The 72,089-nt window shown below is 45.9% G+C and overlaps 1 protein-coding gene across 3 annotated transcripts; it reads right to left on the reverse strand.

The window, feature by feature from the left end:
• Positions 1 to 2,282: 2,282 nt before the first annotated feature.
• TAC3 (tachykinin precursor 3) lies at positions 2,283 to 27,711 on the reverse strand. Of its 3 annotated transcripts, XM_084832314.1 has the most exons (7): positions 27,373 to 27,565; positions 19,724 to 19,862; positions 11,487 to 11,595; positions 10,569 to 10,598; positions 8,347 to 8,400; positions 7,086 to 7,160; positions 2,283 to 2,793 (listed from the first exon to the last, which is right to left on the reverse strand). In XM_084832314.1, the coding sequence occupies exons 2-6, from the start codon at positions 19,835 to 19,837 to the stop codon at positions 7,087 to 7,089; spliced, it is 381 nt and encodes a 126-aa protein (XP_084688440.1). In that variant the 5' UTR covers positions 19,838 to 19,862; positions 27,373 to 27,565; the 3' UTR covers positions 2,283 to 2,793; position 7,086. The 3 variants fall into 3 exon arrangements, with proteins under 3 accessions (XP_084688440.1, XP_084688439.1, XP_084688438.1); XM_084832313.1 differs by lacking the exon at positions 10,569 to 10,598 and having other exon boundaries at positions 27,373 to 27,605; XM_084832312.1 differs by lacking the exons at positions 10,569 to 10,598; positions 11,487 to 11,595; positions 19,724 to 19,862 and having other exon boundaries at positions 27,373 to 27,711.
• Between the last annotated feature and the right edge of the window lie 44,378 nt (positions 27,712 to 72,089).

The raw sequence follows: 72,089 nt of genomic DNA on the forward strand, positions 1-72,089 counted from the left end.
CTTTGATACCTTTCTGGAAAGTGGTATATAAATTTGAATGATCAGTAAAATAAAATCAAAACCTCTAGCACAACGCCAGCAGCTTTAGCTGGAAAATTCTTTGCATGAGCTGCACTATGGCCATTGCGCTGAAGGTTACTTATGCTAGTACAATATAATTTTGTTAGTGGCGGTGCCGACTTGGATACTGCCCATAACATGCTTTTATTTTGTTCCTTAAGTAATCTTTGCTTCCCTGTTGTCTATTTGATACCCCCTTTTAATAACATTTCTTCCTGTTTTGGACTGGAGGTGTGGAGTGTGGGTTTCTGACCAAGATCCAAGAGAGAGGCTTTCTCTCTTCATATGGCCTAATTGCTCAGTAATTAGTAAATACCCAGGTATTTGGACGTGGGCCTACAGGGAGTGGGGTGCTGGCACGCATAGATAAGCACAGCTGGGTGCGACTCCAACCCCTAGGCAAGTAATTAGCTTGTGTCTCTGGGATTGTTCTGGCTCAGAGCTAGAGGAGAATAGGAGTGGTGGTAGTTTGATAGTTAATATAATTCAGTGTGACCTGTGAGCAATTGGCCCTGGGAGTGCTGCATAGGGGGCACAAGCAGGTGCACACGCCATCACAGATACCAATATTTCAGATCTTCCCACAACTAGAAATGCAGCCGCTGCTGCCTTCATCTTAGCTGGGGAAATGGGAGGAGAGGTATTTTCAAGGATCTCAGAACAGGGAGAGGCACGTTCTCCATCCAGTGATACCATTGTGTTATGGGAGATTCCTCTGCTACTACCAACATTTGGGTGGATGAATAGGCAACCTGGTGCTCTCCAGATGTTTGGGACTACATTTCCCAGAATCGCTGAGCATTGGCCATGCCTGCTGCAGCTTATGGAGTTGTTCTGAAACATCTGGAGGGCATCAGTTGTTTCCAACTTTTAGATCAGGGGTGGGAACCTCAGGCTTGAGGGCTGAATCCAGCCCTCCTGTGATCTCAATCTGACCCTCTCTGGGTTCCCCAGATGGCCTTCCCCCCTCGCCCTGTCCCCCCTTTCCTCCAACCATCAACTGGTGGTTTCCTGGTGTACGTGTAGATCCTTCTCCATGCTAAATGGTTGAAATTCCACTCTTAGTGCTTTAAGCGACAATAGGCTGGCATTTTCCGTATCTTTGGCCCCGCCCCTTTTTCCTTCAGCCCTGCCCACCACTGGAATACAGCCCCCAAGAGCGTCTCCCAAATTGACTCCGGTCCTCAGGCTAAAACCCCTGGAGCATCTCTACATCAGCCTAAAATCCCATATTTAAAAGGGGGCTTTCTGCTTCCATTTTAAATGCAGGATCACAACGGACTCCCTTTACACGCGCTTCTTTCCCCCCCTCCCCTCCCCTTTCCCCCTCCTTCTCCCCCTTATCTGAGTCTTCCATATGTTTCATTGGTCTAGCTCCTCTTCTTGCTGCTTTTCCTCTTTTCACAAAGGGAACTCAAGTGAAACACAAGTGGGGTAATTTGATACTTCGTTGTGTACCATCTATTTAGAAATGGAATTCAGGTCACTTAGTACAGGAGACGCCCTGCCTGGAGATTATCATCTAAAGGGCCTGCAAACTTCCATGAGTGAGCAATCTCAATAGCAGAATAAAAGCTCCATGTGAGAAAGCCCCTGTTTTAGATGGCTAATCCAGACTTGACAATGGTCAAGAGACTGGTAGAGTAGGATAGGAGGAGGGTAGGAATATGGTTAGAACCAGGCAGCTGTGACTAGCAGAGCTTGCAACACTCATAGAAGGCAAGCAGTAGCTGATGAACTTCGTTGGCTCTCCAGCCAGGCATGAGAGAGCAAGAATAGTCTGTTTGGGAGCAGGTTTGCTGCAGGTCACCTATTCTGAAGTAAGGTGTGAGTCAGAAGGGAAATTACAATGCTAAAAATCCAGACTGATTGAGAAAGAGCTCATTTTTCCACCTCACAAACCACTTATGCCAACAATGTTCAGTTCATAATCTGTTTTGAAAGAACATATGAGGTTACTTTATAAAATTAACAAACCAACCATTGGTCTATCTAGCACTGTCTATTCAGACTGGCAGCGGTTCTCCAGGGCCTGAGGCAGAGACATTTCTCCCAGCCTTCCTACCTGATATCCTTTTGAACTGGAGATACTGGGAATCAAACCTGGGACTTTTTGCATGCAGATCATGTATGTTTACCCTTGATCTATGCCCAGCAGTATCTCATAAATGGCAGGCAGAGTTTGGTATTAGCCTTGTGTGTCAGTAAATTATACTGTTTTTAAGATGTGTTCATTTATTTATTTTGTTAAAACACAATCCCCTCCAAAATCTATATGGAATAACCAAGAACGAGAGACACACAGTGGCAGGTCATAAGTAAAAACCCTGTTATTAGAGAAGATTTTGAGGTGTTCTTAATCTGTGCCACAAAAGGGTGGGCAGTCAGGACAATTTTGCTTGCAGCATGGGAAAGTGATCTGCAAATCAGTTAAATATGTACACAGAGAGGGGCAGAGTGCGGGAGCAAAGCAACATGATGGGGAGGGGGGATATTTTTCAAAATTTCAAAACAGTGAACACTAGAGAGTTACAGTGAGGAACAGGCCAGGACAAAGGGCAGAAACTAGGAAAAGAAACGGCAGCACAGGATGAGATGAGGTCTCCATGGCACATCAAAGGGTTCTGGTTTGGCTGAGAGTGTGCTGGGTGGGCTTTGGTGGATGAAATCAGCTTTGTGTCGGTTTCTTGAGGCCCTGCAGACATTGTGCTTGTCCTCACTCCTGTGTGATACCTGTACGAAAGAAGGGGGAAAGCCTTACAGTTAAATTGAGCCCAATAGAGTACAGTTGTGTCTTGGAATCAGGTCTTCCCATAGAAGATGACATAGGCTGATATCCAAAAAGCTGCTAATGGGCAGTATCTGTGTGCTAGTGGGACCCACCACTAAGCGGATCCTGCAACAATCAGACATGACCCAAAATGCTCATTCCCAGAACAGCTCAGGTCAGCAGAGCTTGCAGAAAGGAGCTCCACTGACCTGTCCCATTCAGGAAATGAACATTTCTGCTCATTTCCAGGGTTGCTTTTGGAAGCACTAGTTGGGCTCATGGTGAGTCCCGCTAGTGCAACAGAAAAAGCGGGAACACAGCAGCGGTATTGGATACTGCCCTATGTTCACTCAAGAGGTTTGCACCAGCCCAGTGATATTTTTGACTCCTACCTCTTCAACAGCTGATCTCCACCCCATCCTATATCACAAACTGCTTCTGAAATGTCCTTCAATTTCAAAAGTAACTGCCATTGGGGGCGGGGGGAGTGGCTCATGTTAAAGAACAACAACTGCAAAGTCTTCCTGGGCTGATGGAATCGTTTCATGGTTCTTTGGGCCCTGGCATTACATTGCAAGGAATGTTCCAAACACAGGAAAATGCAACAAGCTTTTGAGTTTCACTCAGAATACCAACCGTCCAGCATTGTGAATGTTAAACCAAAATGACTGCCTCACTTTCTCTGTGGCAGCAACACTTGGGTCTTATAAGCAGCAATCCTGCATGCAATTAGGCTGCTTAAACTTCAACTGCAATAGGATTTACACAGCCTCACAATGTGTGGAATTGCAACCACAAACCGTAAGGTTCAGTCTACTTCATGCTGAAGCTCTCCCAAGAATTTCAACAACACTTGCTCAAGATTGCTCCAGGGCAAGCAGTTTTGTTTCTCTGTCCCAGTGGGGATGCACATGCTACTTCTGGAGGTTCATGTGCACACTGGTCTATATCCTACCACTACAGCCTACACTACAGCCTTGTTCATCCCTTGCTTATCCCTTGAGGGTGCAATCCTATGCATGTTTAGACAGAGTAAAGGCCTACACCTCCTGGCATTCCCCAGCCAGCAGAGCTGGGGAATGCTGGGAGGTGTAGGCCTTTTCTCTGCCTAAACATGCATAGGATTGCGCCCAAAGTGTGTGTAACTGTGTGGCCAACTTGGCAGGCAAAATCTTCACACTATTCCTTCATGACATGTTTCTGCCATAATCTACTGCCAACAACTGTTAAAATGTTGGTTTGTCTGTTGCACACCAAAATGGAAGCAAGGAAAACCAATGACGTGAGTATTTTTTTTAAACGCAGGAATGCTTTTTTTAACCCTAAAAGACTCCTGCCTTGCTGATTGTATAATCCATGTGAGCTCCATGGCCACTGCTGTCTGCAGTGTTAGCAGGCAGGAACGTGAAAAGTACCAGTATGGGAAGTTTATTTGCCCTCTTCAAAAACCACCATCAAGATGTGCTAAATGTTTCTTTCTGTCTCTGAATGGCAATGAAGTCTGCATATTTTGTGGTTTGGATTTTAGTACTTTAATACTGTGATGCATTGCTTTATTTGTTTATTTGTTTTTTAATTGCAAGCTACTTTGCATCTTTGTTTAGGTAAAGAAAAGCAGGATATAAATTATTAAAATGAAAAATAAAAATAAAGTACTTGCACCACAGACTAGAAAGTCTTTTGACAAATTACATGGAGCTTGGAGGAACCATAATACTCAGAGTCTTATCACTGAATGGCTCACAGATGAAGGAATGAAAATGATTGTGTTTGAGATGGTAAGCAAGCTCTATTTGAGGTGCTAGGCCTGTGAAGGCCATTTCACATGTGCAACATCACTTGATGTCACAATCATCAAGCAATAAACATGCACATGTGATGTCACCATTAGTGTCTTAGACCCTATAGGTAATGTCATATAGTCAACTTGATACCAACAACATGCACTCACATGGAAATCGTGTTCAGTCAAATATGTATAAATCTTGTAGGCACAGACATGGTAGCAAGAGCATAAAACCCACTAGTGGAAGGCAGTGGGCGTAGTGTTGATTCATCTGTATGTGCATTCCAAAAAAGCGCTTGGTTTTCCTGTTTCCTGAAAATGCATAGCAATTACCATCAGAGTGTTGTGGCTCTTAGGGAAAGCATTGCTCCACTGCTCTAACTACTGTTAGCTTGTCATCAGTAGGATTGAAACTGCCACAAAATGAATCCATAATAATAGAGTAACTACCATGCAGTCACCAAGTTACTGTTATTATAAAGCTATATTGTGCCTGGAAGTCAGACTTGCCAAAACAGAAAGTCAGATGCATGCTCGCTGTACTAATGGGAAATAAGCATGCATTTGAGGACCATCAATAGAGTTACAATAGGTCATTAACAATCTAATCTAGATTTAATGCCTTCCCAGGTGGTTGAAAAAGTGCGTCTGATGTGCAACATGTAGTCTCAGTGTAATGAGCGGAGAAGGGTAGTTTTAGGCTGCTGTGGGGACATGCATTTTTCTTTCCCCAGCTGCCCTTTGTTAACTGGACTGGAAGGATCGCCTCCTGATGGCTTTCTCAGTCCCTTGGTCAATTTCACCCAGTTCATGAAACCATATGTCTGGGGAAATGAGCATAAACTCTTCTTTTTTGGTCTTTATTTTTGTCGTACTTCTCAAATGTGTTGTGGCTAAGCACCCCAGCGCTCTAGTGACACAGTGGGGAAGCATGTGCTCGCTATGGACACGAAACGTTAAAAAAATAATTTTAAGCGTTGTATCTCCCGGCTCCCGGTCAAAAGGATGGTGTTAGACCTGCTAGACAGATTGCTGATTAATAGTTCACAGCAAGCGGGACCTGCAACAAGCCTTATAGTGGATTCCCTGGTACTTAGTTGACGTCCTTGCTGATATTTCATTCCTTTCCCCTCTCCTGTCCTGTCCTGCACACACACAAATGCACATATGCACTATCTGTTTTTCCCTAATTTGCAGGGTGGGTGGGTTGTGTTGCTGGCCCCTTTTTCTTCCTTCTGTTTTTTAATATACTTCTACAGACCTCAGGTTTCCTTCAAGCCTGTTCATGCCTCACTCTTGTGCATGGATGTTGTTGTTTTGGCTACACAAGGATCATAACTCACCCCTGAGCATTGCTAATAGAGGGAATGATGGTCAATTAATGTTTTACGAATGAGTTAGCTGCTTTCCTGAAAGGTGGGTAATCTCTGTGTTTCACTTGGATATCCGTTAGAGCCTGGAGCTATTGACACACGTACATCAGTTAAGGGGAGGGAAATACAGGAATTTGTTTGGATGAGAGAGTAGAATTTCCTGTTGGAGTTGGCTAGAAACTGGGGGTGCAGCCTAGGGGCAGCCCAAGTTGTTCGCTGTGGGATCTTCTGCCTTGTAGGTGTGCCTGTAGTGTTTGCCTCCATTTATTCTCTGCTAGTATATTTTTAAACAAAGCAAATTTTACAAAGACACCATACGTCTCTAGAGCTCTCTCATCCAAAGAAAACCAACCCTGGGTAGCATTGCACCTGTACCTGCTTGCCACTTGGGGCAGTAGAGAGCACACAACAATATGTTGGAATAGGATATCGTCAAGATTTCTAGGAATAATCCCATGAGCATTGTCAGGTTTTGCTCAGGGGTTTCTTCCAGAAAAGTTACTGGGCTGACCCATTCTAGTGTAACTTCGACATCTGTATGTGCATACAAATCACTCCAAAAAGCCATCCTGTGAACATCAAGTAATACATCAGAACCACCTTCTCGCTGTCTCTGGGTCTAACATCCTCCAGGAAGGAGCTTTGCTCATTGTATAAGCATGTCTGTTTAAAGATCTGCGGCTTTTGCCCCTGCTCTGGAGAATGCATGGCAGCTTGGCTTTGCTCATTTATTATAGATGGATGCCAGATTTGCTGCACCTACAATGTGCATCTCTGACCTGTATTGAAAATACCTGGAGATCGCCATTGCCACAACCTTTACCAAAGGAACATTGTGTGCATTTGATGAGGGGCAAATCTCTCTGCTTCAGTTTGATCACAAAAGAAATGTGTGTGAGCGAGCTTACTTAGATTTGTGTGTGCGCATGCGTGTGCATTTGCATTTGTCGTTGTCCTTGTATTTGTGCACATCGACATGTGCCTGTGTGTATAGAAGCATGTGTAGCTGAAGGTGTCTATGAGAGAAGCATATCAGTGGACCCCTCTCCATCCTTTCTTAAAACAGAAAGGCAAGTTCTGGCCCCTCCATCCTTACCTCATTCTGCATTTGGTGAGTACTTTAGATCTCCGAAGTCGGTGAGCGTTCCCTTATTAACTTGTATGGGATTATCTAAAATTAGAGTACAGAGACAGTTGGCTTCTAGCAGAGACATTCCTGTTCCATTCCTTTGGTGGATATCACAACTTCCCTTCCATTTTCCTATGGCTCAGATGTGATGGTACTGAAGGGCTCCTTGCCTGGTTTCCCAACCTCTACAAGCATTTAACATAACAGATTGTATTGCTTCCTCCAACCTTGAGTTATACTACGTGTCAACATTTCCATTTCAGATGGTCCAGCTCAGATTAAGCCCTGAATATTGGCCCACAATCATCTAGCCCACCATGTAACTGCTTAGTGATTTACCAGGGTATCCCGTCAAGGAGTTTTTCTACATGAGGCATTTATTGTGCACTCATCATTCCCTACTTGCAGTTCTTTATGGGTTGTTTAGACAATGTTATGACCCTCCAGTTTCACTTCTATTTTTAAAGAGCACTTTCAGCAAGTTTTTTTAGAGCAGGGAAAACACGATACTATTTATGAAAGTGGAAGAAAACTTTTTTCCTGCTTGTGGATTTGTGCTATTCCACTAACCACAGTGCCACCTAGAGGTTCTGTAGTGGAAAAGCAGGAGAGGAAATGCTCTACACTTAGTGCTCAGACATAAATTCTGCGACAAAACCGAATGTAGATAATGCACACTAACAGCCTTGTGTAGAAAAGCCCTAAGAACAGGGTTGTATGTACTCTACACTTTTAAAAATAAATAAATATTCTGCACCAAATAATCCAAACTCTGTATTCAAACAGCTGAATGTGGCAACCTGCATAAAGTATGCACTTTTCTTAATTTGCATAATTATGTTGTGTTGTTATATGGTATAATTCATTCTGCCTCTGTGAAGCTGCATCCCCTGACCACTGAAAAGTCATTCAGCAACCCCTCTGGCTTCTGAATTTCATTAGGCATTGCCCACTTACTTAGATCTTGGCAACCATGAGGGCTAGAAATGTGGGATTCATTTTATTGTTTAAATGAAAACTGAGAGTCTCAAGAAGCTGTATTTTTTCCACACTTCCACCTAACTGCAGCATACACAAAGTCATGCCTAAGACAGAGGACACTGGACTAGAGAAGCCATACCGTACCTGTCAGCTGTAAGAAACCTGTTAAAACCTACACAGGATTCTAGAAGTGGGTGGTGGAATCTCTTGGTTTTCACAGTCACACACAGCTCATCCACACACCTACCAGGCTCTGTGGTCCTTTTGCCCATGAGTCCAACAAAGAAGTCATGCATGTCTCCTGCAGAAACACACAAAAAGGCATCAGATGAATTCAATGTCAGCTAACTGGATTTCAGATGAAGAAAGGAACAGCGGCCTTATTTTAATGAATGGCTTCTAAATCTGCCATAGCAGTGACTAGGAGCTTTCTTGTAGTACCTGATTACACACCTGCATCACATAAACTCAATAATCCTTATATCAATCCTGTAGGTTGATGAATATTATTATCCCTATATTGCAAATGAGATGGAGGAAGGACTGAGGGTAAGAGAAAGAGGTTTGTGTAAATGGCAGAAGCAAAATCTGAACCAGGGACTTTGGTTCATAGCTCTGCCACTAACTACATTAGCTTCCATAGTGAGGATCCTACAAATGATGTTACCAGGGATTGGAGGGGAAACAAAGATCCACCCCACATCAACATTGTTTTGCTCCCTATAATGCAGAAGAGAGATGCCTGTCAGGAGCACCTTAGTGGCCTCTTTCAGTCTACTCCAATAGCCAACTCAAGACACAGATGAAAGGATTCTTTTCAAGGCTTTAATACTTTTACAACTTAATGACTCTTTCAGATGCTAATCACCTGTGACTAAGCAATGAACAACAGAGTAGCCTATGCTCCGGGTTAGGCAGTTGGTCCCCATTTGAAGGAAAATCACTTGAAGACCCTGAACTTATGGGCTAGGGAGAGTTCCTCCCTCTTTCCCTTGGGTCCTCGGGATGCGACCGTTGCTTGCGCACCAAACGGGCGCTATGCCTCCTTTCCGTGCCCTCCATCGCTCGTCGCTCCCTGCGTCTGCGCGAGTGTCTAGCAAGCCCCCCTCCCGCACTTTCTCACTGCCAGGGTCACTATCTATCTCAGGAATGCTGGCAGGAGGAATCTCTGCCAGCTCCTGTGCCTGTGAGGGATGAGCGAGCTCCTCTCCCACAGATTGCTGTTCCTCCTCAGAATCAGAACTGCTCTGGGGTTCTATGGGCTCAGTTTCCACCCTGACAATGCCTGACGTTTCTCATTTTACAGCACAATCCTACTCATGTTTACTCAGAAGCGAAACCAACAATGAACAGAATTCAATGGGGCTTAATCCTCACCCATGTGTTTAGGATTGCAGCTTTACAGTGGAATCCTATATGTGTTGACTCAGAGGTAAGCCCCATTGGCTTCAATGGGACTTACATCCACATGAGTCTGAGTAGCAGCTTTCCCCAAAAGGGTGCCCTCCAGATGTTTTGGACTTCAACTCCCATCAGCCCCAGCCAGCATGGCCAATGGTCAGGAATGCTGGGCATTGTCTACCAGTAGTAAGTCCCACTGAGTTCAATGGGACTTACATCCAAGTAAGTAAGTGGATGATTGGAGCCTTAACCTACAATCCTAAACACATTTACTAGGGAGTAAGCCCCTTTGGACTTAATGGAGCATGCGTCTGAGCCAACATGCATAGGACTGTGATGTCAATGGCATAGGCCTGCCTTCCCCAACCTGGTGTCCTACAGATCTTTTGGACTTCAACTCCCATCAGCCCCAGCCAGCATGACCAATGATCAGGGATGCTGGGACTTATAGTCTAAAACCTCTGGAGGGCACCTAGTTGAGGAAGGCTCATGTACAGGATTGCAACTTTAATCCCCAGTCATCCTCTTACTCCATCAGCACCTTATATCAAGAAGGTGATATATCACCTTATATCAAGACACATCTCCTCCTCCCTACCCTGCTAGATCATCCACACATGCTCCTTTCAGCCTCGCCTGGCCACATTTCTTCCTAGTCCTTATGCCTGTCATCCTAGCAGCTGCTTCTGTCAATCTCGCCATGGTGCCATTGGGAATTCTGGCCTCAGTGAAACTAGTGGCCTGGACCAGCCACTGCTGTAAATGCCACGTACTATAGCACACACACACCCTCCTGAGTGAAAGACACAGGTGGCTGGAGGTGGAGGCAACGAATCACGTTTCAGCCTTAATGGGAAAGAAAAGTTTAAATGAAGTATTAAAGTGAAATTCTCTCCAATCCAAAGTTTGCCTCCACCATGAATTTACTAGATGGCTGTAAGCAAGCCACTAGCTCTTAGCCTCTTCCCTCCCTCCAGTTTCATGGTTGCTTCCAGCTCTCTCTAGGGAAGGTGCTTGCAGGGTGAGCAATGCACATTACGGAGGCCAACCGGGGGGCTGACTACTTACGTTTCTGGGAAGAAGCAAGCGCCTGAGGACCTGGAAAAGAAAGAAAGAAAGAAAGGAAGGAAGAAAGAAAGAAAGAAAGAAAGAAAGAAAGAAAGGGACCCCTGAGATACCAGGCACAGCCACTGCCACCCATTGCACACAGTGTTCAGTGTTTTAAGGGGACACAATTACATACTGGCACTGAAGTATTGAATACAGGTCATGGATGGGGAACCTTTTTTGGCCTGAAGGACATGTTGCTTTTGTGGAAAACTGGCGGGCGGGCGGGACACACGACTATGTCACTCTGGCCCACAGAGGTAATTTTTCGCTTCAAGACACCCTCCCCACTTGTATGGTATCCACAGTCCTTTCTTTCTCTTCCCCCCACCCCAATTTTCCTTGTCACCCCATTCTGAAATAAATGGGTTGCGAACTTTGTCATTTTAATGAGCGTTTCAGATGCTGTCTACATCTTAGGTACCTTAAGTAGATGATGATGACGATGATGGGGGTCACCACCCCCACCCCCATCATCATCAATGTCATCATCATTCCAGGAAATGCAAGTTGCATTTTGCATGCATAGAAAATACTCCTGACCCCTTGTGGACATTCTCCCATGTCAAAGTGTGCGAAGAGGGAACTCATTCACACCATCCTTGTCCTGTTCTTGGCCGCCATTAAACATCTCTCCCTCATACAAACTGAGGCTGGTGTGTGTGAAGATGAAACATGTATGCCCCTCTATTCAACCTTGTGTGCAGCAGTGCTGGAATGCTGTCTATTATCGTAAGGTAGACTTTGTAAAGCATATCCCACTCTCTGACGTTTCAAGTAATCAAAGTGTCTTGAACTACTTGTATGACAAATTTTCCTGTCTGTCTGTTGTGAAAGTGCCTTAGCTGGGGCAGGGGGGTGGCAGGGGGGAGGACTTACTTATTTCTTCTTTGCCCAACAGCCTGAGCAGTGCCTCACTGGAAATCCCTTGGCTATCATACAATCTCCGGAGTAAGGATGGAGGCAGCTTGTAAGGATCTGAGCTCTTCTGTTGGGAAGGAAGGAGAAAACAACTGGGCTCCAGTAAGAACAAACCTTGACATGGCAATGTATAGCAGCAAAATAGCTACAATCGTCCCCAAACCGATCATTCCCAAGAACCAGGGCAGCCCTGGCATTAGGCAGAGAAAGGCATCTATCTCCCTCAGGAGACAGATGCTAAGGGGCAGGGACCGGTGGCGAGATGTTGGCGGGCAAAGCTGTGTGTGCCATGCAGCCTGTCCTGTGCCCCCCAAGCTAGCTATAGTGTTTGTGATAGGCCCATTCCTTGAGGCAGGCCAGGATTTCTGAATGATCTGGAATAAGCACAGATAATCCACCCCAGGATTTATGCTAGACTGGCAAGGCAAGGGCCAGTCTGCCTGGGGCTGTCTGCAAGGACAGAACACTAAAATAAACCAGGATTCTCCTATGTTTTGTGTGGAATCAGATTCTTACTTCCGAGGGTCCCAGGCCCCTGGACACAACACTAGCCTGCTGGCCTCTGGAGTAATTGAGGATGCTCTCTTGGCATGACTGTTGAAGTAAGGTACAACGGCCAGTCCAGTTGTGTGGAATGGGGGTGGGACACACACACCCATGTCCCTTGCCTCAGGCAGCAAAATATCTTGGCTTGGCCCCGGGAAGAGCAGGTGCTTCCACAAAAGCCACCTTGCGATAAATCACTGTCGCTGCTTGTAGTGCTGAGGCCAGCAGGGAACCTATTGACCTGCCTCATCTGACAGAGCCCAGGAGCTGAACTACTTGCACTGTGCAGAGAACTTGTCTCTCTCAGAGTGAGGAGCGACAGGGAGGCAAAGGCAGGATGAGATTCATCAACAGGCCCAGCAGGACATCCCTGCTCCACAACAGGAGGAGGGAGGCTACTGGGGTGGCCACTTACACATTGCCAAAAAAGAGGAATTGCATCTCCCCAAAAAGGAAAAAAAGAGGGCATCAATTTGCATGATGTTTGCAGATGCACATTTATATGTATAGGTGTAAGTTGAGAAAGATTAACTATAATTTCAATGGAAATACATTACATCTCTGTGGGGAAGACTGTGACCAGATGACCTGTGCACCTGGTCAGCCTGCTGTTCAGGGGCTAAGTGGTGATGGGCAACCTCAGGGCCCCTCCCTGCAATCCCTTCTTAGAGTTCCTTGTTTTAAGGCCAGGACCGGAGAGCCCTTCAAATAGAGGACAACTTCAAATGGAGGATGGTCCTTTGGCAGCCCTTCAACACAGAGGACTGTTCTGGCCACCCTAGATATACTTCTCTGATCCTGGAAATTCTCTCCAAGTTGCTGATGTCATACACGATCAAGAGGGGTGTGGTAACTATCAGTATTATAGCTCCTATTCAGGTGTGCCCCTCTCCCAAGCAGGGAGGCTTGTGAACACCCAGGGAAAGCATGATATGAATGCTAAGTTAAGGATGTATGAGAATTTTGGTTTTGCTTCCAAAACATGTGAGCATGCTTTGTTTGAAGCTCCGAACATGAGCATGCGTCCGCCGAAAATATTCACAAATTGTCAGACACATGCTCGCTTTCCTCTTGTTCCCGATTCCCAGTCTGATTTGCACAAATTTCCTAATTTGCACAAATTTCCTTAGTAGACTGAGTCAGCCTCACTTTAGTCAATGGAGGGAATTTGTGCAACTTAGGAAATTTGCACAAAATTGGGGAGACTTGCACAATCTCCCATTCGATTGCTGCTGGATTTGCGCAAGCGTCCCATTCGGAAAACAGCGAGCAGAGATTGCAAAAGCAGATGGGAACTGGGTGCAAGACGAGTGGCGAGATGATGTTTGGAGAATCCTGCCAATCTCAAACATCGCTCGTTCGCCCCTCCCTAGGCCAAGTAGTACCTGTATGGTGACAGAGAGATGTCAACTTCCCAGAGTCTGGGGGAGGGCCCCCTGGTGTGTTCCTGTGACTGACAGGATCCAATTGTTTTATATGGATCATGGTTTCATCTCCCGACCCCATAGCATCCCAAATCATTTGGAAGGGCAGGACTTTTCTGTCCGGGATAGGGTGCCCATTTGTGCATCACCAGAAAAGAGGAGAGCAATTTGCATAATATTTGCATATAGGTGAAGATGCAGATTTAGAAATAAGGACTATTGTTTAAATAGAAATACAATACCCCCAGCCACAGTGGGGAAGACTGTGACCTCTGTGCCTGGCTCCGTCTGCTGTGCAGGGTGCTGGGCAACTTCAAGGCCCCTGCTCAGCCTTCTTGATGTAGCTCTTGATCTTCAAATTAGACTTGGACTGGACAGTAGGGATGTACGAAAATCACTTACCTTTCACGGATTATGCTGATGGTGGGGGGGGAGGCACTTCGTCCCTCCACCCGGAATCCTGGATGGGGGGGAGGCACTCCTTTCCTCCCCCCCGGAATCCTGGCCGGCCGGCCAGCTCCGCCAGCAGCCAGACATCCGGCCGCTGGCTAGCAGGGACGCAAATGGCGGCGGCCATAGCCGCCGCCATTTGCATCCCTGCACTCAGCCATGATAGGCTAAGTAAATGTTTACGTAGCCTATCACGGCTGACTTAAAAAAAAAAAAAAGCCACGCGTACGCAAATGGCGGCGGCCATGGCCGCCGCCATTTGCGTTCCTTATTTTGGCATGTCTTAGTCTACGTAAACATTTACGTAGACTAAGACGGAGAAAATAAGGGGAACGCAAATAGCGTAGCATCTACTACCATGGCCGCCGCCATTTGCGTACGCGCGTTTTTTTTTTAAAGTCAGCCGTGATAGGCTACGTAATGATTTACGTAGCCTATCACGGTGTTTTTTTAAAATCTAGCCATGATAGGCTACGTAAATCTTTACGTAGCCTATCACATGTTGTTGTTTTTTTTAACTGGAAATGGTGGCGGCGGCCACCAGTCGGAAGACCGGCCGCAGCCGCCGCATCGCCACCAGAGCCGCTGCCGCCAGGAAAATCCGCCCAAGGTAAGTCCCATCCCGGGGGGGCGGGGGGCAGGCCATTCCACCACCGATTTCGGGGGGCCGAATGCGCTGGCATTCGGCCTCCCTGAGATCCGTGGCAGAACTTTCGTACATCCCTACTGGACAGCCCTTCAAATAGAGAACTGTCTTCTGTAAAAGAGGATGTATGGCCACCCTAAGGACCATAGCTCAGCACTACATCATGTGCTTTGTATGCAGGAGGGCTCAGTTTTCAATCCCTGTCATCCGAAGTTAAAAAGGCTGGGTTGCAAGCAAGTGATGGAGAAGGCCCTCTGTCTGAGCCCTTGCTGAGTCACCGCTAGCCAGAACAGACAATACAGGGCTAGATGGACAAATCACTTCCCCTGCTTGGTCCGCTTGGGAATGGTCCCTAAAGTCTGGAGCATAAGCAAGGAATCCATTGGAAAGGCCAGTGCATTCCTATGGCCATTGGAAAGGAACCCCTGCTTCCCAATGTCTCATTCTTTTCAGAGTATGCCAACATGGGCAGGGAAGGAGGGGAATTACTGACGGGAACCACCCTCTACTCTCTGCCAAGAGGACAGAAATGGGCTCCTCTTTGTAGCCTCACTTGGATTTGGGAGATGGAGTAAAGATGGGAGGATAGACCGTTCATCTTTGCACTGACCACTGTGTAAAGGTGGGTATTCCACGAGAGGTGGACAGGTGAGGAACCGCTCCCTCTGCATTATGCCTATGGTTGAAGAGGGGTTAATTGCAGCAGCATAGTTAATTGCAATGGCAGAGTTAGCCCCACTTGCCCAGCAGTAATAACTACAATTAGGGTGTCAGCGTGATGAAGCAACACAACTGTTTTTCAATTTTGCCATTGTTATTTGGTTACATAAATGAGATCTCTGGAAAAACTGAGCAATTAATACTAGTTCTGTATAATAAGATTAGCCAGATAACCTACTTATTCAGGTCAAATGGGCTTTCTTCCAGAGTACCATAGCCCCATGGGTTTTAATGGGCATGATTGTTAAACCCTCTCAACTATTACTGAACGTAATATAATCCTCAAATTCAAAATCTAGTGAAATCTACCACATTTGAATTCATCACTTCCAAATGTAATCTTGGAAGTGTAATATTATTCCCATATAGAACTGAATGTTGAAGAATAATGCATTTTGGGGTGCAAGATTCATTATGTGCTGAGCATTTGTTCACATTTGTTTTTTGAAGTCTGAAAATCAGTTTACAAATTTTAGATGAAACATTATCTGGACTTCATGTACATTCTTTCTGTTGTTACTTTGCCAGTTTTGCAAACCCAGCATTCACATCTGTGGTTTTGACTGCCAATTCCAAACCTTCTCCCAAATGCTCAGCACTCCACAGAATAGATGCTACTAATACTACTGCACAGGGCATCTGGTGTTCAGAGATCAGAAACTGAATGCCTTGCATCTAAAGCTAATTTCCCCAGCCATTTCCTGCACCATGCCCTCTGTCATCCTAGACCAGCCTTCCCCAACTGGGTGTCCTCCAGATGTTTTGTACTACAGCCCCCATCAGCTCCAACCAGTATGGTCGGTGGTTAGGGATGATGGGAATTGTGGTCCCAAACTTCTGGAGGGCAACAGGTTGGGGAAGACTGTTCTAGACATTCAAAATAATCTGAAAACAAAAATCTTGGAATAAACGAAGCAAGTCAAGTAAGTGTGATGGCGTTACTTCAGCTGCAGACTTTGAAGTTTTGATGCAGAGAAAACACAGCCCTGGACACAAGGCTCTTGGGATCATTCACCAATCCCTCTTGCAGCTCCTTCATGCTGAATAGCTGTCAGTAAACAGGCAATGGTAGGCACATGATGCTAGAACACTTCCCAGTTCCATAGGATCTGTCCCACTCGATACAAGTCCCATCATAATTCCCAATGATCAGAGAAGATTTTCAGCTGGAAAACTTTGCCAATTACATCTCCTTAGGCAATGTTTAAATCTGCCTCAAAGAAGAAGAGAAAGCGTGCACTCTGATTTAATCTGGCTAGAACTGCTGGTGCTGAATGTGAAGCAATTTCAGGGGGAGAGCGGGGAGAGAAAAAGCAAAAAGTGCCCAAAGAACAGGGACATCCAAAAATGGGGAACTGCTTTGTAAGAGCCTTAAAGTTACAGTAATTTGAGGCATTTTGGGGATGGTAGGGAAGTGAGATGGAGAGGGTGGTGGTAGAAGGCAGAATTTGAGTTCTTAGAGCTTTTTATCCTCAATGGATCTAATTCAGAAGGGATTTGATAACAGCCACACTTAAGACTCCAGCTGAGTCTTGTCCACAGAAGCAATTTGCACTGCATAAGGCTCTTTTTAACAAAGAAGGAAGGGAAAGGGGGGGGGAATCTATCTCATCCTCTATTGAGCTTCCCCTTTGCATACCTATGAAAGAATATCACTTTTGCATCAGAATAGAGACTCACCTACACACTGACAGCCTCTTCATCAGACTTGGAATGCAGAAAGTGGATAATAGCTTTAGCTAGGAAGAATCCAAGGTGTTCCGCATCTAGTGCTGCATCCAATAAATGCAAAGGAGTCTCGCGGCCTGGTCCACACATGCAGCACAATGAGGCAGTAGAATGCAGATGTGCTAGAGTGGAACGTACCACCAGATTGCACAGGTGGGAGGTGCCATTTTACAGGCTCACCATGTAAAAAATTGCCAGCAAGTTAAAAAGGAGAAGCACATCAGGAAGAGAAGTCCTACACCCTGCTCACCCTACCACCTCATTCTGCTAGATGCATAAACCAGGCCCATGTTTAGCTCAATTAAGTGAAAATCCATACAGTAGCTGCATGATGTTGATGCTGGGAAAGATTGTAGGCAAAAGGAGAAGGGGACGGCAGAGGATGAGATGGCTAGATAGCATCACCGATGCAATGAATATGAACTTGAGCACGCTCCGGGAGAGAGCGCAGGACAGGAAGGCCTGGCGTGCTATGGTCCATGGGGTCACAAAGAGTCGGACACGACTGAACGACTGAACAACAACAAAGCACCTTCTCAGTTCATGTCACGCACCTGGAGAAACAGGCTGTGACTTCTGAAAGCTCACACTGGAATAAGTCCATTCATCTTTATGTTCTACTGTTTGCGTGTTTGTTTTTGCTGCTGCAGGATAACATGGCAACCCCGGAGCAATTATTTCCTTCAGGTTTTTACTTAAATGTTTCCTGGCCAACGTAATATGAGGAAGCCTGGTTCCCCTAGGGTAGTGTGCAGACCCAAAAGTTGCCTTTTTCTGTGTGCTGAAGGTAGCGACAGAAATGGTCTTCTCACTTGGAAAAGAAGAGCAATGACAAGCAAGCCCATATAGACCTTGGGTGGGGAACTGGCAGCCCTCCACATGATGTTGGACTACAACTTCCATCGTTCCTTACCACTGGCCATGCTGGCTGGATAGGTGTTGGAGTCCAACAGTATGCATACCAATGCTTATAAAAATCTGTAGCAGATCCATAGTGCCTGGAAGTTGGAACCTTATTTAATTTCAATCTTTTTACTCCCTCCCTTATTTCATCTTATCTTACTGAAGTATTTAAAATTATTTTATCATTTTTGGTCAGGGTTGGCATATTCAAATTAATTTTTTAAAGGAACTTATTTCCTCTCCCAATGGTTTGTCTGATTTATATAAACATTTATTTAAAAATCACAAATTCATTGATTAATTCTTCCTTAGATTGAGTTCATTTTGATGTTTTTTCAAATATTACGGGTGGAATTAATCTCTCTCTCTTTTTGCCCCTTTGCACTACAATATGCCAAAAACTTATCCACTTTATTACTTTAAAAAAATACATCTATTTAGTACAACTTAAAGCTATACTCATTTCAGTTGTATTAAATAAATTTAATTGTGCTCTATATGCTTCCAGTTCTGTTTGCTTTTGAAAGTCAGTTGTTTCTTTATGGTGTCCTAAACCTTGAATTTTCATTTTTTAGTTCTTCCCAAGTTTGATCATTTCTTTAATCTGGAAGAAGCTTTAATATTTATACCCCATATCAAGGCCTTGCATGCATCCCATACAACTTAGTAGTTAATTTCTCCTCTGTCATTTGATACAAAAAAAAATTCTCTCAATTTCCCCGATTACCTCCCCATTGCTTCATTTAATAATAGAAGGGGATTTAGTTTCCATTGATAACAAATCGTATATCCTGAGTCTTCCATTCACATATCAAAGGCGCATGATCTGATAGTGTCTTAGGTCCTATTTCAATTTTTCCAATCTGAGATAAAAGATGGTACTAAAATCAAATCAGCTCTGCTGTAGGTCTGATGCTGTACTGGGAAAAGGGGTAATCGCTGATGCTCTTTTTTTTTTTTTTTTAATAGCCATAGATCTCAAAGTTGCCATTTTTCCAAACCGGGGGGGGGGACCTTTCTACACAATGTGTTTTCAGATTCTTTACCAAGCTTTAATGGGCTCCATTAAAATCACCCACCATCAGCAAACTCTGCAATTGTGTTAGAGTTATGTGGATTTCTTACACTGAACTTTTATTTGGGTAAAGCAATTCTCATTGGTTATCAGATTTTCTGAACTGGAGAAGAAGTCAGACTCAGATCATCTCCAGACATCCAGGCAGAGGAATCCTATGGAGGTTGTGGTGGAAGGAGAGTCCATGATGGGGCACCCACCACTTCCTAAGCCAAGCTTATGCCAGTCACGGCAGAAGGGGGGGGGGGTTCTTTCCACTTCCCTTTTTTCAAATACTCATTCATCTTTTTAAAAATGTTCCTTCCCATTGCTTTCAATGGGAAAAATATACATGTGTCAGTTCAAGGCCTGGCATAGTTTTCCTCTATCATGTCAGAGAAATAGGAAGGCTTTGGACATGAAAGAACCAAGCCCCCCCCCACTGCTTCAACACACCCCTTTTTACCCCCCTACTACAGTTGGAACAATGGTGGTGGGGATGCCCTCCATTGCAACAAGGATGCCTCTGCCCCTAGAGATCAAAAGCATCCTATAGCTCCTTAGCCACCCTCCCAGGGGGCATAAGATTGCTATCCAAATATCATATCCTATATCAATACAATGGCATGTGCAAATTTAAAGCAGATCCTCACCCAGCACAGGACCCAGTCCATTCTCTAGCCACCCCCACCCTCTTTCTTCAATATTATTCCAGTCCTCTCACCTTTGTCTGGATTCCATTGGGAACCTGTTGCTCCTGAGTCTCAACACAGTAAGCATGGCATAGCTTTGCCACTAGTAAGGACAGCAGCACTGTCAGCACAAGGGGACTCTTCATTGTCTTTTTCAGGAGGGAGGGACAGCTTGGGAAGGGAAATTATTTAATGAAAGGGGGGACAGGGTTCAGAAAGAAAGAAAGAAAGAAAGAAAGAGAGAGAGAGTGAGTATCAGTGCGGACTGGAAAAGTAAAACTACCAGGTGTAAAGAGAGCACAGAAGTATCAACAAATGCATCCTTCATGGTACAAAAATAAAGCAGATAAACAGCAATCACTTTATCTGGAACTTTAATTAGCACACTGCAATTTTCACACTTCCAGTTCATGAGACAATCAGGAGTCCATCTTCCAGTATTCCCCTATAACTACAGCACATAATGCCTGGCCAATTAATTTCGAGAGGAGCTGGTACTTTGTTCAGAGGTGATACTGAATCCTCTCTAAGGATAAAGAAAGAGTATCGCCATGCGTTACCTGGCAAGCACGTTCACTGCATGTACATCTTTGCAGCACTGGTATTTCCCTTCCCAGAGCAAAGAAAGGAAGTGTGGACAACAACATACGTGACCGTACACATGTCTTTAACTATCCACATACATGCATTAGGGCCACTCTACCCATGGCAAGGCTCCCATGTTCCTTCATTACATTTGTATGCTCATTAAGCGGCCAAAAAAGGACCCGGCTAGTGCCACAACAGCAATGTGAAGTCTCATGCTCCACAGAAGTTGTTGTCTGTACACAGCCTCAGAGAAAGATAAAGCAATAGATTTCTAGGTATCTCCTTTCTTGGAGGTGTTTGGCTTTAGTTTCATGTGCTTCTGTCTTGTCACCCAGTCAAGACATTGCTTATTGTTCCATGTGAGCGCTGACCATCTCCAAAAAAAATTGTGAATGGCCAGAACTTCAGAGATACACTAGCGAATGCTGACAGTGACCTAAATGAAATTGTCAACACTCGCTGTTGTACGTCTGACAAATGAGGATATACACCAGCTGAAATGCACAGCATTCATATGGGACTGTCAACAGCCACATGAGAAAACTGTTCATTGCCATATTTCAGACTATCACTGTCATGTATATCCATGCACAAACACACACATTCATACATATTCCTTTAAAAGACGTATGTGAACTTCACTTATATCTACTGGGTTCTATTTTAGACTATAATACTTCTTCACATGATCCATCATCCAAGCAAGTGAAATAAGCCATGGTGGCTTATTTCCCTTACCTTGTGTCTCAGTTGTGAGCCAGATGAATTTCCCTAATTTCCCTTGCTGACGTGGCTTGCCATGTTGTCTGAACCCGGATGGCATGGCTTTGGGGCGGGGGGCAGCACCCCTCAAATAACCGAACATCAACAGCCCATGGGTTGTTTGAGAGTTGCTGCCACCACAAAGAAGCCATATTGCCTGGGTTCAGATGATCCAACAAGCCACATCAGCGAGGGAAATCTGGCTAGCATGTGACTAGCAGTGGGGTTAAGAAGCCACTATGGCTTGTTAACTACAGCACGATCATGTGGGCCAGGTAGCTCACAAAAGGACTAAAATGGAGTATCAATTAACTTTAAATAAGAAGATTAGGAGATGAATCTTCTTCCCATAGGAACCCCAAAATGGTTAAACCAAACGGAATGACAGGGACTTTATTAGTGCCCTGGGCTATATGTAACACATTTGCTGTTGTGTGGTTGTGTTGGGGGTTTGCTGCCCTGTGTGTTCAGGGGGGCTGGTTCAAGGCTTCCTATGGTCTGTGCTGGGAATGAGGTAGCCCAGGCACCCCTGAATGTTTCCATGAGGGTCCATAACTCAGTGGCAGGACACATGCTTTGTTTGTATATATAGGATTGCATCCAATAGTGTCTGTCCACCAAGAGAATGGCACCTGCTAGTGGAAAGGATCCCCATCCCCCCCATCTCCTCCAGAGTGTTGGGGGATCCTCATGAACAGATCTCAGGGGATGCAGGGGGTGGAGGAGAAAGGGAAATCCTGCTGCGTGAGTGGACGTCCATGCATGTTAACTTAGATGTAGCCCATAATGTGCCAGGTTCAATATCTGGCATCTCCATTTAAAGCAGGGGTGGGGTACCTGTGGCCTTCCAGATGTTGTTGAACAACAGCTCCCAGCATCCCTGACCATTGGCCATGCTGGCTGGAGGGCCAAAGATTCCTCACCCCTCCTTTCAGGGGCTTCAGGTAGCAGGGCTGCAAAACCCTCTGGCTGATTCTTTGAGCTGATGCCAGCCAGACTGAGCTGACCGGGCATAAGGCAGTTCCTGTATGCAACCACAATTCTAGGAAGTCACAGGTTCATGGAGAGCAGGCTGAATACAGGAGCTGTTCACTTTGGCTGCAGTCCTGGTCAACAGTGGGATTTAAGCAGGGCAGCTGCGTACAGAATCACAGTCTTTACATATTTCAGTGTATAATTATGGGATTCTCCCCAGAATCTTCTCGTGTTTATAAATAATATATCAGTTGGACTGTCAAAGATGCATCATCAAGACTGCCTACAGCAGATTAATTTCCCTTTGATACACTTGAACCACCCTCTTGAACTTAGGGAGGCTAAAGAGTGGAACATAGGAAGCTGCCCAATACTGACTCAGACCATTAGTCTATCTGGCCCAGTATTGTCAACACTGACAGGTAGCAATAGTTCTTCAGAGTTTCAGGCAGGAGTTTTTCCAGCCCTACCTGGAGATGCATCTGCTCTACCAACTGAGCCACAGCCCTTCCCCCTTACAAGGTACAAGACTTCCCTCCCTCCCTCACAAACACACACAGACACCTTCAGCATATGCTTATGTATAGCTTAAGGATTCTAACACATGCTCATGAATTTCCGTATACAACAACTGGGGAAAGGGGATTAGTTATACTAGATGTGAAGCTAGGTGTGATATGCACTGAGATTAGGGATGTACAGATTTTGTTAAATCCATTCTTTCTCTGCTTTGCAGATAGACAGGTGTCTTTTGTTCCATCATCTGCTCATTGATGGAATCAGAGTTTTATTTTTTTAGGGATGTGCAAGAATTTCATTCCACTGGTGCTAATGCACATTAGCGCAAGTGTGAATGTGTGCATATCCCCCAAAAAAAGTTTTTTTAGAAAAAAACTGGAATGCAAATCCGCAGGCTCTGCATGACTTGGAAAAAGCCAGTCCACTGAGGAACCTGCAGGTCAATTTCATTTGAATCTGTTGTGCATTGCTCCAACATCCTTAGCTGAGATGTATTAAAGGAAAGTTTATAACTAATAAAATTTATAAATATAAAATTAATATTTATAATAATTAATAAAATAATATAATCTTTTATATTATAAATAATATAAAATTAGTTATAAATTTATAACTAATAAAATGGTTAGGCACCTCACGCTCATTCACATACGCACTCATGTATCACACATTCATGGACTGGTTTACACTCAAGTGCAACCATACTAAGGACACATCCACATCATCATCACCATCATCACCATCATCATTAAACATTTCTTTACCACCCCATAGCCAAAGCTCTCTGGGAGGTTCATAGAGATTAAAAAACATTAAAAATACATTATACAAGTGTAAAACCATTTACACAAAAACATATAAACAGACAGCTCACACACAGACAACATATATCTAAAAATAATAATCAACAACCTCAGATACGCAGTCGATACCACCCTAATGGCAGAAAGCAAAGAGGATCTAAAGAGCCTCTTGTTGAGGGTGAAAGAGGAGAGTGCAAAAGCTGGTTTGAAACTCAACATTAAAAAAAACTAAGATCATGGCATTTCGCCCCATCACTTCCTGGCATATAGAAGGGGAAGAAACGGAAGCAGTGACAGATTTTATTTTCTTGGGCTCCAAGATCACCGCAGATGGTGACTGTAGCCATGAAATTAAAAGACGCTTGCTCCTTGGGAGGAAAGATATGGCAAACCTAGACAGCATAGTAAGAAACAGAGACATCACCTTGCCGACAAAGGTCCATTTAATCAAAGCTATGGTTTCCCCAGTAGTAATGTATGGCTGTGAGAGCTGGACTATAAGGAAGGCTGAGCGCCAAAGAATTGATGCTTTCGAACTGTGGTGCTGGAGAAGACTCTTACGAGTCCCCTGGACTGCAAGGAGGTCCAGTCAGTCCATCCTAAAGGAAATCAACCCTGAGCGCTCATTGGAAGGACAGATACTGAAGTTGAAGCACAAATATTTCAGCCACCTAATGCGAAGAGAAAAGTCACTGGAAAAGATCCTGATGCTGGGAAAGATTGAAGGCAAAAGGAGAGCGGGACGGCAGAGGGTGAGATGGCTAGATAGCATCACCATTGCAATGAATATGGACTTGAGCACACTCCGGGAGAGAGCGCAGGACAGGAAGGCCTGGCATGCTATGGTCCACGGGGTCACGAAGAGTCGGACACGACTTAATGACTGAACAACAACAACAATGGCAATTGAGATTTCAGATGTGATATTTCAGTGTTTATGACAGACACATATATATGCTTGCTCATTAATAAGTGCCTGTGTTGTCATACTAAACACATTGCTATAGATAACCAAGCTTTCACATACACACACACACACACACACACACCTTCTTCCTGCATCCATGTTCCTGTTTGTTCATATTTATGCTCCAACATGCTGCTCTTCACACTCAGGCACATGATTCTCACATTCACTCAAACTTGGTCAGCCATCCGGCACCATTCACACAATTGCTTAAACACGCATACCCAGTAATCTCTGAAATTCTATCTGAAGGAGAGGTTGATTTTGTTTGAAATTTGGCACAGTCATCAGTTGGGAAAGACCCAAACAGAAGGTGGTCTTTACCCAGTGTAAAGCCCACATTCAAAACGTATTTGCTTGGTCTGATGCCAAGCACTTTCACTGTTAAGGAGAAGCCACTTGGTAAACCACCAGTTCACTATTCCAAACCTACAGCAGGACTGCTATAACCCTGAAACCAGCAGCCACACACATCACACTGCCATGCAGTTTCTGCCAAAAGACAAGCTACCCCACTAAAATGCACTCAGTCTTTTAACGATCATGATTTACTGGCCTATATTTATATTGTCACTTGTGCAAAGTTACAGCAGCTCTTCTGACAAAAACACAAGGTAGCGAATCAGGCACTCAGCAACACTTGATCCTGTCCACCAAGCCATTTCCCCTTATGAGAAAATACAGCTGGACAACAGGGCCAGATTTGTAATGAACTAGACTGCCCAGGGGCCTTCACCCCATGATCGATTTTTTAAAAGTAATTCCCTAATGTTCATGGCTGCTGTGAAAAGCTTAGAACAGGGTGGTCTGTGTCCACAAAGTCTCCAAAACAGAACAGCAGCTTGCTTGACCAACTCCTTGCTTGCTTGACCACAGTAGCTATCCACCACCCCGCCACCCACCCCACCAACACACACACACACACACACACACACACACTTATCTCTGGACCACTTCACATTTGGGGGGATGTTAGCTAAAGATATTGTAACTATTTTAGATGTTTAAATTGTTGTTGCTGCTGTTGTTACTATGATGTTGTGAACTGTCCAGTGCGCTTTGGCTACTGGGCAATATAAAAATAAAATAAAATAATAATTAATAAATAATCACCTTAAAAAGTCAATTTGCAAACAGGTGTATCATACAGACACACCTGTCAGGGAGCCAGAACTGTTGTTGAGTGTGTACTCTATATCAAGCCCAGGTTTACCTTTGCATAGTGCACCTATGCAGTCCACCTGTCTAGGACAGTCTACCTGTCCTTAGCATCAATACATGTCTCTCCTTGTAGACTCAGCATTATTGTCTGTTCCAAGAGGATTCCTGCCACAGGGCCAGAAAGAGACCAGCATTCAGCACTGACCTCAAATCTGGGCTGAATGTATGTCTCTTATGCAAAGCGGGGGGGGGGGGCTCTCATACAATAGGGCCACTGCCCCTGGCTTTAACCTGGATCACAGCAGCAGTACAGACATGTAATTTCTGAACATAGGTGGGGAGAATCAAAGAATTTTAGAGTTGGAAGGGACTTGGAGGTGATCTAGTCCAACCCCCATGCTCAAGGCAGGATCAGTAATGCAGGATGTAGCTACAGCATCCCTGACAGAAGGCCGTCCAGCCTCTGCTTAGTCCCCTCCAATGAAGGAGAACGCGCCACCTCCCAATGGAGTCTGCTCCACTGTCAAACAGCTCTTGCCAGGCAGTAAGGCATTTTTCCTAATGTTTAGCCACAATCTGCTTCCCTGCAATTTCCAGCCATCAGTTTTAGTCCTGCCCTGTGCAGCCAGAGTGAACAAGTGTCATCTTCTGCATGACACCCTTTCAGGTATTTGAACACTGCTAATGGGGCCACGGTGGCTTAGTGGTTAAGACGCTGAACTGCAGACTGGAAGGTCGGCAGGTCAGCAGTTCGAGACCCGAGTGCTGCATGACGAAGTGAGCTCCCGTCTTCAGTCCCAGCTCCTGCCAACCTAGCAGTTCGAAAGCAAGAAATTGCAAGTAGATAAATAGGCACTGCCTCGGCGGGAAAGGTAACAGCGTTCCTTGCGCCTCGGTGTTCAGTCATGCCGGCCACATGACCACGGAAGCGTCTTCGGACAGCGCTGGCTCTTCGGCTTAGAAACGGGGATGAGCACCGCACCCTAGAGTCGGACACGACTGGCTGGGGACACCTTTACCTTTACCTTTATATTATGTCGCCCTATAACCTTCTCTTCTCCAGGTGTACGAGGACACTTCTGCGTTATAAATTCCACACACCCTGCTACATACACATTTCACATACTTATACTCTATGGCAATTAATTCAGCATGACTCCACTCCCCGCCCCTTGGGTCTGTACTCACTGCCACCAGTGCAGATCAGAATCCACGCTCCCCCACACCACCACCACCACCACCACTTTTCATCACTCATTCTTCTACCACCATCGATGGAGAAGGTAACAGGGTGCTTAACAGGTTTGAGTTTAGGAAGCAGCTGAACTGCACTGCACCCTTTGCTAAGGAGGAGGCAATCTCAAACACATGTACCTTATTCGGGGGCGGGGGGGGGGGTATGACAGGGAGACCAAAAGATCCACACAAACTCTGCCACAACAAACAGCCCCTGACCCCAGCCGCTCTTTTTCCCCAGAGATATGAATTACTAAGGGACTATTGCTATCTTCTGTTAACAGATTCCTCGCAGGCAGAAATTCAATCGATGGACCTTTCCTTACAATAGACGCTCAGTGATGGGGACAGCTTCGCCGGTTGAATTTCTCTGGTGGTGCTTTGGTGGTGCAAAGAACAAAAAGCCTTGTCAGGAGGAGGCGGGGAGGTGGCCAGCCTTCTAGCAGATACGGTCCTTCTGTAGAAACCATCACCATCATCACTTAAGTCAGGTGAGCCTTGAAACTTTCCGCTCCCGCCCCCCTTCACGTACCAAATCGATTTCCAACACTTTGGCACTTTCGCCCGCTACTCCACCCCCACCCCGGCCGCGTGTCGAAGTGACCCCGTTTCCCACCCCGTCCCAGCCCTGACCCCGCTCGGCCGCGCCGGGTCGGGGCGAGTCACCCACCTGGCGGACAAGGAGGGCGCCCGTGCGGGATGGCGAGGGCAGGGCGGGGGGAGGACGCTGCGCGGCCGCCGCTTGCTTGCCTCGGCTCCCGGAACGGGTCCCCCGCCGGTGCGCAGCAGCCTCCGCTCTGGGGGCGGAACCAGCGCGCCTGAAGCCGGAGGAAAGAGTCGCTCGCCGCCCGGTCCCGCCACTTTAAGAAGAGGCTGGCTGCGGGGGATTGGAGAGCGCCCATGGGCGGGGCGGGGGAGGGACCAAGGGGCGGCCGGCGCCCCCCTCGCACTCACGCCCACCACCCGCGCGCAGGCCGCGCGCTCTCACGCGCTGCGGGCACACGCAGGTGAAGGACCCCCACAGGTGCGCGCGCAGAACACCCCGAGCGCATTGGGCCAAGGCACATACGCGCCTCCCTCTCGTGCACGGGCTCCCCGCGTCGCGTCCTCACGGCCACTCCGGGGCCACCCCTGGCTGGATGGTGGCCTCCTGCGTGCAGGGGAGGCGGGCGGCGCAGTGGGGCAGTAGATCCGCTCTGGGTCTCAGTCAGAACCAGCCAGAACTGTAAAGGAGCTATCTAAGGTGCTGAACCCATTTGGGGGATAGGGTTCAGCACTTGGGATAGGTCCTATAGCAGTCTGGCTGAACCCCAGAATGAAACGTTCTGCGTTCGGCGTTCTGGCTGAATCCCATGCATGGAAACCTATATGCAGCCCATAATCCCCTCTTATACAGGCAGCGTAGAGAATACAGCCATGAAAAGGTTTGCCCAAGCAGAGTGTGTGTGTGTGTGTGTGTGAGAGAGAGAGAGAGAGAGAGAGAGAAAGGGAGAGATCATGAAACTTGTATTCCACATGAACTGCATCTTTAGTCTTTCACCTGCCTTTTCCATGTAGAGTTGTATACAATAAATTTGGCAACGACCCCACACACACACACAAACACAGATATTTTCACACTTCCCCTAAGTGCCTTTGTGTTATACGCAACAACCGCACTGTGAACGACCACTCTTAATTGTGTGATTGTCGCTTTCCTTCTGACTTCCCCATTTACAATTCTCCCACCACCCTCACTCCACCATATGTACTGTATATAAACCCCAACCACTCCATAATATCCCATCAATCTGATGAAGTGGGCTATAGTCCACAGGAGTTTATGCCAGAATAAATCTGTTAGTCTTTAAGGTGCTACAAAGACTCTCTGTTGTTCTTTCTGAAATAGACTGACGTGGGTGCCGGGGGGGGGGGGGAGTTCAGGCAGAGTTCATTTGCTTCCTCCTCCTTTTCCATGGCCTTGGGCATCTGTGGCAGAGCCATATCTTTCCCCTATGCCCCCTTCTGATCTCTGGTGACGGCAAAGTTTGGGAGAAATGGTACTCAGTTTTATCAGTCTTTTAATTCTCTCCCACCCCAAACCCCTTCAAAATGGCATGAGTGAAGGACTGGTGCACATGGTAATACTTTACAGAAGAAGAAGAAGGCGGCATCAGGTATGCTGACATTGGTCTGGCCTCTGAGCTTGTCAGTTTCACCCAAGACCAAAGAGAAGGTGGCGAAGAAAATAGTTTCAAAGCAGGCAGATAGGCAAGCAGTTAGTGCAGTGTGGAAATAAGTGCAGGAGGGAGCTAATTGTGACAGTGTATGCTGGTGTACGCACACACCCAAGAACAGCAGCACATAATATAATACCCATCTTTTAAAAAAAATTAAAAAGCTTTTATTAATACATAAAACAATATTACAATATATCATTATACAACACAATCAATATACACATCCAATTATATTAGTTACGCAACCAAAAAAAACTCCGCATAACACCACATATAAATGTCTAGGAATGAGTTAAATATCAAATAGATTAAATAACACATAACATCAAGTTTTACATGTCTTCAACACCAATCATTTAAGAAGTAGCAGTATAATACCCATTTTATTAACATCAGCAGGCTGCAATCCTATGCATAGATTACCTGGAAGTAAGCTTCATTGGAAGTGGTGCTTAGTTCAGTCTGGATAGGTTCAACTAGTAAAACACACTGCACTTTAACAAAAGATCTTCAGCCAGCTGAAATGCAACCTTTGGCTTTTAATTAGAAATTCAAACAATCCTTTTGCACCAGGTGGATCCTGAGCCTGAGCCTGCTTCTGCCCCCGCCCACAGGTACTTAAGGCGGGGCTGCCAGAGGCAGCGCCTCAGCGTCGCGCCAAGTGCGACGCTATGTGCGCACTTAGCGTCGCACTTGGAGTCGTGTAGGACCTGAAGATCTACCCACCTGCTTCTCCAGAGACACCAGCAGCCACAACACCAGCAGCAAATAGCAGCAGCAGCAGAGGGCAGCAGCTTTAAAGACCAGGGGAAGGGGCAAACGTGGACTATCGGCTCCTTCTTAGCTGCTGTTCTCTTTTATTCTTTTATATTCTTTTAAACTGTTGTGTATTTTATATCTTAATATTTTAAAATGTGCCTGGGAGGACTATTGGGCAACTCAGGGGGTGGGGGAGGTGCCACCATAACTGTGGTCACGGGCAGGGGGAGGTATGGCGTTGGGGGATTAACAGGCCAGCTGAGGAGAAGAGGGGCTAGACACCTTACAGCTGTCCCCTCTTCTGGTTCTTCCCCCAACCTGATGGTTCCTGGCAGCCTTACCAGTCTGCCCTCGGGTCTGGTGGTGCTGCTGCTGAATGCCAGGTCAGCCCAAAATAAGACCTCCCTCATCCATGATTTGATTGTGGATGAGGGGGCTGACCTGGCATGTATTACTGAGACCTGGGTGGGGGAACTGGGAGGGGTCACTCTCTCCCAGCTGTGCCCTCCTGGGTACTCGGTGCAGCACAAACACCAACTTGAGGGTCGGGGAGGGGGGGTTGCCGTGGTCTATAGGAATTCAATCTCCCTCTCCAGGCTTCCTGCTCATTCGAGTGCAGATCTTGAGTGTCTGTACCTTGTGTTGGGTACCCGGGACAGATTAGGGATTCTGTTGGTGTACTGCCCACCCCGCTGCCCATCGGACTCCCTGCCTGAGCTGACGGAGGTGGTCTCGGACTTGGTGTTGAGGACCCCCAGGATGATGGTCCTGGGGGATCTCAACTTCCATGCCGAGGCCGCTGTATCCGGGGCGGCTCAGGACTTCATGGCCGCCATGACAACCATGGGAATGTCCCAACATGTCATCGGCCCAACGCATTTAAAGGACACACGTTTGATCTGGTTTTCTCAACTGGGCAGGAGGATGGTGATCTGAAAGTGGAGGAATTAACATCTGTCCCTTTGTCATGGTCAGATCACTTCCTGCTGAGGTTTAGACTTCTGGTGGCCTTTCCCCTCTGCAAGCGTGGGGGACCTATTAAAACGGTCCGCCCCCGGAGATTAATGGATTCCGATGGATTCCAGAGGGCTCTGGGGGATTTTCCTGCTGGTATGGCTGGTGCTCCTGTCGAAGCCCAGGTCGCTCTGTGGAATACAGAGATGACTTGGGCGGTTGACACGATCGCACCCAAGCGCCCTCTCCCTCTGAGCAGAGCCCGGCCAGCTCCTTGGTATACACCTGAGCTGAGGGCAATGAAGCAAGAGGGGAGATGGCTAGAATGCAGGTGGAGGAAAACTTGTGCTGAGTCTGACCAAACACAGGTAAGAGCCCACTATCGAGCCTACTCTGTGGCGGTGAGGGTGGCAAAGAGGCAGTTCTTTTCCACCAGCATTGCATCTTCTCAGTGTCGTCCGGCGGAGCTTTTCCGAGTGGTTCGCGGCCTGTTACATTCTGGGCCAGGGAGAGACATGGTGGAACCCTCGGTAGCACGCTGTGACGAGTTTGCGCAGCACTTTGAGGATAAAGTCGCTCAGATTCGTCATGAATTGGACACCACCATTAATGCAGTTCCATTGGTAGAGGCGTTCAGAGCACCGTCTGGTCCAGTTTTATTGGATGAGTTTCAGTTACTGAGGCCTGAGGATGCGGACAAGGTGCTTGGCCAAGTCCGATCGACCACTTGTGTGCTTGACCCTTGCCCTTCATGGCTTATTAAATCAAACAAGGAGGGGTTGTCCGGCTGGGTCCAGGAGGTTGTAAATTCCTCCTTGAGAGAGGGAGTGGTGCCTGCTGCTTTAAAAGAGGCAGTAATTAGACCACTCCTGAAAAAGCCTAACCTGGACCCAGAGGATGTTAACAATTATAGGCCAGTGGCCAACATCCCCTTCCTGGGCAAGGTGCTTGAGCGGGTGGTTGTAGGACAGCTCCAGGCACTCTTGAATGAAACGGATTATCTAGATCCATTTCAATCGGGCTTCAGGCCTGGTTTTGGAACAGAAACTACCTTGGTCGCCCTGTGGGATGACCTCTGCCGGGAGAGGGACAGGGGGAGTGGGACCCTGTTGATTCTCCTGGACCTCTCAGCGGCTTTCGATACCATCGACCATGGTATCCTTCTGGATAGGTTGTCTGGGTTGGGAGTTGGAGGCACTGCACTACAGTGGTTCCGCTCCTACTTGGATGGCCGATTCCAGAAGGTGGTGCTGGGGGATTATTGCTCTGTGCCATGGCAATTGTGCCATGGGGTTCCACAGGGCTCTATTTTATCCCCCATGCTGTTTAACATCTACATGAAACCGCTGGGGGAGGTTATCCGGAGGTGTGGGCTGAGGTGCCATCAATATGCGGATGACACCCAGCTCTACCTCTCTTTCTCATCAAAACCAGGTGAGGCAGTGGCTGTTCTGAACCAGTGCCTGGGCACGGTAATGGACTGGATGAGGGCTAATAAACTGAAACTCAATCCAGACAAGACGGAGGTACTGTTAGTGGGTGGTTCATCTGCCCGGCTAGGTGATATTCAACCTGTTCTGGAGGGGGTTGCACTCCCCCTGAAGGATCAGGTTCGTAGTTTGGGGGTGCTCTTGGATCCAGAACTGTCACTTGAGGCACAGGTGAACTCAGTGGCACGGAGCACTTTTTATCAGCTTAGGCTGGTATACCAACTACGCCCTTATCTGGACAGAGATAGCCTAGCTACAGTTATCCATGCTCTGATAACTTCTCGTCTGGATTACTGCAATGCGTTATACGTGGGGCTGCCTTTGAAAACGGTCCGGAAACTTCAGCTGGTCCAAAATAGGGCAGCAAGATTGTTAACAGGGACTGGCCTGCAAGCTCATATTACGCCAGTACTTTTCCAGCTGCACTGGCTGCCAGTCCATTTCCGGGCCTGATTCAAAGTGCTGGTGTTAACATTCAAAGCCCTTAATGGCTTGGGGCCAGGTTACCTGAAGGATCGCCTCCTCCCATATGTGCCTGCCCGGACCTTAAGATCATCAGCAGCGGCCCTTCTCCGTGAGCCCCTGCCAAAGGAAGTGAGGCGGGTGGCTACTAGGAGGAGGGCTTTTTCTGCTGTGGCACCCCGGCTCTGGAATGAGCTCCCTAGTGAGGTTCGCCTGGCGCCTACATTGTACTCCTTTTGGCGCCAGGTGAAGACCTTTTTATTTTCCCAGGCATTTTAGCTTTCTAAATTTTTATCTTTGCTGTTTTAAATCTGTATTTTAAACTCCTGTACTGCTGCTAGGTTTTATTGTGGTTGTATTGTTATATTGTGGTTTTAATGTTCTATATATTTTAAATTGTTTTATTGTGTGTTGTTTGGTTTTAGTTTTTGTGAACCGCCCAGAGAGCTTCAGCTATTGGGCGGTATAGAAATGAAATGAAATAAATAAATAAATAAATAAATCCTGCAAAGAAGGATTGTCATTGAAACTGCTAGCATGAAGTAGGGACGCCATCAAAGAAAATGAAAGAAGAACCCAGCTTCTAATGATTTCCCTCATTCTGTTATCCTTATCTGTTATAAACAATAGTAGAATTTGAAAGCCTCCTCATCACCTCATTCACTCGCCAGAACAAAGAGAGTCCATCAATTACCTTGGCGCTCTGGCAGATGACTCCACTGTTCCTGCTCTGCAGAGAAGAGTTGGAGCTGCATTCCCTCGCATTTCCCCTTCCACTTCACTGCTGCAGGCAAATAATACAGAAAGCAGGGGGACAACACTGTCAGATGGTCACCAACCACATCATGATGAGAGTATGTCAAGTCAGTCTGGCCGCAATGCACTATTGGTCAGCATCTGGGATGGGCAGGTAGAGGAGTCTTCTCTTGCACCAGCTAGAATGAGACATGATGACATGTAAAGGTGGGGGGCATAACTTGAGAACGGTGGCAATGCACATCATTAAATGAATTGGGGGAGGAAGACAGCTGACTGATCATTGAACTGTTTGAAAATGCATGTGCCATTTCGGCCTCAGCAGACACATACATAGTTGATCTCCCCACTCACATCTTACACGTCTCTCACCACACACATTCCTCCTTCAGGGTTTCTCTGTGTGTGTCACTCACATACATACACACAGAGAGATCCTTATTTTTTCAGTATCTCGCACCTGCCCACCCGCGCTCTCATTGTACGTGTCACTCACAGTCACACACGAAAAAGACTGTCACAGTTGCCAACATTTAAAAAACCCTTTCTAATGAATCCTTCACTCGCCTATCCGATACATTCCAGCAGTCCCTATTCACCAGGGAGAGTAGCTGTTCTGTTCTCAGGTACCTGCCCCTGGTAAAATGCTGGCCCTAGTTTGCCTTCAAGGGACACCAAATCAGAGAGTTGGAGGGGGGCTCATAGACAACCTAGGCCAGCCCCCTGTTTGATGCAGGAATCCAGAACTAGCCCATCACCAACAGATGGCTGTCCAGCTTCTGCTTGAAGAGCTCCAGTGAGGGAGAGACCACATCTCCACGTAACCAGTTCCACTGTTGAACTACTCTTACTGTTAAGACGTTTCTCCTAATATTCACCAAAGTCTACCCTCCTGTACCTTAAGCTCACTAGATCTAGTTCTGCCTTCTGGGGCAGCAGAGAACAAATCTTTGCCCTCTTCCAAGTGACCACCATTCTGGTATCATATTTGAAGAGTGCCATTATATCCCCCCCACCTCAGTTTTCTTTTCTCCAGGCTAAATATTCCTAGTTCCTTCAACCTTTCCTCATAGCTGGGGATGCCTTTAAAAAATGTTCCCATGCACATATGTGCACTAGAGAGCTTTCTGTCTCAGCCCCCTCCCCTGGGTCTTTGGAAGTTAACTGCCTGAGGAAGGAGGATCCATCTTGACTCCATTCCACATGCATAGACATTTATGTATTTAAGTGCCGATGATGCGTGTGGATGCAAAATGCCTGTATTCTAGCTTCCCTTTGCTGCATCATCCTGCCAAGAAGTGCCTCTCCAAGTAGTAAAGGTTCCTGAATGTGTCTGAGCTGTAATAAGTACTGGTAGTTTCACTGAGAGATTAAACATTATATGAAACACTGAAGGGTTGTTGTTGTTGTTGTTTTAAGTTAAAATGTTTTATTTTTATGATTCTGGATTTAAACTTTTATTTGTAAACCACCCAGAAAACTTTTTGTTGATGTGCAATATAGAAACGTTTTAAGGAATTAAGCAAATAAATAAATACTTTTATTTATTTATTTATTTAAACTCAAGAAAGCTGTTATGGTCCATTTACTAACCCATCTTGCTTCAGAAGCCAGTCAACCGGGACACTGCAGTGTGAGGCTGCAAAGCTATGGGAGTAAGTCCCATTTAAAACAACACCCCTTACTCCAAAGTAAAATAGGATTGTATTGTAAAGTAATACAACATATGAGAAGTGTAGAGGCACCACAGTGTGTAAATGGGGAGGAAGGTGCTAGTGTGAGAATAGGGATGTTACAAGTATGTGGGGGAGTCTGTTTCCTTCTGTGAAATGATGTGATGTATATGTCATCAACTTACTCATTCTGATGTACATATAGATGTTAAATAGGATTAGTAATAGGAACTCCATCTCCCAAGCAGATGAACCCCACCACCACCATCACCACCCCACCCACACACATACCCTACAATACCCTCTGGAGCCAATAGGATAGAAAGGACAGGTTCCACCTTGAGGCAGTATTTAATGATCCAACAATGTTCGATGGTCAGTGATGCTGAAAGCTGCTGAGTGGTTCAGAAAACAAACAGGACTGTATTTTGTTGTTGTTCAGTCATTAAGTCGTGTCCAACTCTTCGTGACCCCATGGACCATAGCATGCCAGGCCTTCCTGTCCTCCACTCTCTCCCGGAGTGTGCTCAAGTTCATATTCATTGCATCAGTGATGCTATCTAGCAGTCTCATCCTCTGCTGTCCCCTTCTCCTTTTGCCTTCAATCTTTCCCAGCATCAGGATCTTTTCCAGGGAGTTTTCTCTTCGCATTAGGTGGCCAAAATATTGGAGCTTCAGCTTCATTATCTGTCCTTCCAATGAGCACTCAGGGTTGATTTCCTTTAGGATGGACTGATTTGACCTCCTTGCAGTCCAGGGGACTCGTAAGAGTCTTCTCCAGCACCACAGTTCGAAAGCATCAATTCTTCGGTGCTCAGCCTTCCTTACAGTCCAGCTCTCACAGCCATACATTACTACTGGGAAAACCATAGCTTTGATTAGACAGACCTTTGTCGGCAAGGTGATGTCTCTGCTTCTTACTATGCTGTCTAGGTTTGCCATAGCTTTCCTCCCAAGGAGCAAGCGCCTTTTAATTTCATGGCTACAGTCACCGTCTGCGGTGATCTTGGAGCCCAAGAAAATAAAATCTGTCACTGCTTCCATTTCTTCCCCTTCCATAGGCCAGGAAGTGATGGGGCCAGATGCCATGATCTTCGTTTTTTGAATGTTGAGTTTCAAACCAGCTTTTGCACTCTCCACTTTCTCCCTCAACAAGAGGCTCTTTAGATCCTCTTCGCTTTCTGCCATTAGGGTGGTATCGTCTGCATATCGGAGGTTGTTGACAATTCTCCCAGCAATCTTAATGCCGACCTGTGATTCATCCAACCCGGCGTTTCTCATGATGTACTCTGCATATAAGTTAAATAAGCAGGGTGACAATATGCAGCCTTGTCGTACTCCTTTCCCAATTTTGAACCAATTGGTTGTTCCATGTCCAGTTCTTACTGTTGCTTCTTGACCTCGTACAGGTTTCTCAGGAGACAGGTAAGGTGGTCTGGTACTCCCATCTCTTTAAGAATTTGCCAGAATTTGTTGTGATCCACACAATCAAAGGCTTTAGCGTAGTCAATGAAGCAGAAATAGACGTTTTTCTGGAATTCTCTTGCTTTCTCCATGATCCAGCGAATGTTGGCGATTTGATCTCTAGTTCCTCTGCCTCTTCTAAACCCAGCTCGTACTTCCGGTAGTTCTCGGTTCACATGCTGCTGAAGCCTAGCTTGTAGGATTTTGAGCATAACCTTGCTGGCATGTGAAATGAGCACAATTGTGCGGTAGTTTGAACACTCTTTGGCATTGCCCTTCTTCGGAACTGGAATGTAAACTGACCTTTTCCAGTCTCGTGGCCACTGTTGAGTGTTCCAAATTTGTTGGCATATTGCGTGCAGCACTTTAACCTAAAATCATCTTTTAGGATTTTAAATAGCTCAGCTGGATCTGTATTACCAGTTTCCAACTCTGATGTTCCTTTTGGGCAACCAAAGTGGTACTCAAACTACGGCTGAATCCCAGATGGCATCCAGAAAACAAGTTTCATCCAGGAATTCCTGGAGCAGAGAAGCAACCATATGCTCAGTGACTTTAGAAATGGACTTCAATACTAGCCAAAAAAATTAAAATAAAAAGCACAAGGTCATCAAGAGGCAGTGACATTTTCTATAAAAGGAACCCAATCATTTCCTCCATTAGGGAAGAGAGAAAAAGATTCACCATGTTGGGGAATCATTTCACCTATTGTTGTGCAAAAGCAGGAGAACCCAAATGTGGTTATTAACAATTTACCATGCAGTTTTCAGGACCTGATAAATTCATTCTTTCATCACACAAAAGCCCTTTCTCAAGCCATTTTGTAATGTGGACATTAAGGGGGGTAATTCATCACGGTTGACTCTTCTAATTAAAAAATGATTGTGTAAAAAAAACTGATGCAGAAACAGGATGCAATTAAGTTATGCTTGAAAAAATGTGAATGACACAAAGTAAAACAGACAGATTTGTCCATCTCTACTCAGAAGTAAGTCCCACTGAATGCAATGAGACTTACTCCCAGGTGAGTGTGTACAGAACTACAGCCTGAAGGGATCATCAGTTCTACTCCCTGTCATTTCACTGTTTATCATTCTGGTAAAAGAAGCAACATTTCCCAAATTCATTTGAGAAAACAAACCAAAATCCAGCATCTTTATCAGGGGTGCACAATTCTTTTGGCTCAGAGGGCTGCATCTGCTGTTGGATGGGAGGGAAGGGGCCACACATGAGCCTGTGCACATGGACACAAACACACACACATTCACACGGAGACATATACCCTTCCCTCTTGATGTGGGTTTTCCGGAAAATTTCCCTATATAAATTAGACTAATTTGCATAGAGTCATTTGTATTGGAAAAAAAATCAGTTTGCACTGCAACATTTTCAGATTGCATCAGAAAATCACTAGAGTGTGACATAATTTAGCACGTTCGCCAAATACAAGTAAAATAAACAACGAGCCTGTCAAGGGCTCCTTGGAGGCCTCTCTCGGTCTAATCCAGTAGCCAAGTCCAGACACAGACAAAGGGATTCCTTTCAAAGCTTTATTCTTCTTTTACAACTTAACAACTCTACCGTTTGCAACTAGATCTGAGCAGCACAGTACCTATGCCCTAAGTTGGAACAGTTGGTCCCCATTTGAAAGGGAATTACTGGCAGACCCCTGAACTTAAGGACTAGGGAGAGTCCCTCCCCTTTTCCCTTGGATCCTCTGGGCGCAGCCATTGTTTGCGCGCCAACCTGGCATTACGCTTCCTTTCCGCGCCCTCCATCTGGCGCCGCTCTCTGCGTCGGTGTCGCGCATCCACCAAGTCTGCTATCTGTGCTCGGTCACTCCCTGGACTACTAACTAAACTAGGAATGCTGGTGGGAGGAATCTCCATCAGCTGTTGGTCCTGGGAAAGAGGAGCGACTGCTCTTCCTCAGAATCAGAACTACTCTGGTATTCTATGGGCTATGTGTCCATCCTGACAGAGCCGAAGCTTTAAAAAAAAAAAAAGAGTCCCATGTTGATTGTTTGTCTCAATGCATCTGAAATATTTCACCTAAAATATCTGAGGGTAAAACAAGCTTCATGTAATTTAAATGTTATATTATGTAGATAATTTTATTGTAATACTTTTAACATTTATAACTGCATGTACTTACCTCACATTGTTTAAATTTGTAAAAATACAAAGGTACTGAAAACTGTTGATGCACCACCTCAGCCATCCCCAACCTGGTGCCCTACAGATATGTTGGACTACAAATCCCAGCTTCCTTCAGTCAGCATGGCTGGCTTATTCCAACACATCTAGAGGGCACCAGATTGGGGAATGCTGCACTAATTATTTTTAGTAACCCAAAGAACTGTGCATGATATGCTGAGAACCATTCATCTAGTTCAACAAAGATTTTGATGAAGCCCCTCACCAGAGACTCCTGAGAAAACTTAGCAGTCATGGAATAAGAGGCCAGGTCCTCTTATGGATCAGTAACTGGTTAAAGAACAGAAAGCAGAGAGTAAGAATAAATGGTAAATTCTCCCAATGGAGGGAAGTAAATAGTGGGGTCCCACAGGGATCTGTATTGGGACCAATGCTTTTCAACCTGTTCATAAATGATCTGGAATTAGGAGCGAGCAGTGACGTGGCCAAGTTTGCCGACGACACCAAATTATTTAGGGTGGTTAAATCAAAAAGGGATTGTGAAGAGCTCCAAAAGGATCTCTCCAAACTGGGAGCATGGGCATCTAAATGGCAAATGCGGTTCAATGTAAGCAAGTGTAAAGTGATGCATGTTGGGGCAAAAAATCCCAACTTCAAGTATAGCCTGATGTGATCTGGGCTAGTGGTGACCAACCAGGAAAGAGATCTTGGGTTTGTGGTGGACAGCTCGATGAAGATGTCAACCCAGTATGTGGCCACTGTAAAAAAAGCAAACTCCATGTTAGGCATCATTAGAAACGGAACTGAGAATAAAACTGCCAATATCATACTGCCCTTATACAAATCTATGGTGCAACCACACTTGGAATACTGTGTACATTTCTGGTTACCACACCTAAAAAAAGATATTATAGAGCTGGAAAAAGTGCAGAAAAGGGAAACTAAAATGGTCAAGGGACTGGAGCATCTTTCCTATGAGATACGATAGCAACAACTGGGATTGTTCAGCTTGGAAAAAAGGAGGGTAAGGGGAGACATGATAGAGGTGTACAAAATTATGCATGGTGTGGAGAATGTGGCTAGGGAGACATTTTTCTCCCTCACTCAAAATACTAGAACCCGGGGTCATCCCATGAAGCTGATTGGTGGGAGATTCAGGACAGATAAAAGGAAGTACTTCTTCACACAGCTAGGGATGGGGGAGAATTTCTCCCCGAAACTTCGGGGGGCCGAGCGCCAACGCATTCGGTCCTCCGAAGGTTGTTCAGGGAGAAATTCTCCACCCCCTGCCCCCCCCCCGGGATGGGACTTACCTTTCACGAATGTCCCTCCCGGCAGCGGGTCCCAGCGGCGGTTCGGCAGGTCTTCGTCAAGGGTGGGGGTGGCAGCCGGTCTTTCGACCGGCTGCTGCCGCCACCGCCATTACAAGCAAAGTAAAAAAAAAAAACACCCCTGTGATAGGCTACGTAACGATTAACGTAGCCTATCACGGCTAGATTTGCAAAGTCAGCCGTGATAGGCTACGTTAATCGTCACGTAGCCTATCACGGGTGACTTTTTTTTAAAAAAAAAGTGCGTACGGCTAATGGCGGCCCCCATAGGGAGCCACCATTCGCGTTCCTTTTTTGGTCCCTGTAGTCTATGTAAAGATTTACGTAGACTACGGCGAAAATAAGGGCAACGCAAATAGCGTTGCCCTTATTTTCACCGTAGTCTATGTAAATCTTTACGTAGACTACAGGGACCAAATAAGGAACGCGAATGGCGGCTCCCTATGGGGACCGCCATTTGCGTATGTGCTTTTTTTTTTTCAAAGTCACCCGTGATAGGCTACGTGACGATTAACGTAGCCTATCACGGCTGACTTTGCAGATCTATCCCTGATAGGCTACGTTAATCGTTACGTAGCCTATCACAGGGGCGTTTTGTTTTGTTTTTCTTTTGAAGTTCGCGGCCGGGGAGACGGGGCGCTTCTCCCCAGCCTGAATTTCGGTCGGGCGAGGCGGGAAGCCTCCCCCCCGGCCTGAATTTCGGCCGGGCGAGGAGGGAAGCCTCCCCCCCTGGCCTGAACTTCAGGGGGAGCAGCTGCGAGACCAGGTAAGTGACTTTCGTGCACCCCTACACACAGCGCATAAACTATGGAATTCACTACCAGAGGATGTAGTGATGACCACCAATTTGGGTGGCTTTAAAAGGGGGGTTGGACAAATTCCTGGAGGAAAAGGCTATCAATGACTACTAGTCTTGATGGTGATATGCTACCTCCAGTACCAGGGGCAGTGAGCCTATGTACACCAGTTGCTGGGGAACATGGATGAGAGGCTGCTGTTGAGCTCATGCTTGTGGGTTCCTGGTCGACAGCTGGCTGGCCATTGTGTGAACAGAATGCTGGACTAGATGGACCCTTGGTCTGATCCAGCAGGGCTCTTCTTATGTTTTTATGTTCTTAAAAGGGATTGTGAAGTGCTCCAAACTGGGAGAATGGGCATCAAAATGGCAAATGTGGTTCACTGTAAGCAACCATAAAGTGATGCACGTGAGGGGGAAGAAATCCCAACTTCACATATACGCTGATGGGATCTGAGCTAGTGGTGACTGACCAAGACTGACTGGGGTTGTGTTGGACAGATCAATGAAAATGTTGACCCACTGTGCAGCTGCTGTGAAAAAAGGCAAATTCCTTGTTAGGCATAATTAGGAAAGGAATTGAGAATAAAACTGCCAAGATCATACTCCCCTCATACGAATCCATGGTGTAACCACACATGGAATACTGCATACAGTTCTGGTCACTGCACCTAAAAAAGGATATTGTCGCACTGGGAAAAATGCAGGAAAGGGCAACTAAAATCATCACTGAACTGCCCAGAGAGCTTCAGCTAACAGGCAGTATAGAAATGTAATAAATAAATAAAATCAGAGGACTGGAGCAACTCCCGTATGAGGAAGGGTTACAAGTACATCTGGGACTGTTTAGCTTAGAAAACAGGCAAGTAAGGGAAGATATGCTAGAGGTGTACAAAATTATGCATGGTGGGGAGAATGTGGACAGGGAGAGTTTTCTCCTTCTCTCACAATACTAGAACCTGGGGTCATCCTGTGAAGCTGATTGGTGGGAGATTCAGGACAGATAAAAGGAAGTACTTCTTCACACAATGCACAGTTAAACTACGGAAATCACTTTCACAAGATGTGTGATGGCCACCAATTTGGATGGCTATAAAAGAGGCTCAGACAAATTCATAGAGGATAAGACTATTGATGGCAACTAGTCCTGATGGCCATTTGCTACCTCCAATATCAGAGGCAGTATGCCTATGTGCATCAGTTGCTGTTGCACTCATATCCTACTTGTGGGTTTCTGATGGACAGTTGGTTGGCCACTATGTGAACAGAATGCTGGACTAGATGAACCCTTGGTCTGATCCAGCACAGTTCGTCTTTTGATGAATAGATTTAAATTTCCCCTCCTTCCTCGCTGAGATCTAGGCAAATCTTGCTGGAGATAACTAGCCCCTAGTTATCTCCAGGAAGATCGGTGTTTCTTTCCTGCTAGTAGCAGCAGGGAAACAGCAACCTTACAGGTAGGATTGCTGGGAACTCAGAGAGGCAGAGTTCTCACCCTACACCCAGCGATCCCCATCAAATTACTGTCCTGGCTGGAATTGTGTTATTTTGGAACAGTGGGCAGGCTCCACAGGCCACATGGGGACTGGACAAGGGCTGCTTGCAGCCCGTGAGCAACGGGTTGCACACTCCTGATGAACAGGCACGCTTGGCTCTAGAGTATTTTAGTGGTGAAGATTCCTCTGGCAGTGATCATTGGCCGCTCTACCAGATGGCTCCCAGATGCTGAAGTTTTTGAATAACACCTGTCAGATACTTCCTCCCAGTTACACAATGGTACTGAAAGCTATGCAACATTAAAAACATAAATTTCGCTTTCTTATTATCTTACCCATAGGCTTTGAACTCCTGCAATCATAATGTACCCCTTTTTTACATAACCACATAAATAAGAAACAACAGGATGTGTTGTGTTGGATGTTTAATGCCATACATATCACCATGGTCACCTCCTATCCCTCTGTTTACTAGTTTGGGGTGAGGGGGTTGCCACTTGACTCATCTGCTCCATCACTTTGTTATCATTTCTATTGTAACAGGCACTTCAGCCTACAGTATCACTTGAACACAAATGTGGCAACAACGGGAACAACATGAGTCATGAACAAATCCAGCTCTCAGCCCCAAGCAGAGGGGAGCATCTGTGATAGCAGGGATGATAATTAACTGAGTCTTGGGAAGAGGAGGCCTAATTAATAAAAGCATTGCCCCGCCTAATTGCAAAGATATAACAGCTCCACGGTATCTCTCCCCCTGAAAACAGGCTGAGAGGGAAACAGCCACCTTGGGTGTTGTTGTTCCTGCCAGTCCGATGGCGACTGCTGTATGTAACATTCATTTTTCATGGCACAAGGACCGTACCATGCCGGCTGGTGCTGCGAGACACAACTTGATCTCATGTTGTTCATTGGGCAGGCTGATTTAGACCCACTTAATATGAACTTGAGCACACTCCGGGAGAGAGCGGAAGACAGGAAGGCCTGGCATGCTATGGTCCACGGGGTCACGAAGAGTCAGACACGACTTAACGACTGAACAACAACAACAACAACAACAACAAATATAGAAGCATCAGAGAAGGAAAATAAATCTCTTGACTTAACTGTCCCAATCCCTAAAATATACAGCAGGGCAATCCATTTAATGGAGACATGAGCTTATACTTCTTGGTGTGAAAGTGAGGGACAACTACCTGCTGTTATCACTTACAAAGAGTTCAAAGATATCCAAAAACCATACTGTACTCCTCCAGGGTTTGTTAATCCAGAATGAGACAACTGGATACGAGCCCATGTTTCTAAAGTCAAGGTTCTTATAAAATTGAGGTTCCTATAAATCCACTGTTGGTCATATGATGCAGAAGAGCCTCGAACATAGTAGGCTTCCTAACAAGGCCATATTTAAATACGTACGCTGAGTGTCTAATCTAAAAATGCTGAAATCGTTTGGGAACATTAGGGTCTCATGCAAACAACAACTTCGTCAAATGAATTTTTGTTGCTGTCCTATCACTGACAATGAAAACTGATGCCACAGGGCTATCACTGACAAGGAAAGTTGCTTTTAAAACTGGATGATACGTTGTCTCATCAGCAGTGGCAGATGTTGCAGTAAACTGCCTATTAGCTACCAGGCTGCCTATCCACTACTGGGCCAGGTTTAAAGTTTTGGTACTAGCACATAAAGCCCTAAACAACTTGGGACCAGGATACCTGAGAGAGCACCTTCTCCCTTATCAACCTGCCTGGTCACCGGGGTCATGAGATGGCCTGCTCCTGGTGGTTCTGCATGGACCTATGGCCTGATTGGAGTCCACCCAGCGAACAGCCTTAAATGTGGTGGCCCCCTTCCTATGGAACTCCCTGCCTCTGGAGATCAGGCAGGCACCAACACTGTGTTGTTTCCGACACCTCCTGAAAACATCTTTATTTCAAGAAGCCTTCCTTGATTAACCAGCCACTGTTTTTATTGGCACTCTGTTTTAAAAACAAAAATTTTAATATGGTGTTTTATTCTTTTTATCTTTTATTTTTCACCTGCTCCAGAATCTGGCTAGATATGAAGAGGTATGTTGTAAATAAAATAAAATCAATAAAGGCACAAAGAAAATACCAGGTGCATGCATGGTTTTCTTACATGTGTGTAAATGGCTTCTTTGCTTTGCATCCTAGAGTTTCTATGGTCTATTCCTGACTAGGTAAGAAATGAGGTCTTCATGAGTAGGAGCTAGGACTCCTGAGTTCTCTATTGTTGTTGTTGTTCAGTCGTTCAGTCGTGTCCGACTCTTCGTGACCCCATGGACCATAGCACGCCAGGCCTTCCTGTCCTGCGCTCTCTCCCGCAGCGTGCTCAAGTTCATATTCATTGCATCGGTGATGCTATCTAGCCATCTCATCCTCTGCCGTCCCCTTCTCCTTTTGCCTTCAGTCTTTCCCAGCATCAGGGTCTTTTCCAGAGAGTTTTCTCTTCGCATTAGGTGGCCAAAATATTTGAGCTTCAGCTTCAGTATCTGTCCTTCCAATGAGCACTCAGGGTTGATTTCCTTTAGGATGGACTGATTTGACCTCCTTGCAGTCCAGGGGACTCGTAAGAGTCTTCTCCAGCACCACAGTTCGAAAGCATCAATTCTTCGGCGCTCAGCCTTCCTTTTAGTCCAGCTCTCACAGCCATAAGCACTGGATTCTGCTATATTGATATAGTAATCACTCTATGGGGAATACATATATGCAGACCTATAATACACATACACGTCTGATGGACCTTTTGAATAATTAAGAGCCATGTCAAAAGTGAGCATGAAACTCCTATGGGGCGGTTTATGCATTATGAAGATGCACTACATGGGGAGCTGATATTGATTTCTAATGAAAACAGAGTCAAAATCTCTCATCAAACCCGCCTTGCAAGGTTACGCAGAAGATATTGTTCCCACCGGTGGGCAGATTAGACCCACACTGGTACCAGTAGGGGGAGCCAGTTGCAAATCTCACCACATGCAACAGTGAACAGTTATGAATTATGGACCTTGATGAAGTTGTTTTTCCAAGGCAGCGGGAATCCTTGATGTGCTGGTTATAAGGGAGTTGAAAGGGCTTCCCACCAAGTGGAATTAAAGGGATGCCCTTGTGCACTGGCACCCCAGCCTAAAGAAAACCCAGACATTGTTTCTACGAGGTAGGCATGTCTATGTATACGTGTGTGCAAGGGAGTGGAGAGCAGGGGAGGATGGAAATGACTGTATTATTGTTTAGAGGACACCGCAGACACAAGACACAGATGTGGGAGCTATTCCCATATTTGTAATATCAACAAGCGAGTGTTGTGTGGAGCCTGGAGCAGGAGTGCACAAGTCAGATCACTCCGAGGACCATTTTTACATTTTTCCCCTTTTAAATTAACTTCAACATTAACTACAGCAGCTTGGAGAAACATTTGCCAGCTTTTTAACCTTGGTGGTCTCAATTGATCTGGGAGAGGGCCGCAGCTCACCCTTATCCCTTCTATTGTGCAGGCATGGCCTAGAGCAGGGGCACGGAACCTGCACCCCTCCAGATATTATTGGCCTACAGCTCCCACAATCCTTAACCATTGTATGTGCTGGCTGGGGCCCATGGGAGCTGGAGTTAAGCAACATCCAGAAAGCCATAGGCTTCCCAACCCTGGCCTAGAGTGTGGGTTTTGGAGATGGGGAGACCACCATTCAAATCTCCACAAAGACGTGAAGCTCCCATAGCCAACCTCACAGGTCTTTGGGAGGATAAAAATGACACACAGGGGCCCCCAACTCACCCATGGGGACCTCCAACAGTGGCCAGAAAGCTCTCCACTCCCTGCCCCCTTCAAAAAAAGTTGTTCATATATAAAAACCTTGGAAAACATTAGGGTGCCAGGTTCTTCTTCCTGTTCCTGAAACTGCTGATGAGCAGGCAGAGAAGGAAAGAGTTACTTTCTGGCCCCACCCAATCTTCCACCCACACAGACCTTTCCCCTTTGCTTGCTCTCTCTCTCTCTCTCTCTCTCTCTCTCTCTGCCTCTGCCTCGCTATTTCTCTCCCCCACCCCAAGCCCTCTCCTTGCTATTTCTCTCCATTTCCCATCCCTAGCCATTTTCTTTCTCTCCCTTCCTAACCTCAAGTCTTGCTCCTTCTCTACTCCCTTTCCTTGCTGTTCCCCCTCCCACCCAGGGTATTTCTCTCCTACCTCTTTAGCTCTTTGTTTACCTCTTTGTTTCTTCCCCTCCCGGCCTCTAGCCTTGCTCTTTCTCCTGCTGCTAACCCTTTGTCTTGCTATTTCCTCCTCCCCTTTCCAACCCCTAGCCTCTCTAGTATTCCCTCTCCTCTTTAGTAGGGATGTATGGATTGTGTAAAGTCTGCTCCGTCTGTGGTTTGCAGATTGTCAGGCACCTTTTATTCTGTTATCCATTCATAGACGGATTCGATTTTTTTCGTTATGCAGAAAAATACGCAAATAATTCTGTCAGAGGGTTCGCAACGAATTACATAATTTACCATAGTACAAAACATTTAGCGTATTGTTCCCCCATTCCATTCAACTTCTCCCCACATATATTTACCAGTCTCAGCAGAAACGTGCATATTTTTCTACAAATAAATGTGCATAAACTTCAGGAAAGTAACAAAAAAGATCCATAAGTCCACGGACTCCACATGGCCTGAGGAGGTTGGTCCGCAGCAGATGCTGCAGGTCAGATTCTTAGAAGTCTGCGCTCATTTTAGTCCGTCTTGAATTTATCCAGTGTCCTTACTCTTAAGCTCACTGTTTCTCCCTGCCCAGCCTCTAGCTTCGCTATTTCTCTCCCCACCTCTTTACCTCACTGCTTCTCCCACTCCAAGCCTCTATCCTTGCTCTTTCTTGCCCCTCTACTCCTTTGTCTTGCTATTTCCCCCTTCTTCCCAGCCAGGCCCCCCCACAGCCATTATGTGACTAGCCACATGGGAGCCATTTTGTGGTGGTGCCCACAGCAGTTTCTCTGATTCCCAAATGTGCCCACAGGTCCAAAAAGGTTGGGAACCCCTGCATTAGAAGTAGCTATTCATGTTACTCATGCATAATGCCCCATCCTGAACATGTAGAACCCCATGTAACACCTTTCAGATGGCCCATAGCCCCAATGCAATCCATAGAAACAATCACTAGCCACAACATATTTATACAAACCTACCTCATCCATCACACATATATAAATATGCCACACCTTTCATCATACATCAAAGCCCAAGATGTCATAAGTACACACTACATGAAGATCAATGGATACAGCATAGAATCACTAAGAGAGAAAGCCCCAGTTTGCACGATTGCCATGGACTGTTGTTGGGTTATTTGAGCATTGTTTAACCCTTACACAACCCCTGCCACCCAAGTTCAGATGATATGACTAACCAGGGCAACCCCATGTCCAGGATTGTATATTCAAAATGGCCACCGGCACACATCGCAATCCACTGTGGTTTAAATAAATCCACTCCACTGACATGCATTTTTTGAATGCCTAAATGCCTGTAAATGTTATTTATTGTTGTTACTCATCAATTCTGTAGTGCTATGTAGGGGGCAAAGTGCTTTACAGTGCTAATGCACCCTCACAATAATGTGCATTGATAGGTCATCAAAATTAACATCCTTAGGATTCCCATTTTGCAGATGGGCAGTTGAAACTGAGCAGAGTGCATGACTTGCTCAAGCCAATCCAGAGATTTCATGGCTGAACTAGAGTTTGAACCCAGGCTGTTCAACCCTTTGCCAAGGGTGGCTAGGTTGTTGAGCACAAGGAAGAAGGCCTTTTCTGTAGTGGCCCCATACCTCTGGAATGAACTTCTAGCAGGGGTTCATCAGGCCTCTTCTTTGCAGATCTTCAGGAGAGCTCTGAAGACCCACCTGTTTTTGTTGGCTTTTTTTTTCTTAATTTTTAGGCTGCTGGTTCTATTTGTAATTACTACTTGTATTGGATGTTATTGTTTTGTATTGTTTCTTATATTTTGTATGTTGTCTTGGGAGGGTTGCACCAACTAAGGTGACCTAAAAATAATTTTAATTTCAATTTTGAAAATTGTGAGCCCAAGTGCTGAAGTCTAGCACACAGTGCCACAGGCCACATCAGGTCATGGCGCTCCCAACTTGTGCCTCTCTGTATGCCACATGCGTTCAACGACCTGTTCCATCAGCTGCATTGTGTAAGCTGCACATACATATGCATGCATAGGCTCACATGGGTACATCACCGCCTTGATGGCTTTTTAGCACTTTTTAATAAATAAATGTATGCCTATACCCCCAAACAACTGCCACACGCATTCCCTCTGCCATGGTTGTGCTCATGCATAGAATCATAGGACTGGAAGGAACCAGAACTCATGAAGTATCGTGTCTTCCTGCCTTTGTCCCAAGGTAAGACCATCTACATGTTCATTCTTATTTATTTATTTATTTATTTATACCACACTTATATACTGCCACATCTCAACAGATTCCAGAGAGGTGAACAATAAAAGATAAAAAGATAAAAGAAATAAAACGCCATATTAAACATTGTTATTTTTCAAAACAGAGTACCGCTTCATTGACTACGCTAAAGCCTTTGATTGTGTGGATCACAACAAACTGTGGCAAATTCTTAAAGAGATGGGAGTACCAGACCACATTACCTGTCTCCAGGGAAACCTGCACGACATCAAGAAACAACAGTAAGAACCGGACATGGAACAACCGATTGGTTCAAAATTGGGAAAGGAGTACGACAAGGCTGCATATTGTCACCCTGCTTATTTAACTTATATGCAGAGTACATCATGAGAAACGCCGGGTTGGATGAACCACAGGTCGGAATTAAGATTGCTGGGAGAATTATCAACAACCTCAGATACGCAGACGATACCACCCTAATGGCAGAAAGCAAAGAGGATCTAAAGAGCCTCTTGTTGAGGGTGAAAGAGGAGAGTGCAAAAGTTGGTTTGAAACTCAACATTAAAAAAACGAAGATCATGGCATCTGGCCCCATCACTTCCTGGCATATAGAAGGGGAAGAAATGGAAGCAGTGACAGATTTTACTTTCTTGGGTTCCAAGATCACCGCAGACGGTGACTGTAGCCATGAAATTAAAAGGCGCTTGCTCCTTGGGAGGAAAGCTCTCACAAACCTAGACAGCATAGTAAGAAGCAGAGACATCACCTTGCCGACAAAGATTCGTATAATCAAACCTACGGTTTTCCCAGTAGCAACATATGGCTGTGAGAGCTGGACTATAAGGAAAGCTGAGCGCTGAAGAATTGTTGCTTTCGAACTGTGGTGCTGGAGAAGAGTCTTACAAGTCCCCTGGACTGCAAGGAGGTCAAATCAGTCAATCCTAAAGGAAATCAACCCTGAGTGCTCATTGGAAGGACAGATACTGAAGCTGAAGCTCCAATATTTTGGCCACCCAATGCAAAGAGAAAACTCCCTGGAAAAGACCCTGATGCTGGGAAAGATTGAAGGCAAAAGGAGAAGGGGACAGCAGAGGATGAGATGGCTAGATAGCATCACCGATGCAACAAATATGAATTTGAGCACACTCCGGGAGAGAGCGGAGGGCAGGAAGGCCTGGCATGCTATGGTCCATGGGGTCACGAAGAGTCGGACACGACTTAACAACTGAACAACAACAACAACAACAACAACCGATAAAACTGTGGCTGGTCGGTCAAGGAAGGCTTCCTGGAATAAAGATGTTTTCAGGAGGCACTGGAAACAACACAGTGTTGGCACCTGCCTGGCGTCCAGAGGCAGGAAGTTCCATAGAAAAGGGGCCACCACACTGAAGGCTCTTCTCCAGGTGGACTCCAGTCGGACCATATGTCCATATGGAACCACTAGGAGCAAGCCTTCTGATGACCTCAGTGACCGGGCATGTTCTTCCCACACCCATTTAGCTCACATTCTCTAGACTAGAGCATGTCAGAAGCTGAGGGAAGGAGTGAGCAAGGTGCACTGTACGAATGCATGCACATACGCACATGCACTGCCAAAAGCTAACAACACCTCCAAACTCCCTACAGCCTTTGTCACTTGCTGACAAGATGATAAGTTGTCAGAGCCTGGGTATGACATGTAAGGACAGAAAAAGTCTTCCCTTGTTTGACAGAAGCAATGAAAAGAAAGGAAAACAGGCACTAAGGTAGGAACAGGTTGATGGTGAGGATGAAGGAATATTCTGTAGGATCATAAGGGGCATGCTTTTCTCTCCAGCCGACATATAGGTGCAGAGAAAAGCAGTCCTGTAAGGATGCACAGATTTGGTTTAACCATTCAGTGTGTGTTTCACAGACTGTCAGGCATTGGGGCGGCTCAAGACCTTTTGCTGCCTAAGGCGAAGGACAAGATGGCGCCCCCTCCCATCCCATGTACAAAAGGATCTGTCTTCAATCCTGATGATGGAACAGCATCCTCCACTGCTCCTGAAGGCAGCAGGCTAACTTAGGAGGCACAGAGCAGGCCACATGGCATGCAAGTCTCTCCTCCAACATCTTGCTGCCACCTCCCAGCATCTGCTGCCTAAGACAACTGCTTCACTAGGCCTAATGGTAGGGCCGGCCCTGTCAGGCATTTTTCATTCCGTTGTGCGCTCACTGACAGAATTGGGTTTCTTTCCCCCCCCATCTTCAGAAAAACACACAAAAAAGTCCACCGTCGCTGATGGAACTTTTGCCAGCATATAACGTTTCGTGCATTTTTCTTACCTCAGCGTACGATCAATGAGCAGAGCACACAAAAAAAGAATACTACACAGCAGAATCTGAAGAGAGATCAGAGGTGTATAAAATGTGGTGTGCACTTTTTTTTTTAAGGCATATATATTAGTGTAATTTCCAGTAACTTTCATATTTTTGTATGACTAAATTTATGTACAGTTCCAGAAAATGATCCGCAAGGCCACGGAATCCACGTGACGCAGAAGATGCTGGTCTGTTGCAGAATCCATGGATCAAATTCATGAAAGACCAGAGTTATTTGGATCCATTTCATGTTTCTCTGACATCCTTAGTCCTGTGTAATGAAGGAGTCAATTCACGTCCTCAGCATGTCTTCCATCTGGGACCGGCCCCACGCAATATCTGTCAGCCAAGGGCAGCAGCCATGCTGACTGCTTTAGCCTCCCAGTCCTTCTTTTGGTCTAGGAAAGCTGACATCTGGAAGCGTATTGGGGGCTGTGTTACACATAAGATGGGGATCTGTGATTGGATCTCCCAGTGTCTTTTTCTTTGGTTAAAAGCGGATGTGTATGTGGGTGTCCAGTTTGGAAAGGGGTCATAGTGCTGGGAAAGAAGGAGTTAATCCCTTTCCCTATGCCATTTCACTGATTTAAATCCCATACATGCACAAACTGTTATTAGCAACAGAGTTTGAGGGGTGGGGGAAGAAGACAGGTACAACACAGATACCTGTCTCCTCCATCCCACCCACCAACCCACCCCCCTGGGACTAATAGCAGCCGGGCATGGGGGTGTCATGGCCACAGGGCCAAGCTCTCCATGCTCGGGGAATGAATCTGGTGATTCCAAGAAGGAGTCTGAATAACAAAAGAAACTGTCCTCGGCACCAACCCTGGATGACCCCGGTGGAGGCTGATGGCTCCAATTTCGGTGGGTTGTGTATCCACTCTGGGCTTCAGTCAGAGCCAGCCAGAACTCTAAAGGAGCTATCCAAAGCACTGCCTGGAACAAAACAAGGGGTGGTTTTAGTCTGGAAAATGCTGCAGAGTAAAGGGTTGATCCCCCCCTTCTGCCAGCATCATGGGTGGCGGCGGCTGCTTCTGCCGCTGCTGCTTTTAACCAAATAAAAAGACCTCTGATTAAACATTTCCCAAATCTAATAGGTAATACTGCTGTAGGGAGGATCCAAGTTTCACAGTCACCCTGTCCCATCCCCAAATGCACAAGATTAGAACGCAGAAAGGCTGCAGAGAAGACCTCAGCTTTCCTATGCCAACTGCTCATAACTAGAGCATAGATAGCTCCAAAGGCCAAAAGAGACATGACATGCAAGATCTGTGACCTGATCGATCGATTGATTGATCGAGTGCTATGGTCCATGGGGTCACGAAGAGTCAGACACGACTGAACGACAACAACAAGGGGAAATCACTGCACATTCAACACATTGGGGTCTACAACTGCAGTCTAGGCTCTCTTGCTAGGGAGTCAGTTCAACGGATTTGCTTCTGAGTAAACCTTATTGGTCCCACCAATACATATGCTAAAGCTTCATTTCTAAACTGGGGAGCAAATCCCATTGATACTAAGTAGAACTTCCATCTGAGTATAAGCATGCCGGGGATTGCTCTGCACAGCTGCGATCCCATGTATGCTGACATGGGAGTAAATCCCATTGAAGACAGGGGGACTTAACTTTTATGTATGTGAACACACAATAGGACTCCACTGTAAATAAACCACAGTGTAAATGTGCGCACACGCACACACCATAGCAATACAGTAGCTGCATGTTGATGCTGGGAAAGACTGAAGGCAAAAGGAGAAGGGGACGACAGAGGATGAGATGGCTAGATAGCATCACCGATGCAATATGAACTTGAGCACACTCCGGGAGAGAGTGGAGGACAGGAAGGCCTGGCGTGCTGTGGTCCATGGGGTCACGAAGAGTCGGACACGACTGAACAACAACAAATTTCTTTCTGTATTTTTTTTCTGTTTACAACTGCAAGAGGTCATTGTCTTGTTGCTTTCTTAAAAAAAAAAAACATGATTAGGGCTCCAATCCTATACACAGTCACCTGGTAATAAGTTCCATTTAACTCAATGCAGCTTACTTCTGAGTAGACATGCATAGGATAGCACTGAGGGTATTTATTTATTTATTTATTGCATTTATACCCCGCCTTTCTTCCTCTTGCAAGGAACCCAAGGCGGCTTACATTATCCTCCTCCTCTCCATTTTATCCTCACAACAACAACCCTGTGAGGTGGTCAGGGATGGAGGATATAAGAGAGCCATATGCCGAAATGACAAGCTAGCAGCACAATAGGTGCTTTGTGCTGATGAAGCAGTTAAAATAGAGAAGGTCAGGGAAGTCGCACTTCCAAGAGTACATGACCAAAAAGTCAGGCCTACCATCTCCGGGAGAGAGGCTTCAAAAGGATTTATTATGAATGTGTAACAGTATACTTCTATACATGTTTACTTAGTCAGAAATAAGCCCCATTGTGTTCAGTGGGACTGACTCTCAGGTAAGTATGTATAAGACTTCAGTGCAGCCTAAGTAATTGAAATGACACAACTTACCTGACAGAGTTTATTTTGTATAAGTTGTGATGTGGAGTTCTGGTATTCTCAGGAGAAAGGGGCAAAAGAATATTTATTTATTTGTTTGTTTGTTTGTTTGTTTATTTATTTAAAGTCACCTGGCCCCAGTTCACAAGCTATTCATCTTGTGAATTTTTCCTTTCCTGGATATCCAACTTAGCTGAAGAAGGATTACTAATCCCCTAAACCTTGACAGCACTTCTACCGAATCACAAGACCGCATTGTCTTCTCCTTTGTCAGAAGAAAGGGAGAGACAGCATGTGTAGGAGGTGATATGTGCTTTGAGCCGTGTGGTGGTAAATGCAACAGCTTAAAATGCATCAAGATTGGTGCTAATAGGGGCTGAGATATATGAAAACTCAGCTCCAACCGAGCAAAAGAGATCCACTCTGACAGATGGAGCCAGGACACTAATTTGGAAAAAAATAAAAATAAAAAAGGAGAAGGCCTCTTTCCAGACTTGTCACTTTAACGGAGCATCCCTTCCAGTTTCAGAATTGACTGCATAAAACTTTGGATATAGTGTGATTTGCCATCTGTGAATTTAACCCTTTATTCATTATTTTTATAATTTATAAAGCACTTGACGTAATTTACCATCCCATGACAGCCTGTGAGGTACGCAAATATATGCGTGCATGTGCATGTGTGTGTGTAGTGTGAAGATAATACCACCGTCTCAGATATTCCTATTTTTAAAATGAGGAATCTCGGTGCTTGTTACACACAAGATAGTAGAAATTGTACCACTGCAAGCATTAAAAAACTAATAATAATTCCACCCTTCCTTCAAGGAGTTTAGGATGGTATACATGAGGAGTCCCATTTGTCCCCTCACAACATCCCTGCAAGGCAAGAGAAGAGGCTAACTGTGATGCTGGGTGGCCCAAGGTTACACAATAAATGGCATAAAATTCCAAGTAAGCATTTGAACTCAAGTTTTCCTGGTCAAAGCCCATCCACTGCACCATACTCTCCACACATCTATTGAAGCTTGAGTAAAGGCCCTCAACCCTTTATACGCACCAAGAACCAATCACGGGTTCTGTATTTTGCAGTGAAAAAAACAAGGGGACAGAATGGGTCCCCTTGGGTATGGTTCCATGGGTATGGAACCATGTGACTTCTCCAATGAGTCAAAACTTGACCCACTGAATCAAGGAAATAGTATACAGGCAACGGAAACAGCCTAGCAGTCCCACATCTTCCTCTGTCATGTCTCTGAGAAGAGAAAATTAAGTATTTCCGCTTCCCCTTCCTAACCTGGAGGTCCTCCATCCAGGGGGGAAAAAAGCCTTCTCAGGGTCACCTTTTCATGTATCAGTGAGGGCAGGGGAATAGATTTTTGTAAGGGGAGCTCAATTCACAAAGGATCATCAAACAGAGCCACATCATCAAGGCATTTTGTTGCCTGAAGTGGAGCGGCAAATGCCCCCCCCACACACACACACACACACACACACACCCCCCACACACACACTATGACTGCCTTAAGTCAACATGCATAGTACCTGAGGCCAGTGAAGTTATTTTGGCACCTGACGCAGAAAGTCCCACAAGTTCATATCCCCTTCCCTGGCAGTAAAAATACAGTAATAATAAGTTTCATAATAATAATTTGTTGCTTTATCATGACACCAAAATCTGAGGCAGCTGCCTAATAGTAGGAGATGGCCCTGGGGGCCCCAGCCAAAGGCCCAGTCTTGGATATATTCATGATTAAATGGCAATAAAGTTAAAGCACTGTCTTTACTGAGATTTAAAACAATTGTCACCATTCCCAGGGAAATTGTAATTTATTTACTTAGAGATGGAGTACCTCCTCCCAGGATGAACCTACCCATACACTACGTTCATCATCTAAGGCCCTCCTTCAGGTGCCTCCTCCAAGGAAGGCTCAGAAGGTGGCAACAAAGGAGAGGGCCTTCTCAGTGGTGGCCCCCCAATTATGGAAAAATCTTCCCAATGAGGCCTGCCTGGCATCAACATTGTTATCTTTTCAATGCCAGGTTAAGACCTCCCTCTTCTCTTAGGCATTTGGCAGCATATGATGAGGTTTTAATCAGGTCCTGGGTTTTTCTTGTTGTTGATCATTTAAAATTATTTAGATATGTGTGTCTCTGTGTGTGCTGTCTGTTTATATGTACATTGTACATAGTTTTTATACTATATATAATGTGTTTTTAATGGGGGGGTTAACTTTGTAAACCACCCAAAGAGCTTCAGGTATTAGGCAGTATAGAAATGTAGTAAATGAATGAATGAAATGATTTATAATCCTTTTATACCACTTAGGGCACAATCCTATGCATGTTTAGACAGAAAAAAAGTCCTACAACTCCCAGCATTTCCCAAGGCTTTTTTCTGTCTAAACAAGCATAGGATTGTTACTATATTAAAGTTCCCTGAGCGGTTCAAATTAAAAAATACTATATAGCAATATAAAATAAGATACAAATAACAGTTTAAAACATTTCAACGACGTAACATTAAAACAGGGTAGCAACAGGGAAATGAAGTGGCCTGAGGGCTCCTCCACATGGGGGTTTTATTGCATGCTTGTGACTGATCACTCACAGGCGCTTGCAGGTCCTTTACGCACGTTGTCAACCTCCAGGGCGTCTCCCACTTTTTTTTTTTACCTTTGTCCCTCTTTTAAAAAGATCAGACATTATGCATTATTTAAATATAAATCTGCTTTAATGGTTGCTATAACCACAGGACCATGAGATAAACATCAGGTGGCTCCATATGATAATCTACTCCATCATGGAAGAAGGAAGATACTCTGGGCTAGTCTCACCACCACCACCACCACCACCACCACCACCACCACCACCACCCTCTCTCTCCTCTGCCTAAGTTACCTTGCAGGGTTTTTCTATAATGGAAGGAGACACGTATGCTGGTCTGAGCTCTTTTTGGAAGAACGACAGGATAAATATGTAATATGGAATTTATTTTATATATTCTGGGTGGCCTTCTCTGACTGGGTAAATTGGGGTGCCCTCTCTACTACCTCAGTGGAGTCAGCAGGATGAGGAGAAAAAGAAAAAGCATAGCAAATTCTGACAAAGCATCCCCCCTCTCAGCATTTTCTACCCCCTACCCCCACCCACCTCCAATTCCTTAGACCAAGCAGAGATAGGCAGCAAATTCTGAGGAGGTGGCAAAGAGTCTACGAGATGTTGCCAAGGAAGACAGCCCCCCCAAAACAGGCCATCTCAGCCCATGTAAGGGAGCTGATCTTAATCCCACAAAGAATCCGGAAGCAGAAGCCACAGTAAATTGCGGGATAAAAAGCCCGGTATGAAGGATTCCTGAGTGTGATCCCTCCCCGGCAGATGAGAACACCCAGGGACAGAGAATCCTGTTTCCCCACAGGCACTTTGTTAGTTAAAGAAAAGTAATGAATATGCTGTGTTCACTTAATTCAGCAGAGGTGACTTCATGCAGCTAAAAGGTCGTGTCATGGAAATTTCTCCCCAACACACAAAAACTACCCATCACTCAAACCTTATCAAGTCAAGTCTTCTCTTGATTTCTAACTTGCCTGCATTACAGCCCATGAGTTCTAATCTTCATGGATCCATGTCAGCCTTACAAGGGCTTCCATTTCTCTCCCTCCCTCCCTCTCTCTCTCTCTCTATCTTGTTCTGGAAATCCCAGTGAGCAATAAAAATGCATCATCCAATCAGTTTGCTACTGGGTCCCCAGCAGGCAAGCAAAGTGGTGATGGTGAAGGGCAGATGAAGGAGGATAATACAGCTCAGGAAATCAAGGATGACACTGAATATGTGGAAGGTTGATCCATAGGTTTCAATGGGGAGGATTAACCAGAGCAAAAAGCCACCAGCCTTCTTTTGTGGTCAGATCTAGTAGTTCGCAGGATCATTTTATACTGTAGGTAAATTATACCCCCCCCTTAAAAAAAATCATTGATGTCCAAAGTACCTTACTTCCTGAGAAACCTGCCTGGCTCTATATTTTTGGCTTACATAGTCTTTCTGCACAGAGCTGGAGTTACTGGAGAAGGTGCCCACAGCCTCCCACTATTCTTCCCCTCTGTTGTTGATGTTTTTTTTTAAGGACAGAAGTAGGTCATAGAAAAAAAGCTAGGAAATACATTAACTATACTTACAAAAGCCTCAAAAACAGAGACTTACTTTTCAGGGTCTTGCACAGTTCTTCACCCCCATGCCAGGTGCATCTAACCCCAATATTCATGCACTTCCTTCCAAGCCCATCAGCAGCATCACCTCCAGGCCAGTGTCACACACCATTTCCCAGAATAAACACTGAGCTTCAGCACCTCCTGGAGAACCATCAGATGCAGGCTAGTAGCAAGTTGTGAGCCAAGTGTCCTCACAGAACCCATCCCCTCATGATGCCTTCAAAATGGCTGCTGTTTCTTTGAATAGGCTCCTATGCAGTCTACTTGCGTTGACAGGCATCTCTTAGTATAAGAAAAGTCCAGTATTGTGGCACACCAGAGTCTCATACAGTGTGTTGTTGTGTGTGCATTTATGACACGCAGCCCTTCAGAACATCTCAGTTGTGCTATAGTTCTAGAGACTATAGTTCTACAGTGTGACATTTCAAGAGCTGCTATTTATTCAATAGCTTTTTTGGGCACTAGTTCATTGGGAAGCATCAATAGATTCATCAGGATAGCTATATTTATCTGCATTACTAAAGTGGGTCATACACATGCAGATGTGCTTGGAGCCTAAGTATCTGAAGGGTTGAAATGACTCACTCCCTTTCCCCAAAACTGGCTCCAGCCATGGATGGTGCACACACACTATCGTTCCAGGCAGAATCTGGAGGACAACCAGGAGAGCAGAGCTAGAGTTCAGGGAAGGAAGCAGAACTGCACAAATACCTCCAAGTGGAGCTGTAGGAATTCAAGCCAAAGACTGTTCTGCTCTGGGCAGAGTCCATGGGTAGAATTGGGAAAGCAGAATCACAGGCAGCTCCAAATGAGGCTGAGCAAGGTTCACGCTAGAAACAACTCTCCAGAACGTTGCTCCAGAGAGGTCTGGAGTCAACTAGGAGTTTAAATAGCCTTGCTGTCAGGTTGGGTGCTCCTGGCTCCACCCACTCTAGCAAAATGGCTAGCATTTAAAGGGACCACACCCTATTCCTCACATGCTGTCTCCGGCAGGGCTGGGGAGTCTTTTGCTAGGATGGTTTCTGGTAGAGTGGTATCTTCTAAGGGTAATTTCTACATCCAGGCTTCCTCCTCCTCCTCCTCCTCCATTGATGGCAGGGTGTCTCCCTGGGTTGTAACAATATAAAATAACTACTAGATTCAGCCTGAATGAGTTGTGCTTCCTGGGAGGAACCAGGAAGTAGTTAAGAGCAGCAACTATTGCTTCTGACTTGAGGAAAGAGAGGCCACAGTCTGAAAGAGCTCTGCAGAAAAATCTTTGTTTCAATAAAATGTAAAAGCTTGTTTAAAAAGCAGAGTCCACTTGATGCAATCCACCAGCCTTGAAGCATGGGTCACTAGTCCTGTGCAAGGACATGAGGTTAATTAGCACAGTTTGCTTCCCTCAGTCCACAAATCCTTCCCAGAAAGAGTTGATTCAAGTTGAAGAGAGGTGATGATGCCATAGTTGCTTCCACTCTAGCCTTTTCCTCTGGAATTGTCGCTCACTTTTTATGTGGTATACACACATTACATTCCAGTGTTTTCTGTGCTGTCCTCTGCTTTCAAACATGGTTATTGAGTGTAACTGCAGCCACAACCCACCCAGTTGTGGACAGGCAAAACACTATTGGGGCTTTTAAAGCTTCCTAAACCAACAGCTTTCTGTTTGCAGGTTCTGCCCATTTTACTGCTTCCCTAGTCAATGCAGGTGAAGGATTCATCATATTCCATTGCCCCTTATTCAGCTTTTGTTCCCAGCAAGGCAGCAGGGAGATCTGAAATACTTGTTCTTCTCTCTCTTTTTTTCTCTTTCCCCTATTTTTCCCATTATAGCAAATTATCTTCTCTTATTAAAATCTTGATTGGAAAGGCCATTGCCAGAGTGCTGTATCACTCCAAAGTCTGGGGGGTTGATTACCAAAATACCCCAAAAAGAATTCAGAATCAATTTCTCAAATCCCTTTTAGGAGTACCTAATGGTACACTGGGTACAATGTTATAGGTAGATATGGGGAGGGGGTCCCTCCACTAGAGCAAGATTTCATAAAACCTACTGATTTGGAGTGGGGACTTAACTCCAAAAGTCTTCAGATAACAGCTTTCCAAAGAAGTGTATGTCTGACCACATTTTCAAGCACAGTTGGGTTAAACAATGTGAGGATTTATTGCCACTATCTGAGCCCTCCTTATAAAGCTTGGGTGCAGTTGATTTGAGGCTAACAAAAAAGTAATCAGAAATAGGATCTACTTTTGAGAGACTCAGAAAGATATAGAAATTATCCAGGGAAACTGTACTTCTAGTATTATTTAATTAAATTTAAAACATGTGAGGATATTTTGCTGAATTTACCTTTACAAAATGGTGTTTCTCATCCATGTAAATGATGGCTATGTTTAGCCTGGAAAAGAAAAGATTAAGGGGGGATATAATAACAGTCTCCAAATATCGGAAGGGCTGCAGTGCAGAAGATGGAGCTGAGTTGTTCTCTCTGTTGCTCCAGAGGACAGGGCTAGAACAAATGGGTGGAAATGGCAGGGAAGCAGATTTTGGCTAAACATTAGGAGAAACTTCCCAATGGTACAAGGTGCTTGACAGTGGAACAGTGGAGGCAGGTGACTCCAATGTCAGTGGGGCAGTGATCTGCTCTGGGTTTCAGTCAGAACTCTAAAAGAGCTTTCCAAGGTCCTTTAGAGCTCTGACAGAAACCTGGAGCGGATTCACCACCCCACTGACATTGGAGCCCCCAGCCTCCTCCGCAGTGGAACAGACCTCCTTCAGAGGTAGTGGCTTCTCCTTTGCAGGAGTTCTTCAAGCATGGACTGAAGGGTCGCTTCCTGCAGATGCTGTAGCTGCAAGATCCTGCACTGAACAGGGGCTGGCCTAGATGACATCCAAGATCCCTTCCATCTCTACAATTCTGTGATTCTGTCGTCTTATTCAGATGGTGTCTGAAAGTAGTGAATGCAACACATGAGCAGGGCCACGCTGAGGAGCCCCACCCCTGACATCACATGTACCACGTAGCTCTGTCCTCAGGAGGCCATGAGGAAGCTTCCATGCAACTCGGAATCCTGCTAGAGCAGCGTTCTCAACTGCATGGAAGGCTCCATGTGCACCTGTAGAAGCCTCCCCCTTGCAGATGTCCATGTGCCCGAGGGTGGAGCTACATGGCACACATGATGTCAGGGGCCAGGCTATTCAGTGTCCCCTCTTGCCGTTGGCATGTTCAGATGGCAGATACTCTGGTGTTTCTATAAGTCAGTGATGGTGTGTCTGTGAAGGAAAATCCATGGAAGATATCATGTGTTGTATTTCCCATTACGTAAGGAGCGTAGATAGATTTCTTGTGGTGCCATTTAGAAAAGTCTCTGGAATGATGGATTCTGGCAGGTTTATTTATTTGCTGGTCAGTGTTGATCAATATGTTACCTAAAAGACAGTTTGAAATGCAGCAGGAGCTGAGGAAATTAGTGTCGTGGAGGCCTAGTCTATTGCTGTACCTTGTCAAGGTGATCATTTGGTATAGCCACAGAGCTGAACAACTCGCAGCCCTCCAGATGTTTTGGCCTATAATTCCTATGATCCCTTACCATTGGCTATGCTGGTGAGGGTTGATGGAACTTGTGGCCCTCCAGATGTTTTGGCCTACCAGTTGCCCACCCCTGGTATAGAGCTATCATATTAGGAAGGACGTTAATGTTTTTTTATCTATACTGTCTGCTTGGACTGACTTGAGTCCAAATTCCCCTGCATAATGGTCAGCTTCCCCTCTAAAGCCGGCCCCTGGAGGAAGAACATAAAATCATGAAAAATGATTGTGGGTACACACTTACGTGGGTATATATAAAGAATGATTGACAGTGCACTATTACAGTGTTTTGGATATAATCCTTGCTGATCCTTTCCTGCCCACCCTCACATGGCTATGCGAAACAATGTACCCCTATATTAACTAGAACACAGCATGCCTGCAGTCAATGGTTACTTTAGCAAGTGGCAAACTAATGGATGTTAAGGCTCGGAGCCTGAGAGAGACAGGCCTTTCCCTCCCATTAGCACCTCCCAGAGACATCTTACACTCTTGTTGTTAAGCTAACATTGCATGTTCAATTAATGTGTGATTGATCATTAGTCACCACAGAAGCAAAATTCAGCAGTAGATTATTTACTTGGAAAGATGGTTGGGACAGGCAAGGAAAAGGGGGAAGAGTTTGTTGCTTTGGGGAAACTTTTGCTTTGGAAGAACTGGTACTACTTTAAGGACCTTCACTGTCAGTCTGCTCTTTCCCTTATTCAACCTTGGGCTAAACAAGACATTGACCCAATATGCACATCAAGGCCAATTCCTGGCTTGTTTAACCCAGGAATTGGTCAGGTGCATGGGAGTGAGCAAGTGCACTGCCTCCCAGCCACTCACCACTTTTGCTTTCAATGAACAACCCAGGAATGCCCTGTTGTTTCATGATTGTTTCATGATGTCGGAACCTGGAAACACGGGGTTGTTTAGGGGTTAAACAACCCAGAGTTAACCCAGCAACAAATCATGGGTTAACTCTGGGTTGTTTAATCCCTAAACAACCCAGAGTTTCCAGGCTTGCATGTCATGCAACAACCCAGGAACGTGGGCGTTCCTGGGTTGTTCAGTGAAAGTGGGCTGGAACCAGTGCACTTGCTCCTGTGCATCATTATGTAAACTGGGTTGAAGTGTTGTTGGATATCTATAAACAGGATCTCGTGAATCACACCTAATCTGGCCCAAAGCTGAGCAAGGGTGAGTAGGTAGACAGTGCTACTCCTTTAAAGTAGCATTCATTCTCCCGAAGCAACCATTTCCCAAAAGCAGCAGCACATCCTTGTTTAAAATGCTCGGTGTAGGTTTTACATCTGGATTACAAAGCCAACTGAAGCAAAAAGCACTTTCAGCCTCAGGACTAACACTCAGGTCTCTCGCTCGCCTTCCTTTCCTTGCAAGATTCAAGCCACAAACTCCGGCAGGTAGGTGTGACCTCTGTCGGCACTCTAGTGAGTCTCAGCAGAGGGCATGGAAATCACTGATCTAAACCAGCCTTTCCCAACCTGATGCCCTCCAGATGTGCTGGGACCACAACACCCATCATCCCCAGCCAGCATGTCCAAGGACCATGCTGGCAGGGGGGAGGGGATGAGAGTTTCATTTCTACACATCCGGAGGACGCCAGGTTGGGAAAGGCTGATTTAGACAATAGCCGTGTTCATGCTACCAACCGGGTCACACTGAATGTATAGCGGGCAGGGAAGCCATGGGATCACTGGTTGCAGGCCCTGCCCTCAACCTCAATGTGCTTGTAGTTGTAGGCTCTTCTGCACAGAGCCTGTGTGGGTACAAGCTGTACATGCATAGGCTCTGTCAATGCAGTTGGGAAACAGGGGGAAAAAACTGAGTTTAGATTAGATGTCCTTAAGGTCATTTCCAAGCCAACTGTTCCATGATCCTGTGTACTTTTTCCAGCTTGCATTCCTAGCTGTGTGTGCTTGCTTTCTCTCTAGAAAGGCATTTCTACTCTAATCAGGAGGCAGAATCAATAGAGTTCCTTTTTTTCCCTGTTCCCAGGAACATCAGCTGGCCATCAGCACCCCTTAGTAAACAACTTTAATCATACCCAAAGAGACGGTCCTCTCATCACTTGGCACAAGCCAACAGGATTCGCATAACATCACTGTACAACTTCAGCTCTCCTCCAAACAAAACAGGACTTTCCCCTAAGTTCTCCCCTCTTACGACCAGCAGTTGGGTCAAGTCTATTCCCACCCCCCAATGCACACGCACCTTCATCCAGCCTTCCCCAGCCTGGTGCTTTCCAGATGTGTCGGACTGCAACTCCAGTTGACCACACTGGCTGGGAATGATGGGAGTTGCAGTCCAACACATCTGGGGGCACCAGGTTGGGGAAAGCTGCCTTGTGTCAATGATTAGTTTAATCTTGAATCCGTGTTGGAGCAGCTAGATCAGAGGCCAGGGGAGGGGCCCTCCCTAGTAAGCCAAAACACTGGGAGAGATTCCTCAGAAGACCTTGACAAACAGATGGCCCAGGCTGAGTCTCTGCCCCCTCCCTCCACCATGAGAACTCATGTTTTGGAGGAGGAGGGGTGTGACTTGAGAGGCGCTAGAGCACATCACAAAGAAGGAAAAGTTAGGGGCAGGGCTCAGATGCTCCGCCAGGATAGCCATCCTTGAAAGCCAACATAGAAGGGAGCCACCCCAAGGGAGGGGCACCACTGCGAAGCAAGTCTGGCCGTGAGGTTCACAGCAAACTGCAGGCAACTTCACTACCCTCTGGTTTGTCTCCTCTAATTAGGGGCCACAGATTAGTTGTTTAGGGGCCTGAGGCAGTCTGAGAGTTTCCGGGAATAAGGTAGTATTAGCCTGAAGCTTTGTCTCCTTGTGGTGTTGATTGCGAAGGGGGAAGGACAATCCATTTCTGACACCTTGGTGCACAGAGTCATCAAGGCTGCACATGTCAGCAAAGGGGCTTCTCTAGGTCTCTAATCCTGAGCCAGATAGTAACGCTACTGGTCTTTACAGTTCTCAACCACATTCTCCAGATGAAGGTGGATAAGGAACCCCTATGAAGAGAAGGCCTGCATTGTTGGAAGAAGCAGAGATGCCTGTGGCCTCACCAGCCTTCAGATCTTTTAATTAAGCTTCTGGCCTTGCAGTCTTTTCACACATCCTGTGTGATGCCATTTTCCAGCTGGATCTGAGCTCCATGCTGTAACTCACCAGCTTAGAAGCATTTAGCTTTTCATACACCCAGGGAAGCTGCCACAGCTGCTGCGTAAAGAGAGCTGATTAGGTGGCCAGGCCAAGCGTCCCGCTGCTCCCACCCCAGAGGGGCTTAATTGGGCCTCCTGGGGTATAGTTGCTACTGGAGCAGGGGAGGAGAATACTGAAAAGGAGGAAAGATGAATCCTCATTATTGAAGGGCACCAGGACTAATCGTGGGGGAAACAGTCCTCAAAGGTGGATGTAACTGGAATGATGCATGAGATTCCAGTATTTGAATAACAATTCTCCTTTAGACTCAACAAGTCCGAATAAAGGAGCACATTACAGTATCAACTTTAAGTATAAGCCCTGACATTGGGCCTGCTGAGGCTTTGTGAATGTGTTTGAGGATTTGCCACTGAAGGAAGGATTCATAATCGAAACATGTCTGGCAAATGGCGGACAATAACAGTGATTTTTAAATAGACTGTTCTTAGTAGGTGATGCTGATAGATTTTGCTTTACAGCAATTTTTTTGGTATATTATTGTATATGGCGACGCATTTGAAGTTACGGAGGGAGCAATCCTATGCCCCCCAGACAGTGTCGGGGGGGGGGGCTTGGATTGTTCCGTTTCCTGGCTCCAAGCTCATAGACAGAGCTCAGAGCCAGGAAACCGTGCTCCCTGCCCCCTCCCGCTCATAGCTGGCACAGAGAGAATTGCACCAACTACAGAGATGGGGAAAAGGAGGCATTCCCAGGGGAGGGGAGGAGACTGGGGCCGCAGCCATATGAGAAATGCTGTGGCCGCCCAAGCCTCATTCCCTCCCGCTCTCCAGAGCCTCCACTAGACAGGTGAAATTCCCGGTCTGGCTTAAATGCAGAGCGGAAGGTGCGAGGTGCCTCCAGCTCTGCATAGGATGCTCATAAGCCTCCGAGTTCAGAGGCTTGCAAGTAGCCGGGGCTCATCCCATGGGACTACACCCTTACTACGTTGGTCTCGTCTCATTTGTTGGTATTTCCAGTTGTTTATTTCCAGCCTATGTTGTGTAAATTATTTTAATTGATTTCTGGTGTAAACTTTGCTGGGTTTCTTGACCTTATATTTGTCTTTAAAACCAAAAGATTATGCCAAGATCAGCTGAGTTATAACAGAGTTGAAAAGGGGTTTACAGTGAACAGCGGTATAGATATTCAGGGAGTTTTGTGTCCATCCCCAAAGGAACTGTTGATTCTGCAGCTTGATTCTAACATTTTTAAAACCTTCAGTTTCTGAAAAGAGTTAAGGCACCTACAAATTCACTCATGCACCAAAAGCATAGATGCCTAGCCTAGCCTTCTGCACCAGGTAAGCAGTGAAGATATTCTATGGCCCGATTTATTTTGCCTGCTGCAATTTCCCTGCATTTTTCACTGCAATTTCTTCAAAGGTTTGGATGCCTCTAAAGTAGGGGTGGGTAACCTGTGGAATTCAGGCTGCATGCAGCCCCCTGGCCTTTTATGCCACCATGGAAATAAAGCCTTGGTTTGCAGCCAAAATTCAGCTGCAAAAAAGGGGGCAAATGTTCTTCAAAACAAGGGGCATGAACTGTTTTGAAGAAAAATCACTTTTGCCTCTGAACAAGATGTCTTCTCCTTGTGCACCTTGTTTTAAAGGGGGGGGGAATCACCATTTATTTGATTATCATGCTGCCAAATTTCAGCAGCAAGTTCAGTAGCGCAGCACTGGTGAGCAGGGGTATGGCTCCTGGTGGGTTCAGGAGGGAATTAGCCCCAAGGATCCCAGGGGTTGACCACCCCTGCTCTAAAGGTACATTTTTTTAATAAAAAAAAGGATACATTATGTGTGAGGTCACAAATAGGAGGGAAAAAAGCAGAAGAAGGAAAAATGTTACACTGCTGTATGTATCTCAGCCATTTCTCAACACTGCTGTCTGAAATTTGGCATGCAACACATATCTACTCTGTGCCACATTTCAGACAGTTTGGATAAACTGTCTGGATTTTATAAACATTTGGAATATTCAGTGCATATTATGGGGGAATGCAGCTGAACACTTCTGCCTCAACTATACAGGTACCAGATTGATTGCATTTATACGTGACCCAATAACAAAGTTCTCTGGGCAGCTTACAACAATATATTTAAAATACAAAGAAAATTATGCCTGTACAATTAGAGTAGCAAGACCTTCAAGGAGGGAAAGGAAGTACATAAGGCACAATCTATTCATGTTTAGACAGAAAAAAGCCCTACACCTCCCAGCATTCCCCAGCCAGCATGGAGAATGCTGGGAGGTATAGGGCTTTTTCTGCCTAAACTTGTATAGGATTGTGCCCCCATAGATAGAAATTTAAACCAGACACTAGTGGAACAAGAGGGCTGAAATAAGGATGGGGGAGTCAGTGAGGCTTGAGCTCCTCATCAATGTTCTCCAGGTTCCCCCTTGAAGCTTATTTCACCTCATTTTCGTTTCTGAGCTTTTTGTTGTTGTTTGCGCAGGAAGAGTCTTTTTTAAGCCTGCACCCAAGTATGTACTTTCCCCTATTGACAAAAGCATGAAAATGCACATTTTCCCCAAAATGCACATTTTTAAGTGTTCATTATTCTAAAGTACACATTTTTTAATGCAAGCTCAACCCTTTTGAGCTTTTCCTCCCCAAAAATGCGTTCATGTTCAAGTTCGGGGGGTGCAAACAGGGCAAATCATTAGACAGATCACATGAAATTCTCACACATCCCTAAGCCGAAAGCAACGTGAAGAGCACAGTATCTAATGTCCCTGCACATAGGGTGCTTGCAGATTAGGCTTTTAATGTGCAATCTCCCTGCCTCGCTCCCAGAATTTTACTGGGCGGGGTCTGGATGTCATCACCTTCACTTTGCGGTCCTCCCGTGTTGATGCATTGCTTCTTCCTCCTCTTTTTCTTACCAGAACAAATCTGTTAAGAAAGAGGGGATGGAAGAGCTGCACGACACCTTTTGACAGTTAGCACGAGGAGCCCCTTCTCTGGAAACACCCTAAGACAACATTCACTGCTGAAGTTATTTGGTCAAGACTTCAGACAACCTTTTGGCGACTGCATTTTGGACTAGTTGCAGGTTACAAGCTGTTTCTAAACGCCTCCTCACAAGGACAGCCGTGCAGGAATCCAGTTCAGGTGCAACTAGGACAGGTGACTGAGGACAGGACTGTTTTCCCTAGGAAAGCCAGCAGCTGGCCAATCAGCCAAAGCTGGGGAAAAGCACTCTTGTCCGCCACTAGCACCAGACCTTTTAGCATGAAAATCCCCCAGGAAACATTAAGAAACCATTTGGACCCATAAGCCTCCAGGGTTCAACCATCCTAACAAGTCGCTCACCCTTGCAGAGGTTAGAAATTGCTGCAAACCCAAGCCTAACCAGGCTGCGATTTGTCCACGAGAAAGGAGCCAATGCAGGCTGTACCACCCTCAGATAGCATCTTCCTGCCCCAAACACCAAAGCAGATGCAACGTGCTACATTTGTTGGGCCAGCTACCCTTTGAGACAAGTCCACGGCTGTCACAGAGAACATGGAACCCTGAGGAGGCCTTGGAACAGATGAGAAAATTCCCCCAGATAATAACTTCTAGGGTCTTCAACACCCCCTCTGAGGCCACCCTCCACCTTCTCAGGCAGGGAGACTATCAGGCAATGGGTTCAGCAGCACCAGTGGTAAATTCTGCAGTGCAGGTGCTGGCTGTGACCATCTCCATGGCCACACCCACAAGGATTGCCCAAACATTCAGACAGCTGTGTGGATCCAACCAGTTCTAGCAGTTTTCATCTCTGCCAGGAGCCAGTCTTTGGTAAAGCTCATGGGTCTTAATTGCTCATTCAAGGCCAGGCCACCCCAAAATACTTTGCATCACAACAGGAAACAATATATTGTTCCTGGGAAAATTCATTTCCTCTCAGCTAATGTGAGGACTGCAGTTAACTTAGGGGGAGCAGGGAATTCTGAGGGGGTGGCAGATGATGTCAGTGCTCCTGCTAATACAAACGTGCTGGTGCTGTGTCCCTATGAGCTCCCCCCCCCCACTCCACTATACCACTGGATAGTACATTAACAGGATCCCGCTCCTGTCTCAACAGTCCAACAGCACTTGAGCTTGGCTGGCTGCTGAGTTGGATCACAGCAACCCCACCTTTATGTTACCACCTAACCAAATCCATCTGTGATATATCATCCATATGTCCACTGGATAATACCCCAAGCTGATGGGGTTTCAGTTCATTTGTATGTAGCTACACTTGCTGACTGAAGATGAGGTGGAATAAACAGAAATGAGTGGTACTGAAAAGGATTGGGGACAAACCGTGATTTCCCCATAACTTCCTCGATGTTTACAGCACTTGATGCTCCCCCAGTCCTTTGTGAAGTATCTACCCGGAGCCTTGGAAGCTCTGAGCCTAATCTCCTATTGCCTTTGAACAGTTACATTGCTGGGACCAAATAAGGCAAATGCACCTGGAGCAGATGATTTTCAGCTGATTGCATGACCGGCTGGAAAAAAACACTCCAATCAAAGAGCTGCACACAACCACTGTATCTGTCTTCTCATTACCGTCGTACTTGGGCACTTCCCAATGTTGTCCGCGTATTTCTTAAACACCTTCTCAGGGGGCCCCTGCTGGGCTGTGGTCCCTCGGCATGTGCCCAGCCATGCCTTCCTTTGGTGCCAGCCCTGGGGATGGTGCCTATGCTAAGCTGGTGCTGGCTTCAACACACGCAAGCATCATGTAAACAAGAAAAAGTGTGTGTTTTTCTGTAGAAGATGGGTGGGAAACTCCCCCCCCCCCGATGAAGGCCACACTCCCGCGGGCAAAAGTTGTTGGGGGCCACATGTCAGTGGTAGGCAGGGCTGAAGCCACCCTATGCGCACTGTCTCTTGCATATGCCCACATCCACTCACACACCCAGCCATCCATCAATTCCCTCTCTTCCCTCCTTTCTTTGGGTAGTAGTACCCAGTGTTAGTCCTACTTAGAGCAGACCCATTGAAATGAATGGGACTTAAGTTAGTCATGACTAACTAAAGTCCTATTCATTTAATGGGTCTACTCTATGTAGGACCAACGTTGGATACTACCTTTTCTCCCCTTCTTTCTCTCTCTCCCCCTCCCCTATTCTTCTCTCTTCCCCTCTTCTCTTTCTCCCCTTTCCCCTTCTGCCCACCCTCTCCAGCATGCCAATATGGCTTTAAAGAGAAGCTTTTCAAATATGGCTTTTCAGAGCTTTTGCCACTTGGGGGGGGGGGCATTTGGAGGAGTACTGCACATGGTGAGTGGAGGTTTACCCCTTCTCTTCCCAGCTGCACCTCACCCCTCCCTGAAATCACCCCCTGTGCAGCAATTTCATTGGCACTAGAAGAAGCTTTTCTTACAGGCTCATTGCCATGCCAGGGGGACAATTGGGGTATTTGTTTGATTTTGTCCTCCATTTGATGGGCTGCCTAGTCCATGTCTGGTTTAAAGATATGGAACCCTAGGGGCCCTGAAGTCACCCATCCACACTTAGCAACTGGACACTAGATTTAGGGATGTGTGAGAAATTTGTTTATATTTGTTTTTGATCAGGATTTACCCAGTTCTCACCTTCCGGACCAAACTGAGATTCGGACACAATCCGCAGTCAACGTTCGTACATTTCTGAGCTTGCAATGTGATTTGTGGACCCCCAAAAAAATGCATTCGGGAGCTTGCGTACCTTTGAAAAATGCACGTGAAAAATGCTTACTTTTCAAAACTGCACACAATGGGAGAAGAATACATACATTTCAAAGATGGGCATAACTGAAGCATACATTTGGGAAAATATTCATGAGAATTTGCAAAGATTTTCATGCGAAAAGAAAAAAAAAACCAAAGCTCTCAATCTGATATGGGCTGAAGTTGGAATGAGCGTCAAGATGGATTTCAGGGAATTTCGGTGAGCTCAGGGTTTGTCAAGTCACACATCCCTAGGCAGCCTGTGCAAGGAACATTGGTCACCTGGTCACAGTCTTCCCTGCTATGGAGACACACACTGTATTTCTATTGAACTTATGCTAATTATTTCTAAATTTGCACCTATACATACAAATTAGCATATGCAAATTATATGCAGACGTATCACCACCACCACCATGTTTATCCTCTTTTTTTGGTGTCGCATTTCCTCATTTTGGGGGATGCATAAGTAGCCAATCTATAGGAGGGGCCCCAGCAAAGGGTACTTTGCCAATGCCCCGCTCAGACCTAGTGGTGGTCCTGAACCAAGTGTCCTGGTCTCTATCCCTCACTCCCACCCCACCCCAGTTGTAAAAGACCAGTAGAATCATATCATAGAATAGTAGGGTTGGAAGGGGCCTACAAGGCCATCGAGTCCAACCCCCCCCCCATCGAGTCCAACCCAATATTTGTAGAAACAGCAAATATGTGAAGCAAGAGAATGGAAAGTTGTTCAAGCTATGAAGAGGTGGTGATGGCAGCAGGGCACGGCTGCTTTTCTGCCCAGCAATGGCTCCTTCTGAATTACTGATGTATTTTGAAGCCAGACAGCCATCAATTTCCCCCTCTATCATTAAATGGAATTGAATTTGGTGGCTGCAAAGAGCCCATAACAATCTCCAAGTAACAGAGGGAAAGAGATTGCTAACAGAAAGGCTAATGTGTGTGCGCAAGCAGGATCGGAGGCTGGGTTCAGTGTTCTGTAGGACTCACAGCCTCTTTCCCATCCATTCCCTGATTCCCGCATACAAACATAAGAGCAACCCTGTTGGAACAGACCAAAGGCCCATCTCAGCTAGGGATGTCGGAGAAATCCATCTGGCGGGGGGGTGGGCAGTGAAGTTCGCTAAGCTTTCAGCAGCTCAGGCCCCCAGATTCCAGCTCGCTTACCTGCAAGCTGGCCCAGCTCAATCTGTATCGAATCAGGCCAGCTTGTGGATTTTTGGTTTGCTGTTGTTCTGAAATCACTATTTACGCACATTTGGGCTGTAATTTGCATCATTTGCACAAATTGCAGCCATAATTTGCACCAATTGCAGGTGCAATTTATGCAAAATTAAGCAAATTGTGGCCACAATTTGCATAAGTTACACAAATTATGGCTGCAATTTGTGTAAATGGCGAGTTAAGGCAAGGGGAGGCCTGAGAAAGTTCGCAGGGAAAAGCCTGTGGCTCAGCTTGCAAATGCAAGCCAAGCCAGGGGCTCCAGGGAAATCCGGCAAGCCCCAACAGGTCCGGTTTTCCCTGTAACAGCCATCCCTACTCTCCCTGGGAGAAGCATTCTGTTTCCCCCAGTGGTAAACCACCAGATGCCTCTAGGAAGCCCAAAAGCAGAGCACATGAGGGCAAGGCTGCTGCTGTTCTCCAGCAACTAGTACTGAGAGGCAAACTCCCTCAGAACCTGGAACCTCCATATACCCATCACGTCTTGTAGCCATGCAAGGCTGGCGCTACTATTAGGTGGAATGAGGCAGCCATCTCAGGCAGCAGATTATGGTGGCCGGGGAGGGGCAGTGAAGTGTTGGATCACAGAGCATTACTACTACTACCACTACCACTACTATTATTATCATCAGCATCATCTCTATACTGTC

The sequence above is a fragment of the Heloderma suspectum genome, chromosome 2, assembly GCF_057233095.1.
Source record: "Heloderma suspectum isolate Gila_16-S chromosome 2, 16-S_ref, whole genome shotgun sequence".
In the NCBI taxonomy this organism is placed as follows: Eukaryota; Metazoa; Chordata; class Lepidosauria; order Squamata; family Helodermatidae; genus Heloderma; species Heloderma suspectum.

Excerpts from the sequence above, each read along its gene's own strand:
- TAC3 (XM_084832314.1), bottom strand. The coding sequence starts at position 19,837 with ATGAAGAGTCCCCTTGTGCTGACAGTGCTGCTGTCCTTACTAGTGGCA. Across the intron at positions 11,596-19,723 it reads CCAATGGAATCCAGACAAAG|AAGAGCTCAGATCCTTACAA; the intron begins GTGAGAGGACTG and ends CCTTCCCAACAG. Across the intron at positions 10,599-11,486 it reads GTTGGGCAAAGAAGAAATAA|GTCCTCAGGCGCTTGCTTCT; the intron begins GTAAGTCCTCCC and ends TTTCTTTTCCAG.